This window comes from Saccostrea echinata, unplaced genomic scaffold (genome assembly GCF_033153115.1).
Source record: "Saccostrea echinata isolate AGI-Se365-2 ecotype Australia unplaced genomic scaffold, CSIRO_AGI_Sech_v1 ptg000084l, whole genome shotgun sequence".
NCBI classification, from domain to species: Eukaryota; Metazoa; Mollusca; class Bivalvia; order Ostreida; family Ostreidae; genus Saccostrea; species Saccostrea echinata.
In genome coordinates, this window is record NW_026889833.1 from 360069 (window position 1) to 419425 (window position 59357).

General features: G+C 33.0%; 4 protein-coding genes and 1 long non-coding RNA gene across 6 annotated transcripts; 3 read left to right on the top strand and 2 right to left on the bottom strand.

Moving 5' to 3' along the window:
• Positions 1-4003: 4003 nt before the first annotated feature.
• LOC133176939 (phytanoyl-CoA dioxygenase, peroxisomal-like) lies at positions 4004-10943 on the top strand. Its single transcript, XM_061312004.1, has 8 exons — positions 4004-4113; positions 5715-5878; positions 6414-6582; positions 6707-6788; positions 8474-8655; positions 8823-8972; positions 9452-9598; positions 9813-10943. The coding sequence occupies exons 1-8, from the start codon at positions 4057-4059 to the stop codon at positions 9879-9881; spliced, it is 1020 nt and encodes a 339-aa protein (XP_061167988.1). The 5' UTR covers positions 4004-4056; the 3' UTR covers positions 9882-10943.
• Positions 10944-11968: 1025 nt separating this feature from the next.
• Positions 11969-15181, top strand: LOC133176885 (uncharacterized). The gene is made up of 3 exons (XM_061311941.1): positions 11969-12598; positions 13006-13233; positions 14486-15181. The coding sequence occupies exons 1-3, from the start codon at positions 12505-12507 to the stop codon at positions 15136-15138; spliced, it is 975 nt and encodes a 324-aa protein (XP_061167925.1). The 5' UTR covers positions 11969-12504; the 3' UTR covers positions 15139-15181.
• A 1792-nt stretch (positions 15182-16973) lies between these two features.
• On the bottom strand, positions 16974-18687 carry LOC133176891 (uncharacterized). Its single transcript, XR_009719578.1, has 2 exons — positions 18558-18687; positions 16974-17160 (listed from the first exon to the last, which is right to left on the bottom strand). It is a non-coding gene; the product is annotated as an uncharacterized LOC133176891 (long non-coding RNA).
• A 3483-nt stretch (positions 18688-22170) lies between these two features.
• LOC133176921 (uncharacterized) lies at positions 22171-23630 on the bottom strand. Its single transcript, XM_061311980.1, has 2 exons — positions 22997-23630; positions 22171-22785 (listed from the first exon to the last, which is right to left on the bottom strand). The coding sequence occupies exons 1-2, from the start codon at positions 23628-23630 to the stop codon at positions 22172-22174; spliced, it is 1248 nt and encodes a 415-aa protein (XP_061167964.1). The 3' UTR covers position 22171.
• A 3710-nt stretch (positions 23631-27340) lies between these two features.
• Positions 27341-59045, top strand: LOC133176924 (copine-8-like). 2 transcript variants are annotated; one of them, XM_061311984.1, is made up of 20 exons: positions 27341-27521; positions 40648-40735; positions 41171-41274; positions 41468-41507; positions 41792-41868; positions 42204-42232; positions 43034-43062; positions 43609-43712; positions 45436-45540; positions 47034-47075; positions 47196-47268; positions 47440-47493; positions 47649-47710; positions 47807-47959; positions 48821-48893; positions 49139-49266; positions 55962-56064; positions 56598-56655; positions 57057-57130; positions 57332-59045. In XM_061311984.1, exons 1-20 carry the CDS (start codon positions 27448-27450, stop codon positions 57665-57667), a joined length of 1806 nt encoding a protein of 601 aa, XP_061167968.1. In that variant the 5' UTR covers positions 27341-27447; the 3' UTR covers positions 57668-59045. The 2 variants fall into 2 exon arrangements, with proteins under 2 accessions (XP_061167968.1, XP_061167969.1); XM_061311985.1 differs by having other exon boundaries at positions 27343-27521; positions 47199-47268; positions 57332-59044.
• The last annotated feature ends 312 nt before the right edge of the window (positions 59046-59357 follow it).

A 59357-nucleotide genomic window follows, 5' to 3' on the forward strand; every position in this document is an offset into this window, starting at 1 on the left:
AAATGGGTGCATGGATTGGAATCATAATCATCGTCTCGAGTCACGGTCCGGAGTCCACTGACAGCGCTCTCCAGAATTGGAGAGGACTGTACATATTGGCCGTGGTTTGCGACGATGGATTGGAAAATAATTTTTGGACTTAATTTGGTTCTAAATGATGATTTTATCAAATTTCTTAAAATATTAAGAAACTTTAATCTTTCTTTGATGGTCAAATTTCTCCCTTTTTGCCATCACCATTTTCAGTCTGTATACATTTGGGATATATTGAGAAAGTTAATATGAAAAATGACAGTTGATGCGGCTGAACTCATTCATTTTATTTATGCAATATTGTCATAGACTAAGTTGTAAATTTCATGATTTTTGAAAACAGTTTGTATCATCTGTTCTTAAAGCAAGCATTAAATGGCTGAGGAAAAGCTGAAGGAATTAAATAAATACATCTATATATGGAAAAGAAAACACATGCTGGAAGATATCCATCATGTAATTTTGATTTATTAATAAAATAAAATAATTCAAAACAAAAACAAAAACAAGATGTGTTTGTGAAACACTGATGCCCCCATATGGCAACTTATACATGTAGCAAAGGTCAAACTTTCTCAAATGCAAATCAAATACGTTGGTACCCAAAGTAAGGTCTTGTCCTGGGGAATATACCTGTGAATTATGAAAGTCCTAGCAGTAACCATTGAAAAATATGGAAAAGGTTAAAGTTTTTCAAAAGTAAGTCAAACATCAAGGTCAAATGGTCAAAATTAATGGTGCCCAAGGAAAGGCCTTCTCCCAAGAAATACACGGGTGAAATATGAAAGCAGAGGCACCAATCGTTCAAAAGTTATGACCAAGGTTAAAGTTTTCCAAAGGTAGGTCAAACTCCAAGGTCAAAGGGTCAAAATTGTTGGTATCCAAAAAAGGTCCTGTCACAAGGATTACATATGTGAAGTATGAAAGCCCTAGCACCAACCGTTCAAAAGTTATGGCCAAGGTTAAAGTTTTCCAAAAGGAGATCAGTCTCCAAGGTCAAAGGGTCAAAGTGGTTGGTATCCAAAGGAAGGTCTTGTCACAAGGATTACACATGTGAAATATGAAAGCCCTAGCACCAATTGTTCAAAAGTTATGGCCAAGGTTAAAGTTTGGTAAAATTTTGCACAACTGGGTCAAACTCCAAGGTCAAGGTCAAAAGGTCAAATATGGTGGTGCCCAGAGAAAGGTTTTGTCACAAGGAATACACATGTGAAATATGAAAGCCATAGCTCCAACCAATCAAAAGTTATGGGCAAGGTTAAAGTTTTTGAGGACAGACAGACAGACGGACGGACAGGGCAAAAACTATATACCCCCGAATCTTCGAGACGGGGGCATAAAAAAAGCTGAATAGGCATACAACCGTCAGGGAAAGGTGGGAAATTCAATTGGAGTTCTGTTTTTCCCCCACTTGACTGAAATATTTATTATTCATAGCCCTAACACAAGTAACACCACTGAAATTAATATAAAAGAAGCTTTTTTCATAAACAGTAAAGAAAAGGCAAGGGGGGTGTGAATACATGTTCATGTATTTTTTTCTAACAGGCTAGCTACCCTATATCTGTCTGCCAAAAATCATCAGAACATTCAATTTTAGTATGTAAATAACAATTTCTTATATATTTACAATTTTACATTTACATTCTACAATATATTTTACAATTTAGATTTATCAGTCAAAGTCTCCCTGATCCATTATGAGAGGGGACTAATGCTATATACTGTACAGGTATTAATTTTTATATGTTTTTGATAACGATACGCTAGCCATCGGTCGTTCTAAATAAATTCTGTTTCATGTCATTGGTTTCGGCTAATCCGGCATTTCAAAACAGCTATGAAACAGAAACACACGAAATAAGAACTGCACATGTAAAGATTGTTGCAGTTGTGGAGATTTTACATAAAGTATACATTTAATATATGTAAAAATGAAATATCAAAGAAAATTTTACACTTTCTTGTTTGTCACACAGTAGGCAGGCCCGTAGCAACGGTTTCAACATTGAAGTAGCATTTTTTTTTTTTGGGGGGGGGGGGGGGGGGTATGAGATATTAAAATTCAAAATCAACGTATCATTCTCATCGCATATCTGTGAAGGTACATTTATTTTTGTCAGTCGCACATTTACATCACAGGTTCTTGGGGACCTACTCACCCCCCACCCCACCCCCCCGCATTCCGTACCCCAAGGGTTCTTGACTTTTTTTTAATATAAAATAGTTTTCTATGACACATTCACGAAGTATTACAGTAGACAGAATTTAACTTATAACTAACCTTTTATAAAAATTCACACTCTCTGATACTATAAATTATGAATTTAACTTAAAACTAACCTTTTATGAAAATTCTAGCTGCAGAACTGTAGCTCTCCGAAAAAAAATGACAGACCGGAGAGCTACAGTGCCACCCATAGAAAAAACTGTGTATTTATTGCGCACAAAAAGTTGCGCTCGGTTCTGGATTTATTTCTCCAAATTCTTACCTCAACTGCACCAAAGCTCGATTTCAACAAATTCCTTAGACCTCTATCAACTACTCTTGTAGTTGACATCTAAAAGTTACGAAGCGCGTTTGCCAAATTATCTAGCCACCCAAAATGGCAGGGGCTATTAACAATGATTATAGGACATGTTTCGATGTGGGAATAGTGCAAAAATGTGTTAGGAACACACGGTCAGTAATATTTTGAGATTGCAGTTTAAAAATAAGGAGAAATAAATCGAGAAACAGCGCATTTTTTGTGCGCAATAAATATACAGTTTTTTCTATGAGTGGCACTGCAGCTCTCCGGTCTGTCAATTTTATTTTTTTTTCCGGAGAGCTACAGTTCTGCAGCTACACTCTCTGATACTATTTAAGAGAACTTATAAAAAAAATTTCGAGCCAGGTTATTTATTTTCATGCAAGTCAAAGACAGATCATTTATTTTCAAGATGATCAAGGAGAAGTTTTTTTTTCTACACTGAAAAAAAAGTTTGACAAGCAAAGAAAAAAAGGAAGAAATAGGGAAAACACCAAATTCCAAAAACGCTTAATTTCGCGTGTGTGTTGGGGGGCTGGGGTTGGGGGTTGGGGGGTAGTATAGCACTAGTCAAGGACAGATTATTTATTTTCAACATTTTCGAGGACAAATTATTTATTTCCAAAAATCTGTCAGACTTCATTTTCATTTATATAGTAAACTAACTAAAAAGAAACTTGAAACGCCCCCCACTTTCTTAGAAAACATTGACACCAAGTTGTGAAATAAAAAGATATAGAGACTCCGAGTGTAGTATAGAGGAATTAAGGAAAGCAACTTGTCCTACAACCCCACCTCCACCCCCCAACAAACACACAGGTTGGACAAATTCATGATTTTTTTTTCTGTTTAATTGTCTATATATATATATATATATATATATATATATATATATATATATATATATATATATATATATATATATATATATATATATATATATATATATATATATATATGGTCGCATTTTTCTTTGGAGGGTTTAGACCCAGCTCACCCACACCCCTTGGAAAATGGATCAGCGCATGCAAAATCATGCAGAGCACTGATAAACACTCCCCATACTCACAGAAAGTACTCAGTAAAAATGATAAATAAGGACATATCTCAAAAGACCATTTGTCGAACACTGGCTGATATTTATACATTAAAAAATAAATGAAATATCCTCGGCTCAAAAATTTCAAATACAGTATATATTTTTGAGCCATTTTCTTTACTTTTAGAACAGAACAGAATAGCTACTCTATTGTGTAATTGTTGATTATTGTTTATTTGTTTTCCCAGTTTAAGGTATCCAAAACTAGGACCCACAAGCATAACATAGAAACAAATTGGAATGGTCTGTTTTGTTGTACTGAATTATCTCCCTTTATTAAAATCTTCTGTGTATCAAAAACCAGAAAAAGTGTATTTGTCATTTGGCCAAGTTTAGTAACGGTTCAAAGTCTCATTCTTTTGAGCATTTTGAGCATTGGATATACGTAGAAAGATGACAGAGAGACTGAAGACAATATTTGGACATTTGGACTCTACTTCCTCTATATTTGTATCCTTTTTCTGCATCTGATGTTCACAGTGCAGTGTGCACTCACAGGGGCTTGTCCCTCTGGTGCACTGTAAACAAAAAATGTTTTTTGCAGCTGCATGCAGTACTGTAGCCCTCACAGGTACTTGGGTCTTGGTTTATAAATATGTAAACCTATTGAATATGTAAAAGAAAGTACTGTACTTTTTTTTTACATATTCATTATTATATAAGTGCACAATATACATATTTATACAGGTCCGACACAATCTCTTGATTAAGCTATATAGCTTGATTTAGCTATATAGCTTTATTAAGCTATTCAAAATAGCTTGATTTAGCTATCTTATCCCACTTTTTTCTCAAATGTGTTATTTTCCAAGTATGCACAAAAAGTCGCACCTTGGTGCAGTGATGATATTCAACCTCGAACTCTCATGAAAATAATGCATGTAAAAATCACTCATCAAATTGCGTCTCCTTAACAGACTTTGTACTCAAAGTTCTAAAAGTTTTGGGGCTATATAACGCAATCGATACAGTTATTTCTTCAATGAAATTATAAAGGAGGCCAATTATGGTCAACAAGATAATTGACTGGTAATAATTCAGTACAATGAGAAGTATGCTTCAACGCACACAAGGTAGTGTACAGTTACCCAAACAATGGAAATTCATCTTTTGCTTAAAAGTATTCAAATGCTGCAATGTTAGAACTATCTTTGATTTGGGTTGTTGATTTGATAACCCATATTACAAATATGAATAGTCAAATACTTGCGACTTTTTGTCTATTTTGTACAAATAATATTTTTGTAAAAACCTGCATAAAAATAGCTTTATTAAGCTATTTTGAATAGCTTAATAAAGCTATATAGCTATTTCAAGCTATATAGCTTAATCAAAAGATTGTGCTGGACCTGTTATAATCATTTAGACCCAAGTGCCTAATTTAATAACCTATGATGGAATTAAATCATATTTTTCTCATTGCTTGTAACTAATAAGCAAAAGGGATATTTTTACTAAAGCTATGTAATTTGTATAAATATCTAAGTTTGAAGAGCTGCACAGATCACAAAGTCCCTGCAATGGACGAGAGTGGTGATACAGTAAAACATGCTTATAATGAAGTACCAGAGGCAGAAGATTTTGCTTTGGTTATAAACGTAATTCATTGAATAATTAATTAAGTTCACAATATATTTTCAAAGCCATAAGGAATGAAAATCACTTCACTGTATCCGTCAATTCATTAAGTATGTTCGCTATAAGCATGTTTTACTGTAATCATATTACATTCCAAATATAGTGCTTGTAATGTTGAGTTTCGATCACCCTTTACATTGATCAGCTGTTGATTACCATTGCTGAAGGATCCTGAAGTAATTCAAAGCAATTATCAAACCATCCTCTGACTATATACATCTATATCAAAGCATCAATATATTAGTTTATTTGTTTTTATCTGTTTCTGAACAAATAAAAACAAACTTTTGAAAGTGTTTTTGTATACACTTCATTTCTACATGAGATTACTAATTTGATCTTTGATATTTTAATTAGAATCTAATATATGTACCGGTATATGTTAACTTAATAATCCTTAATCATATATTTAGCATACACCAACATTATCCAGTGATTCAGTGTCTAACGTAAGACCCAAATTCCGCTACACACAAGACAATTCAATCTTGTCGAATGAACAAAGACAATTCTATGAAGACAATGGATACATAGTTATCAAGAATTTGGTGTCTAAAGAGAAACTTGATCTATACAGGTATCATATACATGTACCATTTTATCAGGATTTAATATTTTATCATGCATGATTTAATGTGTTATTTTATTAATAAGTATTTTAATTAATTTATTTTTATGCATTTTTAAAATTTACCTGGGTACCAGTTACACAGATAACATACTTTTAGAATCGTAATACAATGTTTTTAGTGGAATCGTAAACAAAAATCACAAGACAATTCAATCTTGTCAAATGAACAAAGACAATTCTTTGAGGACAATGGATACATAGTTATCAAGAATAACATATTATGAGGAATCCGAAAGATATAATCAATATGCAGAAATGTGGTGCACTGAAATGTTCTACATGAATTCATAAATTATATACAAAGTTTCAGGTTGTATCAAATGTATCACGTACAGAATCTATAGTCAAATCATTTTCATATAGATATTTTTGTATAAAATATGTACATATTTAAAGGAGTTCATGTGTTAACAAGTAAGCTTTATAAATTTATGAGATCAACAACTTACATTTTATCAAAAGTTATTTTTACATGTTTTAGGGACGAATTTGAGAAAATATGCCGAAAAGAAATTACAGTTCCTATGTTGACCATAATGAGAGATGTGGCTATAGCCCGGTCAGAGTTTGTTCCTGGACAAAAGGCTATTACCAAAATCCAGAACTTTGAAAATGATGATGTCTTATTTAGCTACTGTGCTCTACCAGAGGTATGAATATAAATGTTTACTTAATAACAAATATACACACATACCTGTAGAATATGCATGTAAGTCTACGTATTAATCATTGGTGGTTAAAACTTATTCATTAAAAATTAAAACTCATTTTCAGGTAGTTCAGTATGTCCAAGCATTTACAGGAAGGAAGGTCATGTCGATGCACACCATGCTGATCAACAAACCACCAGATCCAGGTAATGTTAATCAGTATCATTGTCAATCAAAAAACCACCTGATCCAGGTAATGTTAATAATAAGTATTACAGGTAATATCAGTCTACATGCTGATCAACAAACCACCAGATTCAGGTAATGTTAATAATAAGTATTACAGGTAATATCAGTCTACACGCTGATCAACAAACCACCAGATCCAGGTAATGTTAATGAGTGCATGTATCAGTGTTGGTCTACATGCTGATCAACAAACCACCAGATCCAGGTAATGTTAATCAGTAGTAATGTCAGTTTACATGCTGATCAACAAACCACCAGATCCAGGTAATGTTATTGAGTATCAGTGTCAGTCTACATGCTGATCAACAAACCACCAGATCCAGGTAATGTTAATGAGTATCAATGTCAGTCTACATGCTGATCAACAAAAAACCAGATCCAGGTAATGTTAATGAGTATCAGTGTCAGTCTACATGCTGATCAACAAACTAACATGTTGATCCAGATCCCGGTTAGAAGGCTAGAGGACCCTGTAGTTAGGGTCAGGATGAAGAAAATACATATCCATGCTCATCCTTTCCTCTTTGTTTGAAAGGGTATTGTACTTCTCATTTTTTTTTTTGTTGCCCATGTGGTGCAGTGGTTAGAGCGTCTGCTCTAGAGTCGCAGAGTAAGGAGTTGATCCTTACGTCACTGGTTTGAATCCCACTGTGGAACGTGGAGACCTTTCCTTCAGATGAGACCTATAAACCGAGGTCCTGTGTTGCACTAGGTGCTGGCACGATAAAGATCCCTCACTGCTCAATGGCCCTGAGTGCCGAGAATAGTTCAAAATTTGTAGCCCTCCACCGGCAAGTGGTGGCGTCTCCATATGAGTGAAAAATTCTCGACAGGGATGTTAAACAACAAACAATCAATCAATCTTTTTTTTTGGGGGGGGGGGGGGTAAATAAGTAAATAGCACCAGCACCTATATACTGAATTCGATGGTTTTTCTGGTAAAAGATCACAAGAGCTTTTGCAATGGTAAGGTTTCTGTCATCTATTTGTCTGTGAAGAATTTTTCAAAATCTGGTCTAATTTTTAAAAAAAATTGATTCACAGTCAGAGACTATACTAATGCTAATGAATAATTCTCATAATGTGTTTATTAATAAGATTTTGATGATGTTGCCATGGCTATTTAAAAAAAGAAGTATAGGTACATGTACATGTACCTGAAAATCTTTCAAAATGCTACTTCTCCTACAGTTTTTTGTTTGATTTCATTAAAACTTTAAGTTTGAACAAGTTTAAAAAATACAGACTGCATAAGGATACATAATTCTGTAATTATAGCTATAAAAAGTGTTTCAACTCCAAGGGTAGCTTTACCATTTTACTTTCAATGAAATATTTGATTTAGATTACAAATAAAGCAAAAAAAAAAAAAAAAAAAAAAAACCACAAACAACAAAAACACAAAAAGCAAACAAACAAACAAACAAGAATCAACAACAAAAAACAAAAAAAGCCAAAAAAAAGCCCCACATAAACAGTATAATTTTTACAAGATATCAATTTTATCCCTTATTCCTTTACTTACAACATGTTTTAATTTATCTACAGTAGAATTTGGGTGTGTATATTTGTTTAAGTATATTTAAGTACATTTAGTAAGCTTATGAATTTGATTACCAGGTCATTTTGAACTATTTTACAGGCAAGAAGAGTTCTAGACACCCTCTGCACCAGGACCTGTATTTCTTCCCCTTTCGGCCTGCTGACAGGGTTGTCTGCTCTTGGACAGCCATGGAGAGAGTGAACCGGGAAAATGGATGTTTGGTTGTGTTACCTGGCTCTCACAAAGGGGAGCTACTCCAGCATGACTACCCTGAATGGGAGGTAATATATTATATGTATGCTACGTACACGTACCAAAAATATGCTAAATGAATTTAAGTGTAGATAGCTAGATATGTATCCAACATGGATTAAGCATTGAGAGAATGAGTTGCATATTACTTAGCTCATGTGAATATTTTCTGTGCATAAAATTTATGGCTCTTCAGGGAGGTGTCAACAAACTGTACCACGGTGTCCGAGACTTTGATCCCAAAGCTCCAAGACTACATCTCTGTATGGAAGCTGGAGACACTGTCTTCTTCCACCCTCTATTGATCCATGGATCAGGGATGAACAAGACAAAAGGTTTTAGAAAGGTATATGTGCAGCTTTTTTAACAATTATATGTCTATAATGGAAAGAACAGAAAAACATGCATCAAGTTATGAATGATACTATTCTGAGTAATAACTCTGAGTTGAAGTGAGTTTAGGGAATCAGCATAAACCTAATCCAGATTAACTTAACATATTATATTTAATCCATGACGTATCCATACTGCAGTTCTTACTGTATGTTGACAACCACTTGACAATTACTTAAAATAATGACATCACAATGGATTATGTTCACGAACAATATGTTGTGGGTTAACTTAACCCAGTGTTTACATAATTTGAGTTTGCCAACATTCACCTGCAGAGTAAATCCAGATTTAATTTGTTAAACTTGATATACTTTGGACCACTTCTAAGATAATACAGATAAACTTTACATGTACATGTACTGTGGACTGGCCCATAAGTAAATTCATGACTTACTGCTTCACATAAGAGTGTAATATATTCAATTTTAGTCCATTTCGTGCCACTATGCCTCTGCTGATGTTGACTTTATTGATGTCAAAGGCTCCATTCAAGACAAGGTAGAAAAGGAGCTTATCGAAACTTTTGCTAAAGTTTTGGAATCTGGAGGAGTTGACCCTAACCAAGTGACCTTGAAGGTAAAATGCTTAATCTTGTGACATAAAGGTATTTAAGTGTTTTATCTCATAATTGTTTCTTCCAGAAAGAATAACACTGTAAAGCATTAATTATTTAGTTATAAATTTTTCTTCTAATATATTTTCCAAGTGCCACTTTTAAGGGTTTCTTTTGCCTTTATAATGAAGCTTAGTTTTCTTATTGTAACTAGACCAGGATTTCTTAACCTTTTAGGATGTATGGATGTTCAAGAGCCGGGAAGTATCTTTGCCAGAAGATGAAAACCCTGGAGCTACAAACTGACACCAAGGACTTCATAAATTTACAAAGCATTTGATTTCCAAATACATGTATTACAGAGCTCTTATTCAATCTTTCAAATTGGAATTAGACATACATACATATTTGATTTTTAAATGGAAAATAACCAGGAACTATACCTGGTAATCAAAAAATTACTATGACACAAGGAAATGATTGTTTCATATTTTGTTGATATTTGTTGAGATTCATTTACATATATGTACTTAATGATTGTTTTTATGGTGTATTTTAATGACTGAATTGTTTATTGATATTAGATAAAAACATTTATTACGGGTACAGATTATTTTTAGATGGGTCTGACATTACCACAATGTTTTATTTACTAAAATTATCGCAAGCCCAAATTGGTAAAATGTACAGTTAATCTTGAACAATACTACACTGTAGATGTAAAATATGTGATCATATTAAAGAAGAAATTTTTATGACTTTAAGCATTGACAATTTGGAAATTGGAATGTGTTAAGAAAAATCATTAAGGACATGAGCATTTCTGTTTTTATCAAATGTTTAATTTTGTTATTTATGCATACATTGCATACATTGTATATATCTCTTACAAAATATGTAATGTTATCTCATTCTTAAATTGAGAATCAATCTATAAATTATTAAAATTGTTTGCAAACATTTCCAGAAATATTTATTTTTAAAGGTTTTGTTGTTGTTTTTGTTTTTTTTTTTTTACTACATTGTATTATGTGGAAATTAATTGAAATTTTCATTCATCAAATTGGTAATGAACTTGTCTTTCTTATGCTTATGAGTAATATTTCAAATCAAATAGATGTGAGAGAAAAAATCCAGCTGTTTGTTTATACCATCATGTCCAATGTTACACAGCCCTGGCTTGCAGAAAAGTATAATTGTATGAATATCATTACTGATTTAAACTGACAAATGAAAAATGTTTGTAATTTTGAAATTATGCACTATATTCCTACATGTACATGTCTTATTAAAAATGTGTAGCCGTGTGCTACAGTTGTTGATTTTTGGTTGATATTTGAAATAATAAACCTTATCCTTATTTGAAAATTGTCCTTTGTCTTAATTTTTATCATTCTTATGGAGTCCTACCATTGTATGTTTTTTTTAGATTTTAATTTGGCTTCTGATAAAGTACATTTATTTGGCATGGTGGTTTGTACTCATAGGTTTTATGCATATCAATCAAATATTACTAGTTCTCTCTGGGTAGAAATGCTGTATGGACCAGAACATTTTATCTTGGCTTATCATTTTATATATGATATATAGTGCGTCAGTGTACATATGTACAATATTTGTAAGGTAATATGCGGGACTCAAATATGCACAGACCTTCATTTTATAGTCAAAATAATTGTGTTCTGAATATTAAGTTTGTCAAGCTTAGAACTTTATTTTTAAACCCAAGATTAAAATATCTGGCATATGAGCATGTCATCACAAAGCAGTCACTCAGTTTTAATGACAACATATGATCAGGACTATTTGCGGTTTTTTGGGACAGGAAATCTCAACTGGACTAAATCAAACCTTGACCTTCAACTTAAGTGACAAAAGGGTTATATCTCTTAGAGTAAGTGTTTATTGACATACCATCATGATCCAGCCATAAAAATTGCAACCAAAAATGTCATTGACCTTGGAGTAAATGTCTTTAGGAATTTAAGAAAGAACTTTTCTTTCCCTTAATGCATTTAAAGACATCACAAACAAAAAGGACAAACCCCTATTTTCATGTATTTGTGGTGGAAGTATTCTTTTGATTAGATGAGTCTCAGTATTTCTTTTATTGATTAATGCCCTTTATGAATTTTAACAAGTCTGAAGAGTAGTACTTATATATACTTTTTAAAAATTGTAATTAGAACAATTACCTACTAAGACCAATGTAAACCCTCCAACTACCAAAGAACTTCGTTTACGAAAAAAGTTTTCTTGACCATGCAAAGATTGGGGGGGGGGGGGGGGGGGGGCGATAAGGGGGCAAGTTTTATACAGCGTTACTAGAAGCGAATTAGTTCGAGGACGAGATGACAAACACGAAAGCAACATGGCGGCCTATGTTGGTGTTTTGAAGCGAAGTTTTCGAAATGTTCGCTTGACAGGCTTATGTACCGTTAAAAAATGTATTTTAAGCAGAGAATTTTCGTCCTTTAACTCTGAACCGTTGACTTCTTTGATTAAATCTACTCTGAGTAACTTAGAAGATTTACAGCTGGTACCTTTGAAGGTTAACAGTTGCAGTGTTGGATGTAGATTCGCGAAATCGCATATTGAGTACGAAATACTGGATAAAAATGACATAGTGTTGTATGAAAACTTTTCTAATGTTTTTAAAAACGGATTTGATGCATTGCACAGATCAGTAGAGAATGCCGATACTGGATTTTTCGGTTCCACAACTGAAAATGACAGTTTCTTTTATGCGCTATCAGCACTTAGAAACCTCCTTACAGAATCAGGTATTAATATGGTGGTATATCAACATGATCAAGGAAATACAAATATCCCACTTTTGAGATATGTTATCTCATATGCATGAAATATTTTGTGTGTGGCGGTCAGACAGGTTCAATCACTGGCGGTCAGAGTAGCTCTTGGTAGAGGAATGCAGGACGGTTCACTCCGAAAGACCATTCGCGCTGAGTGTTTCGCTCCGAGGCAATTCTTGCCACTTCCTTTAATTAAGGGGATTAGCCTCTGTTAGTAGTAATTATTACCTTTCTATTGACTTTGTATTATTTTAAACTATTTTAATGACTATTCCGTATTACTATTTTAGTCTTTGTTGAATAAAGTATAAATATAGGCCCTACTATGCCAAAGCTTTAACATTTATGAAATCATCAATATAAAACAGCAACAAAATCTAACTTACTGATAGGTTAGGGGGATCAAAAAATCATGAATTTTTTATCATGATGATCATAGCCTCAGTACGGTTCTGAATGAAATTTATTCAAATTGCTATGTTAAATAGGGAGATAAAGAACAGAGTTCAAACACATAAGTCCATTCAAACAATACAAATCAGGATTTTATTTAATATTTTTCAAAAAAGTCATTGTAAAGTTACCTGTGCATTGATTTTGCTTTTCTTTTATCGTAGCTCACCATGAAAACTGTTTAAGGCAAATGTGTCCACATGGAGATGCTTTTAATATGCAGACAGAGACTGTGAAGGCTGCATTGCTTACAAACCACCTACTTTCTCATCTTGTGTTTAACAGCAGATACCTCCTTAACACTGGAGCAAAGGAGGAAGGACTTGTTAAATGCCCTTGTTTAAAACCATTGGAATGCAGAACTCTCTTAAATTATGGACAGATTGGTCTTGGTAAGAATATTTTACACCCACACATGATTCAGAAAGATTTTGAACAAACTTGAATCTACACTACCTGAGGATGCTTCCATATAAATATGACCAATTTGGGCTTTGTTGTTATTGAGAAGAAGATTTTTAAAGATTTTTCCTATATATTTCTATGTAAAATTTTGATCCTCCATTGTGGCCCCGCCCTACCCCCGGGAGTCATGATTTGAAAAAACTTGAATCTACACTACCTGAGGATGCTTCCATATAAATATGACTCATCACGGCTTTGCTGTTCTTGAGAAAAAGATTTTTAAAGGTTTTTCCAATATATTTCTATGTAAAACTTTGATCCTCCATTGTGGCCCCGCCCTACCCCCGGGGGTCATGATTTGAACAAACTTGAATCTACACCACCTTAGGATACTTCACTATGATTTTCATCTTTCCTGGCCAAGTGGTTCTTGAGAAGAAGATTTTTAAAAGACGCCATTACTTTTTCACTAATTCCTAAATTATCTCCCCTTGAAAGAGGGCATGGCCCTTCATTTGAACAAACCTGAATCCCCTTCACCTAAGGATACTTTGTGGCAAGTATGGTTGAAATTGGCCCAGTGGTTCTTGAGAAGAAGATGAAAATGTGAAAAGTTTACAACAACGACGACAGACAACGGACAAATTTTGATCAGAAAAGCTCACTTGAGCCTTTGGCTCAGGTGAGCTAAAAACGGGCAATAAAAACAGGATACTGGCTCAAGTGAATACCGATTCATACAGATGTACATACTCTTATCAAATGTGGATTCCACAATACAGTTGAACTTTGTGATGTTGAACACTGATATCTCAAGTACTAGGGATATGCCAAAGTAATTTGGCAGTCTCAATGAATTTTTCTTTGTTCTTTTTAACCTAATTGTTATTCAAATCTTCTGATATCTAGAAGTGTAATCTCCGTCTCGGAGTTCAACATAGCAAGGTTTGACTACTTTTGTATCTGAGATAGTTAAAATTTAATTATCTCAAACATCAAAAGGGTTTTTATTACATTCAACATTTTTCAATTACCTTCTAAGTTTATTCATTGATTCTAATGCTACTTTCTTTCTGATTTATTTATCATTCTGTAAATGACAAAGAATGTATAAAAAATCTTTATTGCTGTCAAGGGAAATTTATGTCTTGATTAGCTATGAGATAATCTATTTACATTAAGCAATGTTTTGAGAAACAGAACTGCATGTACCAAAATGAATTATCATTATTATTGCAGGTAGTGAAAGTCTTTGGTATGGACATCCAGATATTGTGCTGATACCACCAGGGTCACCTAATATACCTGTCTGGTTTTATGAAGATCCTGAGCATGATATGCATAGTGAAGATACAACAGACTTCCTGTCACAAAACAGTACATCCGATGATCTGTGTAAAGTAACTGAGAAACATTCTATTTTTGGTGATAAAGCTGGGCAGATAATAAGTCAAGCTATAACACATTCCTTCAGTGAAGCGAACATGAACTGCAAACAATTAACGGAAAACAAGCACCTGTTTCATCACACACTTATTCCAACATTGACATTAACACCAGACCATTATTGTGTTGTTATGTATGATTATGAAAATGATATTTTGTTAAGTAGTGGGCATCAAAAGATGTCCCTATGGGATGACTCTGGATTAAAATTTAACCTTTCAGCTGTTTTGCAAATTTGGATGGTTCTAAATCACAGATTTTTCTCTCCAAAACTTGATGATGTAATGCAGAGAGATTTTTCTCATAGTTGTAATCTTCATCAAACATTAAAGGACATGCAAGTGTTTGATAAAACAAAAGACATTTCTTTCAGACATTCATTTGAACAAAAAAGTATGAAGTATTTTATGCCATATTCAAACTATATTAAATTGGAAAATAAGTGATACTCAGAACAACAAAGTATCATTTCAGAATATTCATACTGAATGCAAATAAATTTCATTGTATACAGAAAAAAAGTTTTATATGTCATTTTTAGGTCATTCCACCTTTCTGTCAAAAGACCTATTGAAATACCATGGATATGTAAAAGTGATTGGGAGTCCCAACCATGCTGACTTTTTAGCTCAACCGAGCCTAAGGCTCCATTGCTTTTCTGATCAAAATTTGTCTGTTGTTGATGGCAGCAGCATCAGAAACTTTTCACATTAAATCTTCTCCAGAACTATTAGACCAATATCAACCAAACTTGCCATAAAGCATTCTTGAGGGAAGGAGATTCAAGTTCAGTGAAGAGCCACGCCCTCTTTCAAGGGAAGATAATGAAGAATAAGTGAAAATTTAATGGCATCTTTCAAAAATCTTCTCAAAAACCAAATTGGAACTTATATGAAAGCTTCATTACATAGTGTAAAATCAAGTTTGTTCAAATCTTGACCACCTGGGGGTAAAGCGGGGCCATAACTGGGGTTCAAAGTTATACATAGGAATATACAGTGGCGTATATTCCTTTCTGTACATGTGTAGGCAGTAAGGCCAATGATAAGTCAAAATACTTCACCTGAGATGTGACACACTAGAATGGGGGTAGGTGCAAGAACGATCACCTCCTTGATTAAACGAGCTCAAAATCTATACAAGTGTACCACTTTCCATTGCTATGAATATAAATGTTGAACTTCTTTTTAGTACATGTATTAAACTACGGTAACCAGAATAATGCATCACTTATATAAGAAAGTCATATCAGTCACAGGATAAAATTCTGCCATTCGGTAAACTGAAAGTCTACTGAAAGTTGACTGAATGACAGAGCTCTGCCATTCAGGGACCTTTCAGTGGCCATTAAGTTGACTGAATGGTGTAGGTTCATCCTGTGAGTAGTTTTCAACTTTTGGCCTTGACCTCTATTCAAGAGGTGTCCTCTTTGTCAATGTAATGAAAAAAGAATAAATAACCAAATAAGCGGGTACTACTGGTACATCACAATGGTCATTTAAATAATCCTGGCCTTTGACATTTACTTTTGACCATGCATGCGATTCTAAAATTTGTAGGATTCTTTTCAAAAGCATTCCATGCCTATATAATAAATTCTACAGGTTGCAAAATACAAGATATTCAAGTTCTTGCATCATAATACTAACATATATTAATAAATCAATAATCTCAGTCCTTGACCTCTGACAAAGTAACCCCAAAATCTATCAATATATTCTTCTAACTATTCCCCATATACATGTATATGCTACACATATAAATGATATATATGAATCTGTATAAAATTTCAAAGTTATTGCATCACAATGACATGTCCTACCCATCATATCATTCTTTGAGCAATTCATCATGTCCCATAAAAGTGTTGATAAACTGACAGACAGACAAACCTGGTGATAACTACTGGGCACCCACATCTCTATAGTAAAATCTGCAAATGTTGCATCACAAGTAAAAGAAGGAATTCTTTTTTTAATTCTGGAAAAATTTAATTCATTGATTATAAATTAAATAAGTTAAAAAAAAAAACAATAAATAATTCAACTGAAATCATATCTAGTCAATTGAACCTATGACAATAGATCTTAAGTTAAAATACATGTATATCACATTTTCTTTTCTTGAGCGTGTTGAGCTTGCATCCACTATTGGGTTTAATTAAAGTCTCCTGATATACAAAGTCAACATTTACAACAAACATATTTGTAAACATTGACTATATACTTGATATAGCCATATTGAGGTCAGTAGGTTTTTAGTGATCCAGTGAAAGTTATTTTTCTTAAAAAAGGGCTCTATGCCATCCCTTCAGAATATGATTTTTGATAATAGGTGCATTGCACCGAACACAAGTTCCTTTAAGTTTGATGATTTTTCCTGGCAAGATCTCAAAATCCTCTGTATCCAGCACCAAATGTACTAAGGTTTTACACTGGTAGCAGTAAGTCTCTACATTCCGTGTTACTCTGAAACCAAAAAAATAAATAAACATATGGAAAACATGTTAGCACTGTTTCTATTTTTCATATGCCATGGCCAGTTCAAATCCCAAATATTTATATTAGGCCCAAAAAAATAATAGTCTTGTTTCCTGCTACCAGCCTGAAAAAAATAGGGTAGGTAGGTAGGAAAATTATTTTATTTTATATTTTTATTTTATTTTTTTCCGACAGCATTTTTTGGATATGAACTAATATAAGATCAAATTAAACATGTCACAGGTCAATATTGTCTTTTAAAAATTAAATTTCATGTCTTTTTATGCACAACTCAAGTGGTATTTTATGAAAGTCCATATTTAAAACAAGAATTTCATGAAATGCTTGTTTTGTGTTAACACGAAAACCGATTACGGTGACAGAACGATGAAATTCTGGAAATTCCCAATTTTTTTCTTCCAAATTAAAAAAAAAACTTTAGGGTCGGGTGCCAAAAAATAGGGTAGGTCGGGTAGCAGGAAACAAGACTATTATTTTTTTGGCCTTAAATACTAATCACAAATTGGTTAAAAATTTTTAACTTGACTGCAAATGCATACCTCTCAAGCATGTTTGATTAGTATGACAGGACACACAGTACATAAGTGGTAGGGGTGTAACTGTTACAGTATACTGATGCTGATATTATATCTCAATACAGAAAAAAATTATACCACATTGCGGTACAAAAACTGTTAACCTATGTATCATGATCTATTATACAATTAGTGCTGTTTTGGGGGTCAATTCGATGATTTATCCACCTGAGGAGTACAATATTCACCAAGCCCAAAGGCCTAAGGGCAAGGTGAATATTGTACTTTGTGGGTGACTTGATCATTACAATGATTGAAAAACATCAATAATTGTTTTATTTCATTATTCAATGATCCAAACTCTTTATTTTTTGAACTTGAGAAATAGTCTTTAACAGCTGCTTTCACCATGTTCACATTGTGATTAGAGTTTTTTTCATTTCAGGATAGACTGTCTCATGTGTCTGTCACACATGAATTATTAAAAAAAATTATGAAGGGTAAAATATTGCGATATGTATCACCATACAGTGGGATGATCATGATATATTACGATTTGCTTTAGCCGTATCTTTATTACACTCCTAATAACAGAAATGAGACAACATTTGATTCTGGCGGGGGGGGGGGGGCAGATTTTGGAAATTACCTGTTCGTTTCCACCTCCTCCCGAATTTGAAAATTGCTCATACAACCCTGAGTTCTTCGTCTGATTTTTTTGAAGAGGAGTATAATACCTATCTACTTCAAAATACATTTTATGCTATCCGTTTTCAATTTCGAGGAAATTCGAAATGGTATCATGTGAGGATACCACACAAAATACTACACTGAATTGTTTGTACTTACCTTTGTATTTTCCACTGTTGCCAACACTTATAAAATACCCATCCAAGTGTCATCTTTTTGGACACATATTAAAATTTTTTGTCTTTATGAATCTTGACCTTATTTCTTCCCGTATCCGGGAAAATGACCGCAATACGTTCTATTTCCACTATGGAAGAGTTATACTTCTTAGTGCGCTCTTTTGTGAAAAAGTCGGAAAATGTACAAATCTCGCGAGATTTCAGGGACAAACGTAACGTAAACATGTAAACAATATGTTGAATGTCGATGAACAAATCCTAAGAAAATGCAATGAAATATTTTATTGTTGTGGACTTTATATAAATCAAGAGCAGGAATGACAACGATATCAATTTATATCTATTGTTGATCGTATGTATCTATTTATCGTATGGTACATCTAAATACAATACACATGCCTCGGAAATGTCGTATTTTTTATTTATGGATGATAAATTTAGGGTTCTCGCTCTCTTACATATGTCTTAGACTTTTAGTTCTTTTACTCTTTAATTGGAATGACAAATACATTTAACATTAAAAATTGGATTGAGATTGGTATGTTTTGTATTATCCGCAACGCCATGCTGTCCCTTTCAGACGACCAAACGCGCCTCTAATTTTGAAGAGTTCACTTATGGAAATAAAACGTATTGTCTTTCACTCTTATGTAATGATATACTGGATAATTCATACGAAGAGTAGTCGCTGAACTTTTTGCAGAATAAACCATTAAAAAATTAATACAAATTCAACCGAAAAAGCTCTGAAAATATTGCCGGTAAATTTGCCTGTATGACCAAAGAAACTATAATTTGCATCGCTTCTTGAATATTAGTAATCAGTAATATTGCATCAATAAAAAATTGAAATAATCAAATGATGTTTGGAAATTGTATTCCTTACAACACATTAAAACATTCTTGTAAAAAATTAGAATGTAATGAAGTTTCATTTAAAAGGAATACGTCGACATTCCTAGTCAGGCCGATAGAACGCGGGGGGGGGGGGGGGGGGGGCAGGGGACCCGCCTCCTCACTTTTTTTCCTGAGTAAAGTATTTTGCGCTATAGTAAATTTTAAGAAGGCTGGGGGGGGGGGGGGTTGTGGCCATTTTCAAACTATATTGATCTCCTTTAGAAGAAGAGCTCCATATAAAGATATACAAAAATGATCAAATTTTAAAACTAAAATTTATGAAATTTTTCTTTGCCAAATGAAAGTTGACAGCTTAAGATATCATACCTAAAAAATTAAGTTATATCTGATGGTTAATTTGTTGACCCCCCAGCCTCCTTAAGATGCTGGTTGCCCCCCCCCCCCCCAACCACTTTTTAATGTTGCAAGGTCGAGCTCTGGCAAATTCCAGGATTTGGACAGTAAATTAGGTTTTTTGTTTTGTTTTGTTTTGTTTTTTGTTTTTTTTTGTTTTTTTGTTTTTTTTTTTTGGCTTGTCAGATAATTTTGGGAAGTTGCACCCCCACCCTTTTGGCCACATTAATTTTTTTCAGATTTTTAGGAAAGTTGCCCCCTCCCCCTCCCACTTTTGAAACCGCTGCTACGGGCCTGAGTGTTGTTTACGTGACACATAATAATAGATTAATTTTCTTCTATAATTAGCAAATATGTCTATATAAAATGTATGTCGCATACTGTGGGTTTTGTATCATGCTGTAAATTTTGAATTTACTAGGGGAGGTAAATGCAAAATTTGCATTTACCTCCCCCTTGTAAATTCTAAATTTACAACATGATATTTGACTTCTTGCTAATCATTATGATCGAAGAAACCGATACAATAAGAACGTGGTTATCTTTAAGTTTAGTCTTTGGATTTGAGGTAGCTGCAGAACTCTAGCGTTATAGTTTTTGACCATAACGCTACAGATCTAGGAATGCAAATATTGTGCAATTTACGCTGTAAGACTTTCTGCGCACTGTTGGGAATGTATTTCTCCATTTTCTAGCATTGGTCAATCAACTACCTTTCATTCCCTAATTCTAGACATATTCTATGACCAACCTGTATATTTAACCCACCTCATAATCCTTTATTATAGCTTTCTATATGCTGCAGAACTGTAGCGTTATGGTTTTATATTTTAGCCTTTGACCATAACTCTACTGTACATATCCTGCAATGCATATATTGTGCAAGTTACGGCGCAAGATTTTGGGATGTGTTTCTCCACTTTAAAGCATTGGTCAATCAACTATCTTTCATTCCCTAATTCTAAACATATTCTATTACCAACCTGAATATTTTACCGACCTCCTAACCCTTTATAGTCGCCTCTACCGACCAATAAACTCGTTTGTTTTGAATTTTCTGTCATCCGACAAAAAATTCTAAACAGGCGAGTTTATTTTTGGTTGCCAATTTATAAACACCAGTCTGCAATTTGCAATTGTTCAGTGCATTATGTAAACCACTATGGGAATATGAGAGCAAGACAAGCCCATATCTGCAAAACTTAAACTAGATGCATGTGTGTTTTTGTATGTGTGGAACACATGACTGATTGTTGTAGGTCATTACTAAAACAGTTAAATAATGTTGGGCTTAGTCTGTCTCCTTGCTTTACTCCTTTCTTTATTATTTTAAAATAGTTAGAAAACATAAACTCAAAAATTTTAATTTTTCTTCAGTCTCCAAGAATTACCATTTTGAAACTCAGAAAGTTTTTCAGGCTTTCTGTTAGAAGTTTAAATTCTATTGACTAGTGCAATTTTTTTCTTAAAGGAAAAAAATCGAGAAATGAAGGCTACAGTGTAGTGTTTTGTCGCCCTTTTTGGGGTGACCGCACAAAATGGTCATGTTGCAGATTTTATTTGGTAAAATGAAATATGTCAGAAAGGACTGTAGCCGTTTGTAAATGTTCAAACCAAGGGCTTCAAAATCTAATTCATGTTTTGTTATAAAATGACATGCTCTAAACTCTATTTTTATGCCACCCTTCGAAGAAGGGAGGGCATACTGCTTTGCTGCATGCTGTCTGTCGGTCTCTCGGTCAGTCTGTCTGTCAGTCGGTCCATCAACAGTCTCCGTTCATTTTCTTTGCAGAGGTTGCACATACTGAAATGAAATTTGGTATACAGATTAATCATAAGAATATCTAGGCCAACTTCTGTTTTGGGTACGATCGAGCAATTTTTGACAAAGTTATACCACTTGGACTTAGAAAAATTCCAATTATTTGGGGGGGGGGGGGGCATAAGTGTTTCACAAACATCTCTTATTTAAATTCATATGCTGACTAAGCGTAAATATTAAATTTAAAAGTTGACAGATTTTTTTAATATTCACAGCCACAAATTCAACAATTAGAAAATAAAAACAAATTCTTCGAAGTTCTATTGAGAGAATTTATAAATCCATAATTTTTCACTTGCATACTCAGGCATTTACCCGACTGTTTACCCATTTTGCAAACCGCATACTTGTATTTAATACAAACATACATGTATTATTTATATACTTTTTATTAAAGCTGATTTTGTATTATGATCCTCGAATTTAATATCTTCAATGTTTCAGCCTACAATCTATATCAAACAAACAATTTTTCAACACGGAAATAAGTTTTTAATTTTATAAAAACACGTCAGTTTTAGTTATTGTTTCTTTGAATTTCTTTTGGTAGAGGGTGGCGGTTTGTGCAAGTCTTTTCCGGTTGCTATATTATGCCGGTGGTGAGTATGATAGTGATGCGCGTGCAACACCGGAACTGACGAAGGAATTGGATGTGCTTCTTCAACAGAACTATTAATGGACATTCGCAGTCCGGGTTTCTGAACATTGTATCGATCGTTCAGTTGCTTCTTCAAGAGATTGTTCTCGTGCATTTCTTTCTCTAGCGCCCCAACCACTTTTGTGAGTTTGGTAGATGTTGTGTCTACGCGGGTTTCGAATATCTTTGCCTTGATTTGGTCAGAAATATCGGTACTGTTTTTTAAATCTTTCAGAGGAATGTCGGGATTGGCAAACACTTTGAGACACTCTTCTAAAACAGCTTTGGAATGACCTTTGTCGGCTGCCTTGGTACATTTTAGCAATATTTCTGGTGCGTTGTCGCGTCTGAATCTTTGTGTTGGAGGACCTTTTGTAGCAGAGTTGAAGAGGGAAGAATTTTTCTTCAGATGATTGACTAATACATTTTCACATCGTTTTTTCAAAGGACGCATTTCATACTCATCTGCAATTGGTAATAATCGAACTGCAGTTTTGTCTGAAAATTAAAAAAATGCAATATTGTCATTTTAAAAAAAAGAAAAGAGACAGTCCTGAGCTCTAAACTAAAATTTTAAAATGCTAAACTCTTATACTTAAAACAATCCTGTTTATTTATTTTAAATTAATTATATTAATTTAGATTTTCAATAATTAAGGTCTCCTTTAGTCTTATACAAAAAAGGTCCCCTTTAACCTAATACTAGTACCTGTAAGTTCTCGTACAACACCAGGATGAAAAAATGCGAGAAGCTCCACAAAGTCGTTGTAAGTTTTGTCTTTAATTACTATTTCTGGTTTTGTCTTTCTATCACCCGCTGCATTGGCAGCATGCGCAACGGCAAACAACTTCTGAAAATGTTCTGATGCATACCCCAGTAGTGATCGATGAATATAAAACTTCTTTCCTTCTACAACTAAAATCGTATCTGTGTAAAGACTATCCTTAAGAAAGGGAAGTTCGATGGTCTCCGAAGACGAAGGTCCAGTTTTACTGCCAAAAGCGTATCCATGATGTTGCGTTCCAATTTTACCTCTTGGAGAATTCCCCTTGCTCCTGGGAGAATTCCACGGAATCAAGCCCTGATCAAAATTTGCACTTCCGTTTAAGATTTTATGGTTACGACCTGTTTTCCCATTGGATACTGTGCTGCTTTGTTTTACGGATGTTGTGCTGCTGTTCTGGCTCTTGGATTCGCGGTTGTCATTTTGTTTTGGCCCAATATGCTCCTGGAACCCAACCATTGCGTTGTCCTTTCCAGAAGAATTGGTGACAGGATTAGCTTCAGTATCTTTATGTTTTGAAGGTGGCACCTTAACCTTTTGCTTAACACTGCTCGCCATGAAAGCGAACTTTAATCAATACAAAGTCTGTATTGCCATGGGAAGACTTTTCACGAGAATGATTTTTGTATGTTGTATTAAGTTTCAACCACTTGTGTTGCATTTTAATCATTTTATACGGTGTCTAACTTTGAATGAGAGTCATACAGTAGTAGAAAAACAATGTGCCAGATATATACATTTAAACACGCGCTTCGGATCTCATCGTATGCAAGTATACGTACAAAAAAGGTTTTAGAGATTTTTTTAAATGAATGCTCAAAGTGGGATTAGACTTTACATACTGTGGACGTTTAAGATATTTTGATAACGTTTTCTTTTTCAATGGAAATCGCAAATTCATTATTTGTAACGGTGCACATATTCTGTTATGTGACCTTTTGCTTACAAGACAATTTACATCATATGCAAATATATATATATATATATATATATATATATATATATATATATATATATATATATATATATATATATATATATATATATATATATATATATATATATATATATACTTTAAGAAAATCCAATTTTTGGTACAGTAAAATATTGATATATCCAATGAAAAAATCAAGAATCACAAATCACAAGACTCGAATAATCATTTTAACTGTAAGCGAATTCTGCCTTTTAATGGCTCTTCAGACAGTTACAAAATGAATATGAAATATAAAATAATAATAATGATAATTCAGTAAATTGTAGTATATTATTATATATCGGTGAAATTATTTTGGGACTCTCTGTGCTCCCTCGCTGCCATGTTCCAAATAGGTACATACATTCTTAAATTCAGAGGTCACAATTGAATATTTAGATTTTGGGCTAAATCTCTGGCCATTGTACAGTAAAACACGCTCAGGTATTTGAACCTGGAATTTATGGGGATGAAGGACACATGGTCACATGACTCTGTTTAACTACGTCATAGTATCCGTTTATATAAGTGCAAAACGTGTAAAGCATTAGTTCTTGTATAATTTTTTAACATTTTTTAAAACTTTGATAACCATCTTATATTAAAAAAATAAAAAGTTTTAAAATTCTTGTAAACATTAACAAATTATGAAAAAGATTGATCCACTCCTCTGTTTCCCTAAACTGCGCGTCCAACAAGTCGGTGACGTCATACACGATCTGCTAGTACAGCAAGATCATACTCAGTGAATACAGGGGCGGTATTACTTTGTGAAAACAGGTCTTAAGGTATTCAATGTATAATGAAGGGATTTTGAAGAATGTTGAATCATTTTAAACTAGTTAAAATTGCATTGCTAGATAACGATGAAAGTTAAATGAACCAAATTCACGTGACTGATAGCATATAAGAAGCTAGTCATTCTGCACTTTTAAAGTTTTTGAAGAGTTATCTGCCCTTGATGCAAAGAAGAAAATTTTAATTTCGTCAAAATATCTGTGGTAAATGATTAATTTTATTTCATATTTTAATAATGAGAGAGTGTATGCATATTTTCACCAAGAGCTTTTTATGAAATTCAAAATACTTTTTACAATATCTTAATAACTCATGCATTGCCCATAGACTTCAATGTAAAATTCAAGGTGCAATTAATTTGACAATAATAAAAATTTTTAAAATTTCTTTGGTGGAGTATTTTTATTTCACAACATCATCAAAATGATACCATAATTACAAATATAGGACCATTCATTTATTAGATACAAAATATGGTCGTTATACATTGAATACCTTAATCATTATATGATAAAATATTCTGAGACACGGGGAATACAAAAATTATTTTTGCATGGCTGATGACGGAAATCTTATGTAGGTATATCTTCTTTCGCTTATTTAGCTACATGTGACGTCATATTTGGTTTTTCCCGTACTCGAGAAATGTAAACATGACACGTTTTTGTCATGCTTATGTCCTCTTTAACGATGTCCTGTGCAATATTGAGGTCAGCTTCACCATTCGAAATTTTTACAGTTAATCAATAATTTGAAGGACTTACATTTCAACGTAAATTTAAAAATATTGAATGATAGAATTTTTGGTAAATTACGTTTTTTGTTGTTAAAGTTGTCTTAAAAAGTACGTAATTTTCGCTATCCAGATGCAATGTGATAGAAGAAACTTGCTTTTTCGAATTTTAAACCCTATTCATACTATGAAATATTTTAAAAGATACATGTCCACTTACATATTTTTTATCTTTGCTTAAAAAACCCCATTATGGACAGAGTAATGGGCCCGGAAACATGGAGAACTAAAACTCTACTTAGATACTGTAGGGCATAGTATTTGTCAATCAATATCTCTAAAATAAGGTTAGAAACCTAATGATAATTGCTTTAAGATATGTGGGACATATATACTTAATAAGAAATATACAAAATATGAAAAAAAATTGAATGACAGGTATTTTTTCACCTCAATTAATTAATAAGGTCCTTCTTCCCCTTAATATCCGTTTTATTAAGCTGTTGCTGTCCTCCAGGAAAACACCTTGACTATATGAACCGAGGTTTATATATCCGACTTATTACGTTACTGCCGTCGAAAGGATATAGTATAACTTCTAGTGCCCGTGGTAGCCGGGGACAATATTCAATAGCGTTGAGGGGCGTCAAAGAGAGAGAGAGAGAGGGAGAGAGAGAATGCTGTTTTAAAAAAATACTCCAGGTAAAAATATCTTAACTTTTGGTCTCGTATTCAACGATGAAAAATGAACCTCGGATCAATTTTCATTCAGTCAATCAGACTCAATTGATACCTCTATCAATGCAAGTGTTACATGGCTATATTATATAGGAACGATGGGCACAGATGTCGTATAGTATACATAGGCCGTGCCCCCTTCAATATATAGTATAAGTTAATACTTTAGAATACATAGATTTTTTTTTTTTTTGCTTGTGTTCCTTCAATAATAACGACTGATAAGCCTTTTCTTCTTTATGTGTTAAGGAATTTTGTTTGATAGACCCCCCCCCCCCCCAAATAAAAATGTTTTCCCACCCATCCCCCTTGTAATTACTTCCTAACACTTGCTGAATGCAATCGGATTTTCTTGGGCCTCTCCTGAAAAAAATTCTTGGGCCTCTCCGGAAAAAAATTAATTATACACCTGGAATGTTTTTACATAACTGGGTGTTAAAATTTATACAAAATGGGGTCGCTTCCTATTTATTACCCCAACGCTTCATGAAATATGATTTTTGACAATTTTTTGTGATTTTCACACCATAAATCATCACAAAAAAAAATCCATTGTCAGTCATCGAAAGGCTTTTTATAGTTGGTCGCCAGATAAAACACACACACAAAAAACCCTCACACTTTGGGAGGATGGATGATCTCCCAGTGCTGTGTAGGTTCAAGTTCTTTTAAATCATATCCACCTGAGACTAGGTTGAGGCCACAATTAATATGGGATCAAATATTTCAGGGGAATGAATAGGGAAAAAGTCTTAAGGTGAGTATTGTGGCCTATGGGCCTCAAGTAAATGGTCCTTTGAGTTGCACTTATTATAAGACCTAGATAGAATGTTCTATCGTTAAAATGAAAAATATCCTACGGACCCGGTTAAACACTGTGGTGAGGGCCTGTCCCGAGACACAGTTTGATTATTCTAACTATATATTACCCACATTTTAGAAAGTCGTCCGTATGCCTTCAATTTCTGCAAAGCCTTCAATTAGCCAGGACTTTCCAAACCGGATGTAAACAAGTGTAGATCACAGGGATTGGCGGATTGTATCTTTATATCTTAATCTTATGCCAGTTATAATACTGTCATCATCAGTATGATTTTTTTCGTAGCCTAGACCGTGAAACCGAAGAAACCATGGCTAATCAGGGCTTTATACCCGGCTCAGCCGTGAATCCCTCAACTCAAGTTGAAATAAGTGTTTCCTGCAGGTGAGTAAAAGAAGCGAAGTTGATCCGCCCGCTTCGCATTTACTAAACAACAAACCAACTCTGAACTCTCAGATAATGGGATATAGCGTAATATTATGGGTCTTCAAAATCAGCTGTCAAGCGGCCCTAAAAAAATCCTTCAAAAAGATATTTTAGTTTTGCTAAAATTCCTTTTAAAGGGACATAGACACAGATTTGAAGTTATTATTTCTCAAATTTTCTGTATAATATCATTTTTCTGTATAGTATCATGACTTATATGTTGATAGAGCAATTCACATAGAAATATAATCAAAAAAACTTATTTTATCTGGAAATTATTGAAACTACGAATTTCGGGACACGTTTTTTTTTTTTTTTTTTTTTTTTTTTTTTACACATCTTGCACTTTCACAAAGTTAACTTTATCCTTATATACTTAAGAAAAGTAGAAATTTGTTGTGTATTAATGAAAAAAAAATAAAGATATAATCCAGAAAATTTAAAGTAGATATGTATGTGATAGAGTGATTTATTTTATATATTAATTATTATATTTCAGGATTAAATTAATTCAGTTAAATTGTCATATTTATTTCTTTACAGCATTTCATTTATTGAATAAATCCACATGGAATTATTTACATCAATCTGTGTCTATTGAGTTATTTATAGATGTATGACATCACAGTGGTCATTTTAACCCCTGTCCCTTTTCTATATATATCTTGTGTAGTGTCCAGGCCAACTTGGATTTCATTGGTTGGTTAGTTTCCCTCTCTTTTGGTTTTTACTTAGTTAATTACTTTTGTTGGAGATCTTGGTCTGAGTAGACATATTGGCTTTTGATATGATGACTTATTTATGACAATGACCAAGACAGGACAGAATGTAAGTTTACTTTTACTGATTTCATTATTTCTATATAATTGTTTATCTGCTAAATTACCAAATAATAATATTCTAATATAAAGTATGAAAGTTCAGTTTGTGTGATTATTTTATGACTTTGTAAATATTCAGAGTAATAAGTATATTTTATATCTGTGAGAATAAGTGTGCAATACAGTAAAGTTATATTATTCATACACAGATCACTGAATAGAGTACATGTAGCTGTGTTCAGCTTTGTATATATTTGGAGTTGGCTCTATATCACATATAGGTATGATGTATATATATTTTGAATATTGTCTATATAATTATATTATTCTGGAAGAGTTCAGTATAATTTGATCTCATTGTTTTATCTATATATTCCAGAGTGTTCATACTTTGTACATATTATTGATTAAGAAAGATAACTCTTAATGTTTTATCTATGAGCACAATTAAAGGGAAATAACTCTTCATTTGACCGTGCTATCTGGCAAGTGATCTACATGTATGCTTTGTTATAAAATATTTATGATTGTTTATATATATTTCAGAGCTGTGATAATACTGATTATACTGAGAGTGAATATATTTATCAACAACGACAGCATGGCGTTTGTCATTATTCTCATATAAACGAACCCCATTTCAATGGCATCCACGGCGGGATTGGCTGACTGCCCATTGCGAGACTGACCGTGAGGATCTCACGCCTAGGAGGATCTAGGATCCACCGACGTGGTGTATAGCGTGTACAGATAGAGACTGTGATTACTGCGTAATCCATTCAACGCTGGACTTTCAGTGAAAGTGACAAAATTGAACTTTGTGTGACTATTTATTCATTGTGGTGTTTAGAAGCTTGCCAGCACGGTAAGGTGTTTTTTTTTATTGTTGTGCTCAGAACACGTGTATTTTGGACTGACCAGTCAGACAGGCATACTAGTGTTATACAGTAAATAGCCTGCTATATCCTTCCTGTATATAATATAAATGTAAATATTATTTATTTTTGAGCAAAAGACAATTGTAGTGTGCGAGAAATTAATTCTATTAATCTAAGATACCTGTTTCCACCCTACATTAATCTCTTTTCTCTTGATCAGCTGACCTTGACATTAGTGACCTACATTTAGACTTTCAGGTACAGGTTGTTTACAGGTGATTTGAGGTAGTGTCTAGTGAGTTAATTGTTTTGATCAGATTTGTCGATCTAGTCAGTATTTAGTTGCTTTATCACCCCTGTAGTAAATATGTGAAATCTTTCATTTAATACTCAGATTGCTGTACTTTTAAGTACATATTCCTAAGGTCACATTACTTTGAGTAATCAGTGTTGGTGGTTTTCACCATTGTCCGTCATTTATTGTTTACCCATTGAATTCCTTTTCATTTTTTTTTTGCATTGTTGTTCCGTTTACTTTGATTTCGCGTTATTTTGTTTACATCGGGTATTTGACCCCTGATCGAGAGTTCGTCACGCTTGAGCGCACACGATGTACTGAAGAACAGAGTTATCTTCCTTGTGTAAGTTTGTAGTTAGAGTTATCCTTCATTACTTAAAACCACTGTAGTTATTTAGAATACAGTATTAGATTAAGGTTATATTTATTTAGGATTTAGTTGGTACATTCTTTGAACTTTGATATATATTTATCGAACTTATTAAGATATTTAATTTACTTATTTTCATTTCAGCTTATTTAGAAATTTAATATTAAATTTTGCTTTTCAGGTGTATAATACTTTTGCATTTCAGTGAAATTTAGTGTTACATAGAATTAAAATTTAATTAAGTAGATATTTAGAATTTAAGTTTAATTAGTTTTATTAATTAGTAAGATTTAATTATTCAACTTCATTTCGGACTCTTCGGATTGGATTACACATTGGATTCTTCAACTTCAGAGGATGTAGTTTACATAATTTAGATTTATTAAGATAATTAAGGTAGATTTAGTTACTAGGTACTTAGTATTTAGTAAATTAGAGAAGTTTATTCAGAAATCGATCAACAACAAATCATCATGTCAGTAGAAATTTCACAGGAGGAACTCAATCAAATAGCATCAGTTTTCAAAGAATTAAATGTAAAACCTAAAGCTGATACAGCACAGGATTTCAAACAATGGATGACTCAGTATGTTGCACAAATGAATGAGGAGGAATTTGTCAATGTAAAGACAGAACCACACACAGATACTGGAAATTTATCAGCATCAGGAAGCACCATCAGTTCCCACATCCCAAAGATCTCTTGCTTTTCTGGAGATGGCAGCAAGAATGACACCACATATGATCTTTGGCGATATGAAGTTGACTGCTTGATCAAGGAGAAGTACAAGGAGGAAACAATTGCTCAGTCAATTAGGAGATCATTGCGAGGAGATGCAGGAAAGGTTGCCATGAGACTTGGTCCTGGAGCCACTGTCACCCAGATACTGGACAAGATGGAGAGTGTATTCGGCACTATAGAACGAGGAGAAACCATCATGGAGCAATTTTACAGTGCGCGACAAGAAAAAGGAGAGGATAGCATGAGTTGGAGTTGTCGGTTAGAGGAGATTTATAGGAAAGCTGTTATCAAAGGAGTTGCAACCAAGGAGGATGCAAATGAGAAATTAAGATCAAAATTCTGGAATGGATTACATCAATGGATTAAGGATATTACTGGATACAAATTTGATGCACTGACCAATTTTGATGAACTTAGGAAGGAAATCAGACTTGTAGAAAAGGAACATGAAACGAAGAAGGCACAATCTAATATGGCTGTAGCATTAAGTGAAGCTGAGAAAGGAGATGAGATTAAGGAACTTAAAGGAATGATTCAACAGCTTACTACCAAAGTCAGTGCTATGGAAGAAGGAAATAAGAGATCAGGACAACAGCGCACAAACAGGAATTACAAAGATCTTGGTGAACCATATGACAGAGTTCAGCCACAGTCCAGAAGAGGAAACTATGGATCTGGAAATTCATACAGTGGACGTCCTCAATACAGGAATTACAATGGTCCAAGATATAATCAGGGATACGGCTATGATTATGGATATAGCGACAATCAGGACTCTGCTTTACAAGAGACAGAGGATGGAGAACCTATATGTTATAGGTGCAGACAACCTGGACATATAGCACGTAGATGTCATGTGCGTCTGGACCACAGCAGAAGACATTTAAACACCAGGAGACCTTCGTTGCGGGGCAGACGATAGGTCAATACAGGAGAAGCCCTAATAGGAGTAGAACCAGTGAATTAGTAGGGAGTACTTCAGAAGTTGAAGCAAGTTTAGAAGGAAACTTAGTCAGAGCATTGATAGATACTGGATCTACTGTGTCAACAGTTAGCTATGATTTTTATATGAAACATCTTAGTCACTTGGAACTTCATCCAATAGAAGAACTTTTAAAAGTGGAATGTGCTAATGGTCAACAATTACCATATCATGGATACATCGAGGCTTCTATCATCAGTAATGGATTACCACAATCATCAGAAGAACAACAGTTTCCATTACTCGTTGTATCAACAAGCAATTACAACAGTACAGTACCACTACTTATAGGAACAAATATACTACAACATATGCTAGATGATGTCAAAGACAAATATGGAGACAGATATCTACAGGATGCTGCATTATTCACACCATGGTATTTAGCTTTTCGAGGAATGACAATACGAGAAAAAGAACTTGCTCGCAACAACAACAGACTTGGAATTGTAAAATCAGCTGAAAATCACTGCATTATTATACCACCTAATTCAACGGTTTCTATATCGGGATATGTCGACAAAGCTATACCATATCAGTCTACAACAGCTGTTCTACAAGCCACATCCTGCTCTGTAATTCCATCAGACCTGGATATTGTACCATCACTTACAGACTATACCTATCCAGCCAATCATGTGATAAGAGTGGACATTGATAACATCACTACAAGGACAGTACAAGTTCCACCTAAATCTATACTTTGCGAGCTACAACCTGTGAAAGTAGAACCAAATCAAACAGATATTCCTTGTTCTAACCTCCAGCAAACCAAAGATGTCCTGAATTTAGTAAAGATTGAAGAAGATGGGCTTACACCTTCAGAAAAACAAGGAGCAGAACATTTATTAAGAAAGTATGAAGATGTCTTCTCCAAATCAGACACAGACATAGGACACACCAACATCGTAAAACACAGAATTGAGCTACATGATGATACCCCATTTAAGCAAAGACCAAGGCATATACCACCTGCCATGTTTGAGGAAGTCAAAGATCATTTAAGGAAGCTTTTAGAGGGAGGAATTATAAGGAAGTCTAAGTCACCCTGGTCGAGTAATGTTGTCCTTTGTCGGAAGAAAAACAACGAACTGCGCATGTGTGTAGATTACCGACAGTTAAACCTTAGGACAAAGAAAGATTCATATGCATTACCACGAATAGAAGAAATTTTGGATGCGTTAGCAGGAAATAGATTTTTTACCATACTAGATATGAAAAGTGGGTACCATCAAGTTGAGTTACATGAAAGTCACAAGGAAAGAACTGCGTTTACTGTTGGACCCTTAGGTTTTTACGAATATCATCGCATGCCATTCGGTCTAGTCAACGCACCTGCAACATACCAAAGGCTTATGGAAGAATGTTTTGAAGGACTCCACCTTGATATATGCTTCATCTATTTGGATGACTTGATAATATTCTCAAAAACATATGAACAGCATTTAGAGCGGTTGGAAAAGATATTTCAGCGACTAAGGGAAGTAAATCTGAAACTGTCACCAAAGAAATGCGAATTTTTCAAAAAGAAAGTAAAATATGTAGGAAATGTTGTCAGTGAGGAAGGGATAGAACCAGACCCGGAAAAGATCAGCAAGGTACAGAACTGGCCGCAACCAAGAAATTCAGATGAAGTTCGCCAATTCCTGGGTTTCGTTGGTTATTACCGGAGATTCATTGAGGGATTTTCAACAATAGCACGCCCATTGAATGACCTTCTACCAAATACCAAGAAGAAATCTAGAAAGGGAATAAGAACATCAAAAGAATCAGACAAGTGGAGATGGGGAAGTGAACATGAACAAGCCTTCAAGACACTAAAGGAGAAACTTACAACATATCCAATTCTAGGATTTCCAAATTACTCCTTACCCTTTGAGCTACATACAGATGCCTCATCATCAAGCATCGGCGCTGTATTATATCAGACGCAATACAGATTCAAACGGGTTATAGCCTATGCCAGCAGGAGTTTGTCCAAATCAGAAAAGAACTATCCTGTCCACAAATTGGAATTTCTGGCTTTGAAGTGGGCCGTATGCGAAAAATTCAGAGATTACTTGTATGGAGGAACATTCAAGGTTTATACAGACAACAACCCACTCACCTATGTCTTAACATCTGCAAAACTTGACGCGACAAGCCAAAGATGGATTGCTGATCTAGCCAACTTCAACTTTGAAATATTATATCGACCTGGATCACACAACGCAGATGCAGATGGATTAAGCAGGATACCAAACCAAGAAATCATAACATCCGATTCCATTAAGACCATATGCAACTCAACTGTATCCAATGATCCCTATGTACAATGCTTGTCCATATCTCCATCTTCAGTTGACAACCTACCAGACTTGAGTGATCAGACAGAAGTTGATATTCGTCGTCATCAGTACAATGACCCAGTGTTAAGATTCTGGATACCATACGTGCGAGATAGGTACAAGCCAGCAAAACACCATTTACCATACAACAACATCCAGTACCATGCTTTACTTCACAAGAATTTTGACAAACTTAGATTAAGAGATGGGATCCTCATTAGAGAAACAACAGTGAATGAGAAAAAGAAATCACAGATAATTTTACCTAGATCATGTATTGAAACAGTATTGTACCATCTTCATACTGACATGGGACATCCTGGCCGCGAGAAAACCATCAGTTTAATTAGAGATAGATTTTATTGGCAAGGAATGACAGCAGACACGGAACATTTCATTTCAAACTGCAGGAGATGCCTTCTAAGAAAAACGACACCAACCAGAGCCCCACTCATTAATATCAGAACATCGCAACCTCTAGAACTGGTGTGTGTAGACTATCTAAAATTAGAAAAATCAAAAGGAGGATATGAGAACATCCTGGTCATCACCGATCACTTTACTAGATTTGCGCAAGCTGTAGCTACAAGGAACCAAACGGCCAAAACCACAGCTGAGGCATTATTCCATCATTTCATAGTCCATTATGGGATACCTTTGCGGCTACATAGTGATCAAGGTGCCAATTTTGAATCCAAAATCATACAAGAGCTCTGCAACATTCTTGGAGTAAGCAAGTCGAGAACAACACCATACCACCCAATGGGCAACGGCTTAACAGAACGTTTCAACAGGACTCTTCTAAAGATGTTAGGAACACTTGAAAATTACCAAAAACAGGATTGGAAGTCACACATTTCAACTTTAGTTCATGCCTATAATTCGATGAAACAGGAAACAACAGGCCAATCACCTTTCTTTCTTATGTTTGGACGAGAACCCAGACTTCCAATAGATCTCATTTTCAAAACAGATGGACCAAATCAACACGAAAACCTGAATTCCTACATAAAATCTTTGAAATCTAAATTGGAACATTCTTACCATTTGGCACAGAAATCTATCCAAAATGCCCAGGGAAGACAGAAGAAGAATTATGACATCAAGGCAAGAGATGCTGTCATTCAGCCAGGTGACAGAGTATTGGTCAAGATTGTTGCATTCGAAGGTACTCATAAATTATCTGATAAATGGGAGGAAGAGCCATATACAGTGCAGAGTCAACCAAACAAAGAAGTTCCAGTGTATATTGTAAGGAAAGAAAGCAACAACACCTGTATAAGAACTTTACATCGGAACCTTTTACTACCAATTGGACACTTAGATTTTGAATTACCGACAGAAAAGCCTAAGCCAGCACCTAGGAAATTAACAAAACCTCGAGTCACAAGAAGATCCAAACAGAAGAGTACCTCACAACATGAGGATAGTGACTCAGAGAGCAGTAATGAAGAAATGTTAGTACATGAAGCAGCACCTATTGCTCACAGCAAGATTAGTACACCTGCTTCTGGGATAGAAAGTAACCCACAGGAGAATACATTGGCCAATGAAGAAGAGAGCGCTGAAGATGAGGGTAGTTCCGGAATACCTTCACCTGCTGAACATGTTGATGACACAGGTACTTCAGTAGCTACCATTACAGAAGACACTGATATGAAGGAAACAGAACAGTCTACAGATACAAAACAACAAGCAGAAGCTGGTAATGACGATTTGGATAATACCAATTCTGATGAAGACTCAGCTGATGAACAACAGATACCAAAGACTGTACCAAGAAGATCTAAAAGAGTAAAGAAAACAACATCATGGATCACTAGTGGAGACTATATAGTAAACCAACAGATAGCAAAACAACAACCAGACTGGAAGACAAGGGCTGATTATTTGCAGACATTAGCTTCCAGCAATGTATTTCATTCCAACAACAGTAAAGAACTGGTAGAAAAGGCTCTGATAGATATTATTACAGGTAAGAATTAGTTAAGATAAGTACATAAAACCAGTCAGTCAGTCAGTTCGGTAAGTGTAAATAAATTTTCAGTGATATTCTATGTTTCATATGATTTTATTTTATTTTACAGTCGTTATTTCTTTATGAAATAGTAAATGACGAGGACGTCATTTCACGAAGAGGGGAAGTATGTGATAGAGTGATTTATTTTATATATTAATTATTATATTTCAGGATTAAATTAATTCAGTTAAATTGTCATATTTATTTCTTTACAGCATTTCATTTATTGAATAAATCCACATGGAATTATTTACATCAATCTGTGTCTATTGAGTTATTTATAGATGTATGACATCACAGTGGTCATTTTAACCCCTGTCCCTTTTCTATATATATCTTGTGTAGTGTCCAGGCCAACTTGGATTTCATTGGTTGGTTAGTTTCCCTCTCTTTTGGTTTTTACTTAGTTAATTACTTTTGTTGGAGATCTTGGTCTGAGTAGACATATTGGCTTTTGATATGATGACTTATTTATGACAATGACCAAGACAGGACAGAATGTAAGTTTACTTTTACTGATTTCATTATTTCTATATAATTGTTTATCTGCTAAATTACCAAATAATAATATTCTAATATAAAGTATGAAAGTTCAGTTTGTGTGATTATTTTATGACTTTGTAAATATTCAGAGTAATAAGTATATTTTATATCTGTGAGAATAAGTGTGCAATACAGTAAAGTTATATTATTCATACACAGATCACTGAATAGAGTACATGTAGCTGTGTTCAGCTTTGTATATATTTGGAGTTGGCTCTATATCACATATAGGTATGATGTATATATATTTTGAATATTGTCTATATAATTATATTATTCTGGAAGAGTTCAGTATAATTTGATCTCATTGTTTTATCTATATATTCCAGAGTGTTCATACTTTGTACATATTATTGATTAAGAAAGATAACTCTTAATGTTTTATCTATGAGCACAATTAAAGGGAAATAACTCTTCATTTGACCGTGCTATCTGGCAAGTGATCTACATGTATGCTTTGTTATAAAATATTTATGATTGTTTATATATATTTCAGAGCTGTGATAATACTGATTATACTGAGAGTGAATATATTTATCAACAACGACAGCATGGCGTTTGTCATTATTCTCATATAAACGAACCCCATTTCATAAGAGAGCAAAACCAGCTCTCCAGTAATGTCAGTCGGTGCTCAGTGATGTGTGAAGAGTTTAACAAATTGAACACACCCGGTGGAACGTTAACTGTTTTGTAAACAGGGCACAAGCTCTTTTATTGTTAATGTTTACGTTTCACTCAGTGTGTTCAAATTTGTGATTTTATTAGGTGCCACATGTCTCCTACGACTCCATCCCTTTATAACTTACACAGGAGTCCATCGTCCCATACAACATCAAACACTTTTTCTGCATCCAGGGTTGTGAGATGTATGCTTTCATTACTATCCTTACTCATTCATTACCTCTGTTACAAGTAATGCATCCATTGGTGGTGAAATATTTTCAGTAAAACATCTTTGTCAGGGATGTTGAGTTGCACTATTAGTATTGAATGATTCAGTTTTGTCTTTAATGATAGATTCTATTTTAAATTTTCTTAAGAGGGGGGTCTCTGTGATACTCTTATAATTTGTTGGTAGTGACTTCCCTTTACCTTTCTAAAGTACAGGTGTTTAAATTCTTGTTTTTAGTTCATCTGGCAGTTCTGCTTTGTAGAGTATTGTTTTTAGGGAATGACCATTTGATTCTGAGGGGAGTGGGGTGGGGGTGACTAGATTTTTTGAGTCAGATTATTTATTTCAATGCCAGTCAATGACAGATTATTTATTTTCAACTCTTTTGAGGACAGATTATTCATTTCCAAAATCTTCCATCCTCCCCCTTAGAATCAAGTGGTCGTTCCCTTATTATCATGGTACCGGTACGTACTGGGGAAATTTCATCCATAGCACATTTTTGAGATGCTCTGCTGTTAGACCTGCATACCGGTAATAATAATAGTGTTAATTCTAAAGCAAACTAGCATGGCGCGGCGCCATGCCCTTTTCTCTCGGCGCCATGCCCTTTTTTCTAGCACCATGCCCTTTTTCCTTGCAAAAATAAATAAATATGCCTAGCAGAGGCAAGATGGACTAGCGGCTTTGTTTATTCAGTGCATGCTGATTAGCCCCTTTGTTTATTTAATGCACGCAAAGGTGTGAATTCAAGACAGGAAATCACTTCTCGCTTGAACGCACACAGCCACCTGGCCAGGTAACATGCCTCAGGCTGTTAGGGTATAAGAGATAACACGAGAAAATATCATTTGATTGCATTGATTATGCAAGAACTAGCCCAATGTCAAAGATAGATTAATTTGTAAATTAAAATGTTACACATTTTAAATCAGGATCGTTTTTTTTAAAATTGAAAGTAGAAAAAACAGAGTTGATAAAGAAAAATAAAACTGCTGATGAATTAAGTCAACTTACAATGTACAGTAACAGTTGAGTTGACGACCAGAGGCTCAATGTTTCTAAGCCAGAAAAAAAGTTTTAACCAATTTATATATTATTTCAAGTTTAATTTTTTGGTATGATCAGTTTTCACTTGATTTTGTTCGTAGATTATTTTCAAAATAAAGGGAATGCCCTCTACATTTATTATCAAAGTAGCCCCCCTTTGCAATTTTGTTCTGTTATTTACCTCATACACAAATAACAATATTAAATCAAGGAAAAAAAATTCATACCCCAAACTAAAATAATTCTTGAGCAAGTGACAAAAAGATTCACACCTATTACTTTTTAAGCATAACCTTGATAACCATACTAATTTCTTGATTAAAAAATTTGAATTTAAATTTTGGCAATAATTGCCCTCTCAGTGTGTATTAAATGAATTAAGCCGACAGATTTATAATTTTTTCTTTTAGATACTTGACAAATGTATAACTAAAGATAATTTAAGTACATAAACATGATAAAGAAAATATTATTTTATAATTTCAAAGACACTAAAAAAGTGCCCTCATGAAAACTTGTCGCGGCGTAAAGTGCCCTTTTGATTATTGGATTACCATGCCCTTTTTAGGGTCTGGATTTAACACTATAATAAGATGCTTTCCTATCTACAGGCTGGTTATTACATTTTGACATCATTTTCAAACAGGTTCATTTTTTTTTATCTTTCATTATATACATTACATGAACAGGTGTCCAGTAATTTGTATGTTGGGAGAAACTTGTATTTCATGCTCTTTGTCAAATCTTGTGTCTTCCTTTGTTTTGGCTAGTTATTCAAAATAATTATGGTCCATGACGTTTTCATTTGTCATATGTACTCTTACTACATCATTGGCAGTAAGTTCCTTTGTATTTTTTGTATTTGTTTGTCTTTGAGTTTTCTCCTAAATGTGTAAAATGTTTGTTTGTCATTCCTGTCGGCCTCTGTAATATCCTCATAAGTTTAGTTCTTTGTTTTGCTTCTAGCTGTCTTTTTGTTGCCCTTAGATGCTTCTTTGCCAACTTCCTTCTAAATAATGTTATGTCTCTGCTTATAGTTATCATGGTTTACATCTGTTACAATGTGTACTGTATATTGCACACTATCAAGGACAAGAGTCAGATTTGATCATATTCATAATGATCAATATAATCTAACTTGTATGCTCATGGCTTAAACACAATGTTTATCATATTTATTGTTTTTGACCTCAGAACATGCAAACATTACAATGCATGTGTGTTTTAGCATAAAATTAGATAGACACATTGGTAATTTAAAAAAAAAGCGAGAGCTACTTTACGTTCTTTGTATGCGAATGTGTAAGGAAGTTGTTGATTTATCTGCTGGATATATTATCTGTCTGTGTCTATCTAAACTATTGTACACCAGACAAAATTGCTAATGCACCACTCAATATTTTCTGTAAATACATTCAACACAATATACACATTGTAAATCTAATATGCTATCTTGTCTACTGCAGAAGAATTTGCTGATGTCTTGATTTCAATACAACACCCTAAAATTGGCCTCAATACGTGGTCAATCACACTTTCGGTTGCCTCAGTTTTGTGGTAAAATCTTGCAGTAGTCGTGTGGTGTCTCTTAAATGCCATTGATCACCGAAAGAAGACATTTTTATATTTGTTAATTTAGTTGCTGTATTTTTCAACCAAAAGAAACAGCAATTTTCGATTTTTTTTAAACGATTAAACCTCTCCAAAGGGATACCCTGAACACACCATAAAAACTGCCCAACCAGGCTTTTTTATGGTCAAACATGAAGAACACAATTACAAGAAAGAATCTTTTGAATGTGTTAGCACTATTTTGAATTCATGCATTTCTATAAAATGGTTATACACTTTAGTCAACATTTATTTATTTACCAATTTAGGCATTTATTAAACATCTTAAGTTTATTTGTAGTAACATATTTATACATCAGATTTGTCTTAAACAAGTTTTGAAAAGATGAATATTAATTTTCTATGATGGAGCATTTAAGCAATTTTGTCTAGTGTAAATGCATAAATTAAATTAATATACATGTACTTTAAAAAAGGCCCATGCGAGGATAGAAAACATGCAACTCGTCAGATACAAATCACATCAAACCACAAATCCATGGGAGATCCTATATATACATATTTTATCTTATTTTTATATTTCTAGAAATCTTCAAGACAAAGATGCATTTTCTAAATCTGATCCAATGTGTGTACTATACATCAAGGACGCAAGAACAGGTTCTTACCAGGAGGTGAGGCATAATATGTGGTTGATCTTTACTTTCAATAGTTTATATAGATACCTCTGAATTTGATAATTAGATGTACAAGAAAGAAATTGCAAGAGCTGTCTAATTTGGTTTTATGTTTGATCATATAAGAGAAAAAAATTTGATAGCATATGGGTTTTATGTTAGATAAGTTGACAAGTAAGAAATTTTTAGATATGATAAGTTGACAAGTAAGAAATTTTTAGATATGATTTTGTGTTTATAATGTTTTTGTGTCTTTAAATTCATGACAATACACTGTGGCAGTGATTTGAATCCAGGTCTTGTCTGTTCAATTTTCTCATTTCTGATAATTCATTAGGTTCTGATACCCTGTCCTGGAAAAGACTGGAGAAAATACCATTTTTATAAAGTTAATTAATAAAATTAATCTGAAGATGTATTATTTGTTTGTAGTTTGGCAGAACAGAGATGATCAAGGACACGCTTAATCCAGACTTTGTTCACAAGTTTGTGATGAACTACTACTTCGAGGAGAGTCAGAAACTCAAATTTGAAATGTAAAAATACTTTTACTTACAATTTATTGCAATGTCTTATATTTGATACAACTGATGAACACTTACAGAAATATAGCTTATTACTCTATACAGATATTATATTTTGTAAGAATCACTATGTTATTTTTTGTACAAATGTGCATCCAAATACTGTAAATGTCTGAGGAATATATTTATTATTTTTTTGTTGTAGATATGATGTTGACTCACCTAAACAAGCCCTATCAGGACATGTGAGATTAATAATAATATGAATGTGTATCATTTTACTTGCTAGTAGTAACTAATGTAATTACATGTTCACAACAATACCATGAGTATAGTGTCAAAACAATCTTTGATCAAGTTTGTGAATATACTGAAATATTACTAGATTCCTGTTTATTTTTGCTGTATGCTAGCTTAAAATTCTTATGTTTAGGACATTTAAAACTCATGAAACACTAAGTATACTTAGATCTATCAGTGAGAGTTTGATGTCCATTAGATGTGTATATTGGAGGGGGATTTTTTACAGGATTTTCTCGGGAGATTGGAATGTTCACTAGGAGAAATTGTCGGGGCGTCCAGTGGTAGAATGGACGCAAAACTCCAGTGAGTTAATGCCCTTTGAATTCAATTTCTAAGATGTACTGAATTTACACATGTCCCACATAATTTCATAACAAGAGCATACATGTAAATCAAAATTATATTGTTTATATTCGTGTATAGGTACAGTACAATACTGTTACAGCAAACACACTTATAATTAATGCATGCTTACAGTAAAGTTATTTTCATTCCCTGTAGTTTTAGAACAAATTATAAACCTATCAGACATAATGAATTACATATATTGCAAACAAATAGAATTTGTTCATCGCTGGCACTTCATTACAAGGTATTTTACTGTATGTTGAATCTTCAGTTTGCTTTCAATATTTCAGGGGATCCAAGGGTCGTGGACAGATAATTGGTAGGTAAAGACAATTAAATAACATCTTTTTATTTGTTTATCATTCTCACTTCCTAAAATTTGAATGAATTTATGTGAACGGGTCCATGATATGGTAATATACTTTCACCACAATTTTGGTGAAAACTACCGGTAAAATGTTTTCAATTACCCCTTCTTTTTGTTCATTTTGTTCATAGTAATTTAACCATTAAAATTTTTAGTGAATCTCCTTGCAAATCAAACTTGTGGGGGTACATAGGCATCTTTGTCTAACTTTTTATCTGTTTCTTTAAATTTTCTCTGGTCTTAAATTGATTAAAAAGGAAAATGAGAGCTAGAACTTGGCACATTGATTCCTGCTCATGACAGAGGACCATTATAAGTGTCAATTCTGTGTTCTGTATAACAGAAGGTCAGGCACACGGTCACCATGATCAAGGCCACTACAAAAAATTACAAAATTTTTATATGCTCTTTGTTTCAAGGCTTTCTTTGCAATTACTGGTAAATATTTCTCATCAACAAAAGGAATATTTTAAGGGCAGAGTTAAGTACAGAAGATACTATCTTTTATGAAGTTTGCTCACATTTGTTTAGGTATGTACCTAGTTGATAAATTGAAGAAGAAAAAAAAAGAAAATCAGTACCACATCTAATACTCTGATCTCAAAAAAAAAAAAGAAAAAAAGAAAAAAAAAAACATGGTTACAAATAAGCCTAATGAAATTGGAAAATAGATATGAGTTGAATAATGAAGAAAGGTATGCATTCAGTTATGAATACTGATACAAGCATTAACATTAAATTTATTCATTTCAGTAAGAGCTGAAGAAATGAGTGCTTCAAAGGTAAGGAAAATGGAAAGGATTCATAACAGCCCCCCCCCCCCCCCCCAAAAAAAAAAGAAAGAAAGAAGAAAAAAAACTTGTGTATATAATACAATTTGTTCAAATCAGTATGAAATTAATAAGATAATTTCTTACTTAAAGAGTTGAAGTTCAGAACTAAATTATATTTTATCTCTTGAAAGGCATTACATACCCACAGCAGGGGCACTACATGTATGTTCTAAGGGTTCTATAGTCTGTTTTCTTACTTCTTATTTCAGTTGCATCTATTTTGTTCTCAATATTTATTTAATTATCACTGAAGATGAACACCTGTTTTTCACTGGAGTTTGTTAATAAGAACAGAAATGTTAGTTTATGCCATATCAGGGGAGAATAATCTACCTCTGAAGTTATATTAACATGTATTTAAAACTTCAATCACACAGAGCTTTTTACACTAGCAGTCTATAATAGAGTTGTAGCATTGTGCTTGCTGTAATATTCTACCTTGAGCATTCAGATATATAATATATACATGTACATGTATTTTTTTCATTCAATTAGGAGCTGCTAACTCTTCACTTCAGTGGAACCAAATTGGACAAGAAAGACTTTCTGGGAAAATCAGACCCCTTCCTAATTCTATATAAGGCCAATGAGGATCGCAGGTATTAATAGATAGTTTTCGATTGACCCAATTTTAGCAAGAGTTATTTCCCGTTAGTCGCCATATTGAAGGTATACAAACCAGAATTCCTTCATTATTCAACCAATTTAAACTAATTGTCATACAGGGTAATTGGGTGAAGATAACACAATTTTTCTTACGAATATGCATTAACACAAGCTTTCCTTTAATTTGTAATTTTAGTATTTTAAAGATTTTTTCCATTATATTTCTGCCATACAAGTTTAAAATTATTTGCTCGAAGTCCTGAAAGAGGAAAATTCGCTCATTGGACCTCCAACATGGCAGCCAACGGGAAATAACTAGCAATTTTCAGGCCTATGGAAAACTATCTATAGTGTGCTAACTGTATTGTTATCTATATCATATGCAGGAAGTAGGTATAGTATGTTGCCTATATTACAGCAATCTTTATTCTGCAGGAAGAAGAATACAAGTGTATTATGCAAAATTATTTCCTGTATACAGTTAACTGATATATAATCTATTTATGATATTAATGTTTTTATATTTACAATTTAAAAACATATGAAATACATTATAGATTTATTAAATAAATTAATAAATCTAATACTGTAACATTAATATGAAGATCTAAGTTCAGAATACTCCTTTAATTTTTTTTCTTTATATAGTACAGTATCACAACAGACCATATTATATTTATAAGATTAGTGCTTTGTATTAAGGAGGGATTCTTGTCTCGTTTCTGACTAGATGAAATATTCAAAGTATATTTGCTTATATGTTTTATATATTTAGATGTAAGAGATTTAAAAGATCATATTTTTCTTTCCTCATCACAATTGTACAACTTTAAATAGAAATGGTAAACTGAGTTTGAAATCTAGCAGGGACTATATATTTTTGGCGGAATGGCGGCGTATGAAAATATCTTCTTTTCTGCCTTTCAAAATAATTATAGAACAATGAATTTAGTTATAATTCTACACAATCAAAGACTTGGAGAAAATTTTTAAATGTAAGTTGAATTAATGATAAGGGACTAAAGTTTTAAAATATATCAAAAAGGTATGATTTTTCAAAGAAACTACAGTTATGTTAGCTTTTAAAATCTTCCAATCTAAGTTCAGATTTGAGCCAAAAATTCGTAAAAATATTTTTTATCTCTTAGTAAACGGTCAAAACTTTTTGTTTTTATATCATTTTGTATCTTTATTTGACAACTTTACCATATTTGAAAATAAGAAAAATTTAAATATAGGAAGCATATAAAAATAACGAAAATATCTTAAAATTTTAAGAAAAGTAGTGAAAATTCGGATTAGCCAATATCCATTTTAGTTAAATTATTTATGTCAATTTGGTAATATCATCTTATAGACCCAAAATGGTAATATCTCTTTATGCAAAAAGAAAAACATTTAATTTATTGAAATAGAAGTAGGCATCGCATGATTGGCAACAGTATTTTTTATTCTTAATGTCCAGGGAAAAGGTACTGACCTTGACCTGACCTTGCCTCTAATATAAAACGGTCAAATTTAATCCAGCTGATACCACCACTTAGTGATATTTTCTTCTTGATTCTGTGAAAATTTCATTGATTTTTAAATATAGGAAATCAGTGTTCTTATGAGAAGAATCCCTCCTTAAATGAAGACAAATAGTAGTACAATCCTTTTCCTGTATATGGTTATTACAGTTTGTAATAACTGTACATGTATTTTTATTCATTTCAGTTTCACAGCTGTTCATAAGACAGAGGTTATAAAAAATACACTCAATCCAACATGGCGGCCTTTTCAAATTCCAGTGGCAAAACTTTGTAATGGAGACTATGACAGGTATTTAAGTCAACTCTTACTCTCTTGTTTCACACATCAAAGAGATATATTCCTCTTTAAAAATATTATTGATATAGATTTTAGTCTTTTTAGATGTTGATGTCTAAATACACCAATCTGAGGTTCTGAAAATGTTCAAGTTCAATTTATTCACCCAAACCAAAACATTGATACATGGGGTACATGAATAACATAAAAATACATTTTATACTATTAAATTGGTCAGAGGTACATATACAACTAGTAGACTAATTGTTCTCGAACAATTAGAGGTCTTTCCACCTTCTTTAAATTTCATATATTCTTCACATTTAACTCTCTACTGTTTATTTTTATACAGGAGAAACCAGAGATGGCTTGAGAGATGGAAAATATTAAAATTTTAGAAATTTGGAAATGACCTTGACCTTTGACCTTGAACAAATATTCAAGGTCAAAGGTCAAGGGTCACATTGCAATTGACCCCATCATTCTACGACTTTTAGTTTTAAAGTTATAAGGTTTAATAGTAAGCGCAAAGACTTTAAAGGGCAATAACTCATATAAGGGGTCAGCAGATCCTTTTGCACTAATAGAATGAAGTTGTGTCTAATGACCCTGAAGACATTAGTGAAGGTTTTGTGTCTCTGCAATTTACGGTTTAGGAGAAGTAGCAATAACAAGGTTTTTCGCACAAGGGGCAATAACTTTCAAAGGGGTTAAGCTTAGGGGACAAGAATGAAATCTTTGAGATAGATTTAAAAGTACATATTAATGATGCAAAGACCGATAGTATATATTGAAAGACAAAAGAGCTGTAAAAAGAGCTTAATTTCTCATTTTTGGAATGACCTTGACCTTTGACCTTTACATATATTTTTAGGTCAAAGGTCAATGAATTTTATGCAGTTGGTGCCATGTCTCTACGACTTATCGTTTTGAAAATTTTTCATTACTCATAAATATCAAAGACTTTCAGGGGCAATAACTCATAAAAGGGGTGCACGAATACTTTCGCAATGAAAAGATTGAAGCGCCCCCTCAATTAGTCGAAGACATTGGTGAAGGTTCCATACCTCTACGGTTGACGGTTTCGAAGGAGTAGCGATAACAAGGTTTTATTGCGAAAGGGGTTGTAACTCCTTAAGAGGTCAAAGTTCATACACGCAGGGTCAACTACAAAAATCTTTTAAAGAGTACATTCTTATAGACTATAAATCTTTTCGATATATCTTGAAACATAGAATCACATCAGGGGGTGGAAAAATAATAATAATAATAATAATAATAATAATAATAATAAACAGAAGAATATCAATAGGTCTTTCCACAGAAAGGTGGAAAGACCTAATAAGAAAAGATGACAGGAAGTGAAGAAATATTAAAAAAAAAAAAAGGACAGGAGGTAAAAATATACATGTATCAAGAAGGAAAGACAGCATCATAAATTTTTAACATAAACAAACATAATTTTTTCAGGACATTTCAAAAATGTGCATTTTGATATTTTGTAGAACTGTAAAGATTGAATGCTATGACTGGGATAGTGATGGAAGGTGACCTTGACTTAATTACATATTTAATGTTTTTAATTGACATAATTGATATTCAAGTAAAGAGGTACGTGTAATTGTTTGAACAATGTTTCAAAGTCACTGAGATTTTATTTTTTCCAGCAGCCATGACTTTATAGGAGACTTTACCACCAATGTAAGGGAACTAACTGGCAAACCAAATCTTAGTTTTGAGGTAAACTAGATTTGATTCTTTTTCATATTCATTGCCTCACCAGTTCATGCCATACTTTTGTATTCTTTTCTTCATTTTTTTAATGTTACTTGTATTTTAAAATGCTTGTCAGTTTGTGTTAGATTATATTTGAAAATAGGTTATATTTACATCTGACCTCCATTTCTCTAGTTAATTAATCAGAAGAAGAAAGCGAAGAAGAAAAGCTACAAAAATTCAGGACAGGTATTCATATTCTTATCAATGATTTTAAAAATCATTTGAAAAGCATTTAATCTTTTCAGGCAAGGTGATTAAAGAATGAATTTTGTCTTTTTTTTCCCGAGTTCAATAAAAGAAGCAAGATATGAACTAAAATTTTTAATGCACTTTTGTTGCAGATTCACTTGCTCAGTGTTAAAAAAGAAATAAAGCCATCATTTTTAGACTTTTTAAAAGGAGGGTAAGTAAATAATATCAAAAGAAAGTATTCATGTGAACTGTTGTATTAAAAATTCATAAAGGGATCTGCAAATGTTAGTCATAATTTTATTTTTAGGACACAATTGAATTTCACAGTAGCAATAGATTTTACTGGCTCCAATGGAAATCCTGCCTCTCCTCACTCTCTACATTACATCAATCCTTATCAACCCAATCAGTATGTGGCAGCCATTCAAGCTGTTGGGGAGATAATCCAGGACTATGATAGGTAAAGACTGTGATGTTAACACTACAGATTTTGCAGATGTAAAGTCTTATCAATAAACAAATACCATATAACTGGTTTTTCTTATGTGTGCATATTTTTGTGATTTGGTTCCCATCTAGGTACATGTATTTTCTGCAATTTTAATTTTTCTAATTTCACATTTTTTTTATTGACACTATTTTCAAGTTTCTGGCAGCTGTTTCACACATTTGTTAAATTTCAGTATATTCAGAAATATTTTTCCTAAATCGGGTTGGTAGGTTGCTAAAAAAAAAAATTGAATTAAAACTTATACATCAAAATTGTTCTCACTCATTTATATTCTTATTTCTTCAATTCAATTCTTCAATTGACCAAAACTTCATTTGGTGAAATTTTTTGACCTGACTCCACAACCTAATTTATATCCCAAATGCAAATGTCTTGTAAGTAGGATACATTAAAGCATTAAAATCAGGTTCTACATTTATTGAAGGGCCTCACATGGGGAAATTCTGCAATTCACATTTTTTTGTGATTTCATTTTTTGTGTTGAAGACTTGACCACAGAATTTCACAGAAAATAGCACCCTGCAGAAAAAAAAACAATTATACAATATGAACATGTAGAAATAATCATACTGTATACATGTATGTTAATACAGTACGTCAAGTTCATATACATGTACATGTACCTCGATCCCTTCAAAGAAAAAAAATTATAAGAGAAACTGATGTCCTAAATGTATAATTATTCATGTTCCTATGTATCTACCTGGTTTTGTAGGTGTTATTATAAAGTATGTCATTGTTGTGAACATAAAATAACAAATATCTATTGACTAATTACCTTATGTGATGATGTCTTTGTCTTCATTGCAGTGATAAACTGTTTCCTGTATTAGGATTTGGTGCTAAGTTACCAGATGGAACAGTTTCACATGAATTTCCTGTGGTGTGTTTTGTTTTTATTATCATATTTGACTTAAACTCTATGGTGTTCATGCTAATAACCAGTTCATGCCAACCAGTAAAAGACTAATTCTTCCAATTTCTTTGTTTTTTGACCTGGAATTTTGTATTTTTCTGTCTGTCTGTTTGACCTTCATGAGAAGATATTTGCCATCTTTTGAATTACCCACTGTCAGGACCACTATGTTTTAAAATACATGTAATAGCTTTTTCATTTTTTCTCCTCAGAATTTCAATCCAGCCAATCCATATGTGCAGGGTATAGCAGGTATATTAGATGCTTACCAGAATGCAATAAGACGAGTCCAGCTCTATGGACCTACCAACTTTTCTCCAGTTATCAATCATGTATCAAAGTAAGATATTATTTTCATGTTTCATTCTATAAATGTAATAATTATAAACCGACTCCGAAGGAGAGGGGGGTATACTGTTTTACCCTTGTATGTCTTTCTGTCCGTCCATCTGTGTCTGTCTGTCACAAATTTTCGAGTCGGACACAGTTTTTTCAGCAATTAATCAAGGCGGAAACTTGAAATTTTAACACACTCTTTGTTTAGGTATGCCATATGGTGGGATTCATGAGAGCATATATTCACATCAAAGTGGGGGTATTACTAGTGTATGAATCATTTTAATAGAGAACAAATTTGAAAAATGTATCAACATTTTTAAAAAGATAACAATTATGAATGATTATTATTTGGTCAGGTCATTTCAAATTTGGTCAGGTCATTAAATTTTCATGAAATGAATGGATAAATAACTAAATATTTGGTATAAATGTTTCTAAAAACATTTTATCTAAACTATCAATCATTATGATAGAGAACATATGTTAAAAATGTATCAAATATTTTTAAAAGGATAACAATTATGAATGATTATCATTTGCATGGTCAGGTCATTTCAATTTTGGTCAGGTCATTAAATTTTCATGAAATGAATGGATAAATGACTTAATATTTGGTATAAATGTTTCTAAAAACATTTTATCTAAACTATCAATCACTGTAATAGAGAATATATGTTAAAAATGTATCAAATATTTTCAAAAAGACAACAATTATGAATGATTATCATTTGGTCAGGTCATTTCAAATTTGGTCAGGTCATTAAATTTTCATGAAATGAATGGATAAAGACTAAATATTTGGTAAAAACGATTGAATAAACCTCTATTCAATTGAATTGCACCTTATGATTAAGAAATTATCATGAAAAAATTGATATAAAAACTCAGAATATTGATTATTGGAGATTTTTTTTGTTGGTCAGGTCAGTCAGGTCTTTTGTAGGTCAGGTCTTTAGTATGTCCGCGCTGTCGCTGACTAATCGTAGGGGTTACTGTCATTTCGCCCCAAAACCAGAACGCCCCATGCATGAGCGCCCCAAACATTTTTACCGGCGCCGAAATACAAATATGAGCGCCCCAAATTTAAATCACGAGCGCCCCAAACTTACTTCACGAGCGCCCCAAATTAGCATTTCGAGCGCCCCGAATAATATCGTCCGATCTAACACAGGTACACAGGTGCTCATTATGTGATAATTTTATACATAAGTACTTCATTGGTTATATTTTATTTTTTTTTAATATTTCATTTGAATCTATGTTGAAATTGACATGTTTAGTTGCATACAACTGTACAAAATATTCTTTTGTTTGATCTTCCTTCTTCAGAGAACACTTGTGTAATATTCTTTTAAATTATTAACTTTTTAATTATTTGTGTAATTAAAAACGATAGTTTCAAAGTCTGAGCACCGTCTTTATCCCACATAAAGGAGCCCGCTCAATTATAATCTCATAATTATTTTTACCACATTCTGATGAAAAAAAATTGTCGACTGACTGTTCATTTCTTTTGGATCGTTTGAGAGATGAAGCGTCTTCATTGCAAGAAAGTGGTAAGTCCATTTTTATAAATAATTCAACAGCGTTCAATACGTGTTGCTTTATTATTTTATTGTTAAAAACTTGTTCCAGTACGAACCTATATATGGTTCCGAAATTCATGAAGTACTATCTAGCACGTTTTCACATTTTGTATCTCGGTTCTAATTATATGATATATATAATTTGGGGCGCTCGTGAATTGTTCATATCAATATTTTTTTATAACATCGAAATGTAACAAAAGCCAATAATTTATTTCTTTACTAGTTAATAAGCCTTGGGGCGCTCGAAATGCTTATTTGGGGCGCTTGTGAATTAAGTTTGGGGCGCTCGTGATTTAAATTTGGGGCGCTCATATTTGTACTTGGGCGCCGGTAAAAATGTTTGGGGCGCTCATGCATGGGGCGTTCTGGTTTTGGGGCGCAGTGACTAGCACCCAATCGTAGACTTCGCAGGAGTCACGTGATTTTAAAAACGTTTGTTAAATTATTCATGAAATAGTTCGTGTAAACAATAAAAAATTATAACAATGCATATTTAACAACTGTTTAATGGCGTCAACTTCATTAAAAAGCCGATTAGTTTGAATTCCTTGAAGTATAGCGTCCCTAATTGGGCAAATAATCAGGACCGCCATTTTGGAGGTCATTTTGTGTTATAATCGGGGTCGCCATTCTGATTTCACATAACTTCTTTTTTTTTTAAATTACGTGTGAAATTGATTAAATTTATTGATTTACAACAAATTCTTTATGTACTAGACCTCAGCTAAAATCTTAATGTAACTGGCACTCTATATTCCCAAACATCGAAATGAAGTGTCACTACATGAACCCTGTAAAATATACACATCATGTTTACATAGTATGTGTATGGTAAATTAAACAATAAGCACACGTCATTTGAACATTTTGAAGGCTATTATTTATATTAAATTTCAAGCCTGATTTGTAAATATGACACTATTCTTTACTGCTACTACTTTACTATCAGTTATAGTTTAAAACAAATTTCAAAAATATCTGTTTTTATTTCATTTTTATTATTTTTTCTTTTGTTTATTTACCTATTATGATTGAGCTGTAGACTTCAAATCAGCCCCTTGTGAAGAACTGCACGTGATACACGAGCCAAAATTTCTGCAGTGTAAGCTGTAAAAGTCACCTAATACAAACACCTGTGTCACTGAAGAACACTGTGGAAATCAACATCGTTTTGCATACAAAGAAAAACGAAGTCTATTTTAAAATATCGTTGGACTACTGGATATAAATTCTCACTCTATATATAAGTAAATTTAAACATCCCTAACATTTCTGTATTTCACCAGAGAGAGAGAGAGAGAGAGAGAGATGCCCTAATTTGGATATCATTTAATAGACTGTAATACAAGGTATTAATGATTTTAATACACTTTTTTCTGTCAAACTGGGCAATTCAGATGGTCAAAATATTGGTATTTATAATTATACTGTGTTTATAAGACCCCCCCTCCCCCTTTGTCTCATAACATGTAAAACAAAATTACCAAGAACCCTGTAGGGTAGAGGGGGGGGGGGGGGGGTTTAAAGAACAAAAATGGATCTTTATTTGCCATTAAAAAAATTAAATTGAATTGAATTGATAATTATATATATATTTTTGGCATTTGATTGTAACAAAATTACCCCCCCCCCCCCTCCTTTTTTTTCTTCCCCCAACACAGTACACATTATGCTTGCATTAATGAACTGAAATCTTAAGTATAATATAATTAATAATTAAAAGAACAAATTGTTGAATAATAATTTAAAAAAAAAGAAGTGGTGGATAAAAAGTGGCTTTTATTACTACCCCCCCCCCCCCCCACACACACACACACACACAAATCACACATCCTAAATGTCATGATATAATTGTATTACTATAAAAGTATAATTTTAATTATTATTATACCCCCCGCAAACGAAGTTTAGGGGGGGTATATTGGAATCATCATGTCCGTCTGTCTGTCCGTCTGTCTGTCCGTCTGTCCGTCTGTCTGTAGACGAGATTTTGTCCTGACCATTTCTTGGAAACTGTTGGAAGGATTTGTCTGAAAATTTGTACACTTATTATTCGCCATATGAAGGTGTGCACCTGGTATTTTCATTATGATTGAATAATTTTTCTGCATTTTACAGGTGTTTTTTTCATTTTTATTATGTGGTTTTGTCTGGATCTGTTCCCAGAAACTATTGCATAGATTTGTATGAAAATTTGTACACTTATTATTTACCATATGAAGATGTGCACCTGGTATTTTCAACATTATTTGATAATTTTTCTGCATTTTACAGGTGTTTTTAAAAAATTTTTATTGACTTAGTCATTTCGAGTTCATGTCTAAGGTTTGAGACATAGAATCTAGAACATCTGCACAAAAATGTGAACTACAGCTTAAAACTACTCATTAGAACTAAAAAAAACCCCACAAAGTATTAAAAACAGTTTTTACATTACACAGCAGATAGTGTAAATCCATTTGTCCCTTGGGAGTAATGAGTGGACATGCATCCAGTTAAAGATTAATTAATGAGTTCAGTGTGGGAAGCTGTTAGGGCATCTCTGATCAGGCAGGTCTTATCTGTATCTCCGGGGAATTGGGCAGAAAGAAATAAAGATCTCTGTTGTCTAAGTCTCTTAATTGTTATTTATGTCTGTCAAAATACATAGTTACTAAAACCAGCCTTTTATTTTTAAAATGAGTTTGATATAAAGGTATTAAAATCAATTTGATTTTGTATAATTAATTATGATATTTTTTTTTTTTCAACAATCAATTTGCAGAGTGTCATGTCTCACAAAGATGACAGATAGTTGCAAACTATTTTTTCAATGTAATAAAAAACACTGTAATTATTAGTGTTGATGTTTTATTAGGCTGCACCTTAGTTTCATTCATTAAAATAAAGTGCCCCACCACAGCATTATACGCCCATCAAATATTGTTAAATTATCATAAACAGTTTAGATTCAATTGGTCGAATGACATCTTAGTGAGACAAGGCAGTCTGCAATTTGTTGTAAAGATATAAAAATTCAAATAAAAAATGTACAATAAATAATTAGTTTAAATTATATTATACAATATCATATAAGTTTTAATTATTATAAACAATATCAAATTAGTTTTAATTACATCAAATTTATCTTGAAAGTAAGACTAGCCAACAAGAACAATTCAATACAACACAAGCAATTAATTAAGAGACTGATTCCTTTTGCCCATTTCCCAAGAGATGTAGATAACACCTGCTTGATCAGAGATGCTCTACCAGTTATCACCTCACACTAAACTCATTAATTTATCTCTAATTTGACATGCAATTTTCTGCTATCAAAATTTTCCTTGACCAGTGCCTGATCATTACACCCATGGGAGAGGTGGAATTTTTCTTGTTACAGATTGCTGTAAAGAACATAATGAAAAAAATAAGACTAGTATTTTCTTGATTTAACACTTTTTTAATAAATTTACTGCAATACTCCGATATCTTTTGGGATTGTGTAATTTAAAAGTTAAAAGACATAGTTTTTTTTATTCTAAGTCTAATGGTTTTCTAGTTATGATTTTTCCATATTTAGCCATAGCGTCTTTATTAAAGGTCAGAACGACCTGGTTTTAATGTGTGACACACCTTCTACCCTAGATGTATCAGCTGAAAAAGTTTGATAATTCTAGGCCTAATAGTATTAAAGTTATGAGTCGGACATGAAAAAGCTAACAGACGGACGGAGGGACATGAACGCTATAACATAATACGTCCCGTCTTAAGACGGACATATAAAAAATATAATGAGTAATTAAATTTTCACTGGAAATGTTTAAGGAAATTGTGAACACCTCTCACATCTAGAAAACATTAGTGATTTGGTACTTTCTCTGAAAAACCCAACGGGGGGTATTTGTCCCTATTGGACAGTTCTAGTTAATTATTGATTCACTTGTTTGAGTTTTCATTTTTCTATGATTGAAAAACATGATTGTATTTAAATATTATCACAAATAGGTGCATATGTTGAAAAAATCAGTTTTAAGTTACACAGAAGCAATAAATGTGACAGTCCAATTTAGTTTAGAAGTTACATTGAAATATGACAAAGTTCCTGAATTAAGTTTTAGTTAAATTCAAATATGGCTGTCAATTTTAGGTAAAAAAGTTGTAAATTCTAAAAGTTTACTCATCCTCAAGGTACAAAATTTAAAGAAAAGATATATGGAAATGTTAATATTTTTGGTATGGGTAAGTAGACTAAAATACTGTGAAATGACTAAGTCTTTTATAGGTACTAATCAGGCACATTGCAAAATGACAAAGTCCAATGTAGGTACATTTCAGGAACACTAGAAAATGACTAAGTCCAATGTAGGTACATTTTAGGTACACTGGAAAATATTTATGTCCAATATAGGTACATTTCAGGCACACTGAAAAATGACAAAGTTCAATGTAGGTACATTTCAGGCACACTGAAAAATGACAAAGTCCAAAGTAGGTACATTTTAGGTACATTGGAAAAAAATTAAGTTCATTATTGGCACAGAATAGGTATGCCTTTTCTGTACCTATATTAGTAGGCACACTTTAAGTACTGAATTGGCACAAAAAAGGCATGCCTATATGTACCTTTTTTGTATGGGATGTGTTAGTAGTATGTAAATAAGATAAATAAACATGTTTTTGAGGGTAACTGTTGAAACTGACACCCTCGGAAAACTAATGTCAATTGCTGTTGATGCATCAGTTGACATTAGCTTTTCTCTTGGGGTATCAATTTTAATGGTTACCCTCCAAAACATGCACTGTTTATATATTAATTATTATTTTTATTATTTTTAATTATAATTACAACAACAACAGCAAAAACTAAAACATAACAAGCTTTGTAAATATTAAACAGTTTTCAAGTAAAAGCTACAAGAAGACAGTTGAAAGCAAGGATTTTTAACACAAGACAATCTGAACAACTTCAATTCTGTACATTATCTCTTTGTGCAAATCAATAAGATGGGTTACATCACAATATCAACAACTTCATTACTTATGTAGAATTTGGGATTTGGACTTAAATTTTGCTGTGTTGTATTGTCATTACTGGTTAAATACATGTGTGTTTTATTTGTGACAGGTTCGCAGCCTCTGTAAGAGATGGCTCTAATTACTTTGTCCTGCTGATTCTGACAGATGGAGAAATCACGGACATGCGGAACACTATTGATGCTATAGTCACTGTAAGTTTAAAGTTTCTTTATACAGACTAATTTGAAAATTGGACATAAAATGTACATGTAAATTTGAAAGTTCTACTGTTCATTTCTAATTGTAACAGATATGAGATGCAGTTTGCATTCAAGATTTTAAAAAATATTTTTCTTGTGACACTATGAGTTATTTTAAGATACATGGGTTGTTAGAGAAGTTTGTAGACAAATTGTATTGTAATTCCAATAACTATACAAAGATTTTATATTTTCCGATGATCTATGAAAAGTATACAGCTATATTTATTTACTGAGATAAAATATGCTTTAGGTGCATTTCTAGAAAATTTAAGGTATTTCACCAGTCACTACAATATTAAACATCATTTGTTGAAATTTTTAATGTGAAGGTTGAGTAAATTGTACTTTTTGTTATATGTAGTGCAAGTTAACCCAATTAAAGGGAAAAAAAGTTTTATTTCAAAACTGAATATCAGTGTAACTATTTGCTTTTCTTTATGGTAAATTTTGTTTAACATGCACATTTCAATTTTTTTCCACAGGCATCTCATTTGCCCCTTTCCATAATTATTGTAGGTGTAGGAAATGCTGATTTTTCAGGTAGACATGTATTTAATTTTTAGGAAGTTCAAAAGATATTTTTATATACACATGTAATGAGTTATTTTATAGAAGTGAAATCACTAACAAATTAGCTAGATTAGAATGAAGTTCAGTTTCTTGAACAATTTTTTAGTATGACATAATTAAGGAAGGAAGTGCATTGATTATTATTCTTGATGTGTAAAAGCATATAGATGTAACAAATGCTGATAGTGATACCTTTTGAAAAAAGTAATTTATGAACATTTGAAAGTGAAACAAAGACTTTTAATTATGACTAATCCAAGTTTCTGTTCAATTCTACCAATCATGTTAGGCTAAATGAATGCAAAGTGCATAGGATATATAGCAACACCTGCATAAATTTTAGAATTCACTTATGTTCTGAAATTTTTCAGCAATGAATGTGCTTGATGCAGATGACCAGAGACTGTGTTCAAATGGAAAGTATGCTGTGCGAGACATAGTGCAGGTATGATAGGGGAAAATGTTTATTTGAATTATTCCTAGTAATTCTGAATTCTTAAAGAAAGCATTAAGACTGAAATGTTTAAAAACTGTATGTGAATCAAAGTAGTAATTCATTTTGAAATCCTGCAAAAATTTTTGAACACAGTTAAATTCTTGTTAAAGATGTTCACATAATATTTTTAAATCTTTCTTTATGTCTTAGTTTGTTCCTTTCCGAGACTTCCTTGGAGGACAGTCTGGAGGAAATACTCAGATATCTCAAGCAGCTCTTGCCAAGGAGGTACTGGCAGAAATACCAGGACAAGTGGTGCAATACATGCAAGCCAACAAGATCACTCCTAAGCCACCAAGAACTGACATTGTTCTTCCCGGACAAAATCCTCCTCAGCAAAACCAAGGGCAAAACCCCCCTCCCCCTCCTCCAACACAGAATCAGGGACCCATGCCATCATGGGCTAAGGCCCCTCCTGGGGGCCCCTCTGCCCCTCCCCCAGCTTCAGGTGGCTCTTGTCCTTACCCCCAACAGGGACCCTGGTGAAATTAGTTTCTTCTGATTAATGCTTCTGCTTTGTTTTCATTGAATCAAGGATTTATTTGAATAAGGAGAAATAGTCAATTTTAAAAATTCTAAGGCTGAAGCCCATCTGAACCTCACAAAAATGCATGTTTTCAATATATAATAAAGAGAAAGAATTCAGCGATCGTGCTTGTAATGAATTCTAATTTTAGTGATTTTCATCCTCCTTATTTTAAAATGCATTATGAACTAGTCAGATATAACAAGTTATGTTTTTAACAAATCAAAATTGTTCTTCCTTGAGACTTCACTATTAAAGTGTGTGCAAAATATTCTCAATATTTAAAATTTATTAGATTTCTTAGATTTACAGTTCTTATCATGAATATTGGTTATATCGGTTTAAGATAACAAAGCTGAAGATCTGAAGATAATATGGTGAGGATGCTAGCTCACTTTTAATAAGAATATACATGTATCCCTGGTATTATGTACATATTCTTGTTGAATTGCAAAATTTTAATAATATTTTGTTTTATGAAGTTAGTCTGAGACCGTCTTGATCAACCCATGTATAGTGAGATAATATTTACATACTTTATATTTATTTTTCATGTTTTACTTGTAAAAGAATCTGCATTTATTAAGGCATATAAATACAGTGCATGTGTGCATCTACATGTAACTTGTGTTTTTATTTGCAGCATTGTTTATATAATGTAACCCATATTGTAATCAGGGTCATAGCAAGGACTGTATTGTTGTAGCTTAATTTGATTTTTGTGTTGTCATTTCATATCAAAATGATATTTAAGTTTCATGAACTTTAAACTCTTTCCCATACTTCAGAATATGCCGATACTTTTGTTTGTTATTTTGTGTTATTACTTATATTTGTGACGTTATCTGAAGTTTACATTTTTGTTTCAAACTGAGATGTTGCCTAGTCAAAATATTTGAGCATAATCAGTGGTATTACCAAGGTAACTAAGAGGTGTTTATACATTTTTTTGTGTGCAATTTATTCATTTTTTTATGCAAAGAAGAAAATTTAGTGACAATTTTGCTAACTATAGCATTGTTGCAAGTAGTTTCATTGGTAATATAAACACCAATATCTGACTTGCATTAATACTAAATATTGTAAACAGCTTGCCTTAGTTAAGGTAAAGTATAAATGCTGGCATTGTTTTAAAACAGAACTATGACATTGAAACAAATGGTAATTAAAGTGTAAATTAAGTTTTTAAAGTTTTTTTTTTGGTTAAAATTTTATGTTTGTGTAGATGTATAAAAATTCACTATGCTTCTTTAAACTTCGCTTTTATACCAGTACATGTAATTTTTTAAGTTTAAAATCAATATTATTAAGTCGTAAAGATATGATTTTTGTGTAAATTCATGTACTGGTAGGTAATTTTAAAAATTAGTATTTTAATAATTTTATTACATGATTTATCATTAAACATACAAAACTAATTAGTTTTTTTATTAATAAGAATTGCAAATGGAGTTGAGTTCTTTTTAATAAGATTTAGATATAGAACTCTCTTGATTACAATTTCATTCACCAAATACGAGTAGATGGGTGAAGTCTATTAGACATACTTTGCATTGTCAACTACAGAATAGAAGTCGACATAAAAACTGATACAGTCAGAGCAGGTTCTGCTGAGGGCTGACATAGTGACAACTTGATACAAAAAACAGC

Bases quoted from the DNA above. Each gene is read 5' to 3' on its own strand.
- LOC133176885 (XM_061311941.1), top strand. From the start codon at position 12,505: ATGCAGGACGGTTCACTCCGAAAGACCATTCGCGCTGAGTGTTTCGCT. The intron at 12,599-13,005 runs GTTAGTAGTAAT...CTTTTATCGTAG, and splicing joins AATTAAGGGGATTAGCCTCT to CTCACCATGAAAACTGTTTA. The intron at 13,234-14,485 runs GTAAGAATATTT...TTATTATTGCAG, and splicing joins TTATGGACAGATTGGTCTTG to GTAGTGAAAGTCTTTGGTAT.
- LOC133176921 (XM_061311980.1), bottom strand. From the start codon at position 23,630: ATGGCGAGCAGTGTTAAGCAAAAGGTTAAGGTGCCACCTTCAAAACAT. The intron at 22,786-22,996 runs GTACTAGTATTA...TTTAATTTTCAG, and splicing joins TGTTGTACGAGAACTTACAG to ACAAAACTGCAGTTCGATTA.
- LOC133176924 (XM_061311984.1), top strand. From the start codon at position 27,448: ATGGCTAATCAGGGCTTTATACCCGGCTCAGCCGTGAATCCCTCAACT. The intron at 40,736-41,170 runs GTGAGGCATAAT...ATTTGTTTGTAG, and splicing joins GAACAGGTTCTTACCAGGAG to TTTGGCAGAACAGAGATGAT. The intron at 56,656-57,056 runs GTAGACATGTAT...GAAATTTTTCAG, and splicing joins AGGAAATGCTGATTTTTCAG to CAATGAATGTGCTTGATGCA.
- LOC133176939 (XM_061312004.1), top strand. From the start codon at position 4,057: ATGACAGAGAGACTGAAGACAATATTTGGACATTTGGACTCTACTTCC. The intron at 5,879-6,413 runs GTATCATATACA...TACATGTTTTAG, and splicing joins GAGAAACTTGATCTATACAG to GGACGAATTTGAGAAAATAT. The intron at 6,583-6,706 runs GTATGAATATAA...ACTCATTTTCAG, and splicing joins GCTACTGTGCTCTACCAGAG to GTAGTTCAGTATGTCCAAGC.